This window comes from Apus apus, chromosome 1 (assembly GCF_020740795.1).
Source record: "Apus apus isolate bApuApu2 chromosome 1, bApuApu2.pri.cur, whole genome shotgun sequence".
NCBI classification, from domain to species: domain Eukaryota; kingdom Metazoa; phylum Chordata; class Aves; order Apodiformes; family Apodidae; genus Apus; species Apus apus.
The window spans coordinates 11,279,588-11,350,351 of NC_067282.1; the positions used below are offsets into that span (position 1 = coordinate 11,279,588).

Sequence of the window (70,764 nt, forward strand, 5' to 3'; positions counted from 1 at the left end):
GCATGTGTAGCCAAAGACACTGTTATCTTTGAAGACCAGGTGATTCCAGAAGAGCAAGAGGTCCTCTCTTCACCTCCTCAGCCAAACTGCAAGGGGGAGGATAGGAATCCCTTCCCACACAGCCCAAGCTCATCATCCTCCAAGCTGGATTTGGTGTCTTGCCATCCAAAGGAGATGGTCCCACCACACACCAGGCAAGCCCACCTGAAATATCCACAAAGGGTTAACAGCCCAGTGGAAGCTCCTATGTCACCTGTGTGTCCTTCTCTTCCTCACATCAGCGCTGTGGTTTCATTTGTATTTACAAGGTACCTCAGTATGAGCTGTCTGAACAATTCACCTACACGTGGTTGTGAGTGGAGAACAGGCTATGGTAGATCTCTCAGCTTGGTGCCTGCTCCTGCTGCCACTGATGGCAAAGGGAGCAGCTGCACAGGAATGTCAGGACTTGGTATGATGTATCTCACTTTTGTAAAGTGAGAAATATCTGGGAAATGAAGTAATTTATAAAGTGAAAGTATTTACAAAATGTTTGAAATAAAGCTAAAGTTCATGACTACAGGTAACCAAAAAAAAAGTAATCATTTGTGCAATAACCATCTTACCAAAATTATAATAAATTAAGAAATATGCCTGGTAAAGTAAAGGTTACAAGAGGAATATAAAAAAATCACCCAGACACTCAAAAATGCAAATTGGAAACATTCAAAATAAAGGAATAATGCCTTTTTTTCTTTTTAAATGCACAGCTGAGTGTGCATTTCCCCACACACCATTTCTCTGGGAACAATCTTTCTTCACTACTGTGGCTTCGCTGATTTTTTGAGCTTTCCTGGGGCAGACGGACTGGAAATTACATGACTGAGAAGTGACTTTTCAAAAAACTAGACACTGTGATCTCTGATAAACAATGTTGATTCTCTGAGCATCTTACTCCCCCCTATAACAAATCACATTATCTGTTTATAGTATGGTCTTTCTATACACACCAAGCTGCATTTTTCCTCCTGAAGTGAAGGATGCCATCTTTATCTTTCACATACGCCAATTCAAGAACTGCTGCAGTTTTAAAACCTTGAACAAAGTTGCTGTGAATTTGACAGCTGACTGAAAAGATCATTGCAAAAAAAAAGTAGAAAGAAACTTTGATGTGATTCCTATTAATCCTATCTAACATTGCTAAAAATCTTTGCCTAGGATGTGCCTGATGGCAGAGCTCCTTTCAGACCTTAGCGAAACACTAAATTTGACAATTTAAGTCTTTATAAGAAAATGGGTTTAATTTAGTGTAGCAAGGTTGACCTTGGGGCATTACCAGGTGCCCACCAAGCTGCTCACTCCCCACTTGGCAGGACAGGAGAAAGTCAGATGAAAAACTTGTGGATTGAGATAGAGGCAGCTTGATGGGAAAAAAAAAAAAAAAGGTCATGCATGAAAGCAAGTAATAAAAAGACTTATTCTTTGTGTCCCATCAGCAGTCGAGGTCCAGCCACCTTCATACATGTAGTGGTTACTTTGAAAGACAAATGCTTGAATAACAAATGTAGTCCCACCTCCTTCTTTCTTTCAGCTTTTATTGCTGAGTACTACATTATACAGTGTGGGATATCTCTGTGGTTAGTTGGGGCCAGCTGTCCTGGCTGTGTCCCCTCCCAACCTGTTGCCTACTGGCCTTTGAGGGGTGCTGGAAACACAGCCCTGATGCTGTGGAGCACTGCTCAGCAGGAGCCCAAACACTGGTGTGGTACCAACACCCTTCTAGCTAACAAATGCAGAGCACAGCACTGCAGGGGCTGCTACAGGGCAAGTGAATTCCATCCCACCCAGACCCCATTCATGTGTATCCCAACATAAAGTGTTTTAAAAATGTCAGTCCATCACACAGTGTAGTCCTCCACACAACTGACATCCATGATTTAATTAACAGAAATAGTTTATTTTTAAAAAAGCAAACAAAAACCTAAACCCTCATCTTGAAGGGTATTTACAGCAGCTTTTTAATTGCATAGGTAATATTATAGCTTTGGCAGCCTTTAATGAAAAGAAGAGCCACACTAGCAAAGTATCTTAAGCCATCCCACTGCTTTATAAGTTGCTACTAAGATCTACACTAGAAACTAGCAGGTCTTGGTAACTTTAATGAGTCTTCAGGAAGGTCAAGGTTCCCTGCTACAGCATATATGCAGGCAAAGTGACCCACAGCCATCTTCAGTGAGAGCCAGAGAAAACACAACTGCCCAAATCCAGCTCTTTTAAGGAGAAAGTAAAAATACAAAGACATGGCTGCAGCCACTCCACATATTTAGTGTTCCTGTGACATGCTGGGGCATAGGCTGATGAGCACTTTGGGCCTTTTCCTTGATTAGCTTCCACGGCCAAAGCTTCAGAACAGCACTCTTTGGGGAGTGGGGTGTGCAGAGGTAGAATGAGAGAATGAAGATTAGGTTTAGGCCTTGGTTCCTTCACCACAAGGAGTGGTTCCCCCACTGTGGATCCAATACTGTATTTTAAAAGCCTCATTTGGACAGTATTTGAAAAATACGAATTATATTTTAGGAGGGTTACTGAAGCAGAGGGCTGAAGAAACAGTACCTGAAAAAATGCCAGCTAAGAAAAAGAAGCAATGTCCTGCCCATTACTGGCTCAATTGCTTTTTTCTTCACACAGCAGTCCTTGTAAAGCTGTGAGAGTTCTAGCTCTTACATCTTATTTACTGGGTAAAAAAGCTGACAACACAATTCAGTCTGAAGCCTTTGGCACTTCTTGAATTAAAGAGCTGGCTTCACTTCCATACACTATGACATTTAATAACAGTGCAATACCAGGTTTAGTTCTCCCAGTGTAGTTGAAATTAATAGAACATTTTCCATCTTCAGTACTGAAAACTGTATTTTTGAGTCAAACTACTACTCTTCAGTTTTCAAACGTATCTGTAGAAAATTGCCATTAAAAACAAGTTTCATAACCCTGACTGAGTCTGTGTTCATATCCATGTTTGCATACTACCATAAATTTACTTCTCTGCAAAATTAAGCCCATGAGATGGAGTTTTCTATAAAAGGTATCACTTATTTACATTATCATCCCTTGCAAGAAAACAGGCCTTTAGAAGCTTTAGGAAGAACTTCTGGTTTCAGGCAGTACTTCAGAATATTAGACACTCTAGTCTAGTGCATCAAGCAACAGAACACCTAAATCATATCAAATTTGGTGCCACTGAGCAAAAAAACCCCAAACAAAAAACATTTCATAGAGGTGAAAATTGGAGGCAAGCCCTCATTTACAGAGAAATGTCACATAGAAAATGCCTTGCAAACTGCTTTCCATTTTCTTCACTGACTTTCACAGTCTCTCTTGTACAGTGAGCCTGAAATCACTTAGCTCTTCTTGACGTCGCAGTGCTTTTGAACGGATCAAATTCATCCTGCAATTTGCAAACAGACACCCCGTTACCAGAACCAGTATGCATTCTGGGTCCCCACCAGTGTTCAAGTCACCCTTAGATTAAACTAGAAAGCCCGGTCACATTGTTCCTTGTTTTCTGACTGACCTGTTTTTGTTGGTTTTGATATGAAAGAGATTATGCAGTGATTTAAAAGTCTAGATCACAAATGTACAGAGAACAGAAACTGAATTTACGTCAACACGGTTGGAATGGCTGCTTTGAAATGAGGAACAACCTGTATGTCTGGTGTGAGCTGGTAAAATGTTGCCATTATGAGCAGCACATACCTCAATAAAGTTATGTCCACATATGTGTACATATCACGCATCATTATTTACTGAGATTTGGATAAATAATAATAATAAAAATACTGCTCCTAATTGCACGTTCAAGCAAACATGTAATTTTGTATTTCAGGTCCAGGAAGAAGAGAGAGCACAGTGGAGAGAAGGGACAGGAATGTAACATTTTCTCTGAAGTGGCCAATATTTGGCATTTTTAAGGGGAGGATCCTGACCATACGTGACAGTCTGCTAATCTGTGAGAACCATCTGCACAGTGCCCAACAGTATAATCTGTATTCCATTCAGTGCAAAACTGTGAATAAAGTTCTACTTGTTTAATTACAGAAGAAACCATTTCCTAGCAGTTAAAATATGCACTGCAACAGGTATCTTAAACTTGATTATAGTGTTTTAGGGGTTTTTTTAAGTGTATTTACATAATTTACAACAATAAAACAATGAAGTGCCCTGGAAAATAGCCATTTTTTAATGTAAAAAAGTTTAAATTCTTCTTTTTTACAAGAATAAAACATATTGTCAAAGACATAGCCAAGCACTGGAGGAGATTATGTTGACTTTCTTCCAAAATAACCTATTCTACATATTTCAGGAATGACAATTAACTGATTAAGAACTGAAGAGGAAAAGGACTAGACATTTTCCTGAGGTCACTTCTAGCCTTCTTTTTGATGGTTATTTATATATTCTAATGAAAGCTGGTTGCAATAATCTAGCCCTGTTAGTGAAGAAAAAAAAAAACAGGTTCAATTTTACTCTGAAATGCTTTATTCAAATAACTGTCAATCAGTAAGCTACAGAAACTTATATGGAATAAAAGAAAAAAGACCACTCTATACCATACCTCATCTGACTCAAAATCGACGCCTCTAGATGTTTGGCTTTGTGAACCTCTTTTACTCAGTGAAGATGTAGTTGATAACCTTGAAACACAGAAAGAGAAAAAAAGGTATCAGCATGTTCTCAGTCATCAGACGTTCCATTAACTCTCCAGCTTGGCTTTGGACCATCAATAAAGAGAGGAAGAATGAACAGAAGCAACAGTAAGTAGAATGATTCAATTTACTAATTCTAAAGCTCTGGCCTATCTTATCTCAATCAGTAGTAGATCAATTCATTATTATAGAAAGATCATCCACATTTGGTCTTGTAACACTTCCAGGGATGGGGATTCCACAACTTCCCTGGGCAACCTGTGCCAGTGTCTCACCATCCTCACACTAAAGAATTTCCTCCTAATGTCTAGCCTAAATCTTCCCTCTTCCAGTTTTGATCCATTACCCCTTGTCCTATCCCTACATGCCCTTGTATAAGAAAGCCCCTCTCCAGCTTTCCTGTAGCCCCTTCAGGTACTGAAAAGTGTCCGAAGGTCTCCCTGGAGCCTTCTCTTCTCCAGACTGAACAGCCCTTACTCTCTCAGCCTGTCCTCACAGGAGAGGTGCTCCAGCCCTTGGATGGGGCCCTGAGCAACCTGATCTAGTGGGAGGTGTCCCTGCCCATAAAGGGGTGCTGGAACTAGATGATCTTTAAGGTCCCTTCCAACTCATGATGATCTCATGATTCTATGACTAGTAGGTAAAAATCTATATAAATTCTCTTAAGTACTGTTATAACTTTCTTAAACATCTGTTTTTTCAGCTACTGGATGAGATACTTGGACTCTGCTGATTGCGAATTAGAAGTAAGGCAGCTGTGGTAGCATTCATGAAGCAAACATACTGACCTTTGATTTACTCTGGGAGAAGGAGTAATAGAAATCTCTTCTAGATCAGAGTCATCATCTATAATATCCTGAAAAAGAATATAATTTATAAAGCTTTTGAACAGAATTTATTCTTACAGAGATGTCATGCGTAATACTACAGTACTATAGCACAGAACCTTCACTTTTTTCTTTTTTTGACTATATACCCACTTAGCTATAATACACACTTGACAGGGCTCCAGGCTAGAACAAATATACCTCAAGTTTTGCTCTTCAGATCTTTGATCTTACAGAAACCTCCCAAATACTCATGCATATACTCTGTATCTTAGGCTACAATCAGAAATAAAATGTGGTCTTTGTTTTTCTCATACAGCTCCCATACAAAAAAGGGTACAAAAGTTCTACAAATCAACATGCAGAAACTTACTGCTGAAGCTGGTAGTTTGGGAACATCTGCTGGTTTAGGGTAACGTTTGGACCATATATTTATTTTTCAAATCAGAAGACAGCAAAAGGCAGCACAATTTCACTCATGAAAGATGCTTCTTACCTCAGAGTAAGACTTTGATGAATTCAAGGAAGACTCAGGTTTCAAAGACCTAAAGGCTAGGAAAAAAAATGTAGTATTTTTAAGTGCTCACACAATAAAATGCAAACAACATTTATTTAAGACCTGCTTAGCATGCATTTCCTCTGCAAAATACCTTGTAAAACAAAGAAGCAAACCCCCTCAAGCCCAAACCAAAATGTAAATTAAGCCTTTGCTAGAGTCTGTAAAAAAACAGGGATCTAACCCTGTGTGCAGCCAAAGTTGCTTCCCAGTCTGGCTGAAAAACCTTCAGTAACTTTGGCTAAGAGGCAGAAGAAACTATAATTGATATTCCTGTATGTCTAAAACTTTAGACATCAACACATCTGCTAAAAATGATTTATCGACAGTATTTTAGGTCATTTGCTGACAAATGTGAAATTTAGGTAACTTGCTGATTAATTTAAAACTCACTCTATCTTTAGACATTGAGATTCATGTGTAGAATTGTAAGCAGCATTTTTTTCTTTAATACTCAGGATCACTCACGCTGTTTCCTCAGAGCCTCTGTAGCAATGAAAGGCTACTCTCTAACATGGAGCTTAAATCACAGATAAGTTTCCCTTCCCTAGTAAAAACTTGCTGCAAAGGAAGCCTAAATGGATTTGCATTAACGCTTACTCACTTGCAAACATCTGTCAAATGTAAAGGTTTTATCCACTGAGAAATATTCTGCATAAAATAGATGCTATTAAGTCACACTCCCTCTTATTCCTTAAGGAATTGCATACAGCAAGATGTTCCCTATTTCCAGTTCTAGTCAGAAGTTCCTGACACATTTCATTTTACCCCATGACAACAGGATATCATTATTCTTTTTTTTTTCTTAACCTCAATTTTTCTTTCTCTCATCACTGTTAGTTATTAAAAAAAAACCACAACTGTCACAGCTGAATTGGACTAATAGAAATAAAGGCAATTAAGTCACTTCATCATTAAATAACCAACCTCATTACAATTTGAGAGAGCAAATTAGAGTAATGGACAGACTGAAGGCCTACCATCTATGATGGACTTATTCTTGGCAGGCACAGATACAGGCTTGTAGGCTCTGCTGCCAGTAGCTGACTCTTGGGTAGTGCTTCCTGTAGGGAAAATAAACAGAATGCAAATTTGTTCAGTAGTTTGGGATTTTCTCCCCCTCTACACTACCATCACTGAATGGGAAGTCACTAAAAAAATGACATCCCTCCTTACTCCTTCATTTGTTTCTTTGACTCAAAGCCCTCCTTACATGCAGATGAATGTCTGGGTCAAGCTCCACAGACACAGCCACTGAACACACCCACCCTTGCTCCAGTGGGATCACAACAGTGCTGGAGCACCTGCTCATAGAGCTAGTTTAAAGGCACTAACCAAAGCAGTCCTACAATGACTGCCTTTATTTCAACTCCTCCTGCTCCTAGACCTTGGGGCGTATTACTGAGCCAACTCAAAGGAGTATATTACTGCAAGACCCCAGCTTTTCTTTGTTTACTTTTATACATATTTATATAAAATGGAAGTATCACTGTAGAGTGCACAATCACACATAGCCAAGGAGCTATTTAACTAATTTTGCTTAGGAAACACTCCCCATTTTCTCAGTCACTAGAAACAATGAAGTCTCTCATAAATTGCATGAGGATAGAGACAACCTGTGCCTCCTCTCCATATTGATCAAATGCATTACCTTTAGCAGTAACAAAGGTTTACTTCACTGCACAGACCTTCCCAATAATGCATCTTGTAAGAGTCAACTATGTTTCCACAGCTGGGAAGCCAGATATGTTTCTTTTAATCACCCTGTGAAAAACTCACTGTGATCTACAGATATGGCAAGAATAGTCAGCTGTACATACAAGATATCAAAAATGTGTGACAAATTCTTTTTTCCAGTAGTCCTTAAGCAACAAATTTCTACTTGATGAAAGCATCAGAAAAGAGTCATCTTTTGAAGAAAAAATAAGTCAGTAACTATAGTACAAACAATTTGAAGTTTTTCTTACCTCTTCCCCTTCGAGATGAACCTCTTGCTGTTGAATTTTGTCCTCTTGCACCTCTTGCTCTGCCTCTTGCCCGACCCCTTCCTCGGGTCGCTGTCGAGGGAAGGACATCATCTGAATCACCAAAGCCTTTCATCCCTGTATCCATGAGTTCTTCATCACTGGAGGCTGCAACAAGAATTTCATCCTCTGATCTGTGGGCTCGAGCTCTGGTCATTGCCTGAAACGGAACAATAAGTGTTATAGGAAAAAGAATCTTAAATTATTAAATGCACAATTGTTAAATGCTAATAATAGAATCATCAAGGTTGGAAAAGACCTTCAAGATCATCAAGTCCAACTGTCCACCCTAGAAATCCCAACCACTAAACCATCTCCTGAAACACCATGTCCACTTGTTTTTTTAACACCTCCAGGTACAGTGCCTCCACTACCTCCCTGGGCAGCCTGTTCCAATGCCTCACCACTCTTTTTGTGAGGACATTTTTCCTAATAACCTATCTGAACCTCCCCTGGTGCAACTTGACCCCATTTCCTCTTGTTCTATCACTAGTCACTAGGGAGAAGAGACCAACACCCACCTCACCACAACCTCCTCTCAGGTAGTTGTAGAGAGCAATGAGCTCTCCCCTCAGCTTCCTCTGCTCCAGGCTGAAAAGCCCCAGCTCCCTCTCCAGCATCTCAGTGTCCTTGCTATACTGTGATGCCCAAAACTGCACACAGTGCTCGAGGTGCTGCCTCACCAAGGCCGAGTAGAGGGGCAGGATCACCTCCCTGGTCCTGCTGGTCACACTGTTTCTGATGCAGGCCAGGATGGTGTTGGCCTTCTTGGCCACCTGGGCACACTGCTGGCTCATGTTCAGCTGCTGTCAATCAGCACCCCCAGGTCCCTCTCTGCTGAGCAGCTCTCCAGCCGCTCTTCCCCAAGCCTGTAGCACTGCCAGGGATTGTTGTGGCCAAAGTGCAGGACCCAACATTTGGCCTTATTGAAACTCATACAATTGGCCTTGGCCCATCGATCTTCTGTCCAGATCCCTCTGCAGAGCCTCCCTGCCCTCAAGCAGATTGACACTCCCATGCAACTTAGTGTCACCTGCAAACTTACTGAGGGTGCACTCTATTCCCTCATCCAAGTCATCAGTAAAGACGTTAAACAGGCCCGAGCACTGAGCCCTGGGGGGCACCACTCGTGAGTGGCCGCCAGCTGGATTTAACTCCATTGAACACAGCTCTTTGGACCTGGCCGTCCAACCAGTATTTTTATTGAGCAAAGCATGTGCACATCCAAGCCCTGAGCAGCCAGCTTCTCTAGGAGAATGCTGTGGGAAACCTTGTCAAAAGCCTTGCTAAAGTCAGGGTACACAACATCCACTGGCCTCCCCTTGTCCAATATCATAATGACACATCATTCAAACCACTGAGGCTTAGAAGATCGAAATCCACAGCGTTATGGAAGGCAAGAAAGTCTGCCAAAAAGCAGGGACAGTGTTTAGCTTCCTTATTTTAGATGTGTACATCTCAATGTTAACTAAGTTAACACTTAACTAAGTTAACTAAGCACTGGTAACAAAATTAAACCAATTAATATGACATATTGTCAGTGGAGTTTGGGTGAACAGCTCAGGTTATCCTATGTCAGCTATATACATCTGCTCAAAAGCAGCACACTTAGGGCTCCAGTGACCTGATCTTCACTGATGACAGTGGGTGCTTAAGACAACTAGTTCACATGAAGATATCTCAGATTGAGAGAAGTGAATCTCACCCCAGATGAATTCCATTCCAGTCCCACATAGCTTGCAAAGACAAAGGAGCACCAATGCTATCAATGGCAATGCTCTTTGGAAAGACTTATGCAATCTAGATATGAGTCTCTGGGGGATCTAAGACACTAAGATTGCTGATGGGGACAACAGTACCTAAAAGGTTTTCCAGTAATACCAGTTCGTTTCAGTAGCATCACCCAATACTGCCTACCCACATGTCCACTGGTGGTCAGATCACAAACAGTCTAAGCAGACAGATCTCTGAATGTCACCTGCCTGGTCTAATCTCAGTTCAAAGCAGGAATAACTGAACATTCAGGTTCACAAGTCTGCACAAGAAAAGAGGTCTCAAAAGCCAAATCAACCAGTAGCTTAGGCACATATTATACCAAGGAGGATTTAAAAAAGACTCACTAATTTTCCCTAGGCAGACAGGCACTTTTTGGCAAGGACAATGTTGAAGCATTGCTAAGTGACCTCACTCATATGCAGAACCCACCATTGCATTCTTCAGTCTATGTTCAAAATTCAAAGATGTTACCTCACGGACTTCCTCATCCTCTTCTTCAGCATTCTTTTTTCTACTCTCCCTGAATTTTCGCACCTGAATAAAAAAAGAGTTCTCATCAAAAAAACAGTTCATTTGACACAATAATCAAAACACAGAAAGTGAGAAGTCTTGATCACTGAACTATTAAGTCAAGCTCCTGTGAGAGGTGCAGAAGAGTGCAAGAATAACTGAGCAGTTTGTTTAGAGCCTTTTCATGTTGCCAATTTAAGAATCTCATGTTCTCTTAATAACTGGAGTTACAACACTGGTGAGAAAAAAGCTTGGGAATATGATGAAAAGCAGGAGATACTATGTTCAAGGGAAGGGTTACTTAATTTGACGATAAAGGACAGTGAAATACAAATAACTGGAAGAGGTAAAAATGAAGAAGCAAGATAGAAAACAATATTGAGAAGATCAAAACATTGCAATATAGGTACAACTAAGAAAGCTCAAACTTGTCAAGTATGGAAAAAGATATGATGGGTGAGAGGGAAAAAACAACCCCAATGTGGCTCAGAAACCCTACAAGCACTTGTTGTTTATGGTCTCTTTCAACCTCTCATGAATTAAAGCAATCAGCAAGAAAACAGGTAGGTGCAATCTTCCTTCCCCCACCAATGCACAGTTAAGCTGCAGAACAACTTGTATAATGCTTGAATATTTCAACTGAAAACATGGACTGATGTGGAAGCTCAACATGTTGACAATGAAGTCTATTAAGGTCACTAAATACACACAAATCAGGTTTGTCTCTGGGAGTTCCCAAGCTGAAAGCAGTTAGAAGATAAAAGAGTACCTGAGAGATAGCTTCCTTTATACTTGCCCTGTTCTGGTACTCTTCCCTAACCCAATATAAAAAAGCTAAGAGATTATATCTATCACCTTTCTCACACTACATACATATATATAGTTCTACATATATTATACTGACAGATCTCTTCTATGTATGCATGTGCAAATAAAGTGAGAATCAGTATAAACACAGCTAAACCTCATTTTCCAATACAAGCTTTTCAACTACAATTCTGAAACTTCAACACCATGTTTATTCATTCCAGAAAATGACCAGAGGCAGGTGTTGCACAGGATCAGCACACAAGTGGATCTATTAAACCAGGTTTGAGCACGATTTACTCTACTGTGTCTTGACCTCTCCTACAGAATTAACATATAACAGAATATTACCTCCTCATCTATTTTCTCTTCCTCTGCATCAGTGCGACGCTCCTTAAGAAACCTCTGTGTTTTTTCTAGCTGAAATTTCACCAGCTCTTCTATGGCATCTTTTTCCTCTTTGTCCACAAACTCCTGCACTGCTTCTCCCATTCCTCTTTCAGTTAGAAGTGAAAGCTGCACTTTCTTTATAATTGAGGAAAACATTTTGTTAAGAGAATCTTCCACGAAAGAAAGCGAGTAACATTCCTGCTATTTAAGATAAATATGACATTAAGCTGGTTCCAAAACCAGTAACATGCATTGAAAATGTTGATCAGAGAGAAGTGCAACAATAAGCAAACGTGTTACTCATTGTAATAAAATTATATCCTCTTCCTGCTAGCATGTCACACCTACTTACCATTTTCCAGACTTTAAACAAATAGTTTCATATATAGTAAAGAAACTGTGGTGTTAGTCACACCTAAAATAATTTGTCTGAAATGTATTGCTGAGGAAAGAAGGTAAACTGTAGTCTTTCTCAGTTGCCCCCCTTTGGAAATTAAAGATCAACTTGGAGAGACATAAAAACACTATTAAAAACAGGCCCTCAATCACTACAGATGCTAAATTACTTAGTTTTACTATGAAACTCTAACATTAAAAGTTACAGAGCAAAGCAAATTATCATTATGAAGCCTTATGAGATATTAAGCAGAAGTCTATTCTATAGAAATGCAATTTTGTAAATAACAATAATTCTCACATGTTCATCAAGTGAGATTATATTCATCAAGACATTCTACATTAAGATATTACTACGGACACTAATTAGTAAAAGTAGCAGATGCTACTGGTGGTGTTTTGCAGCCATTCTCTATTCTCCTTCCCAATACAGTAAGAGAGTCTCTGAGAAAGAAACCCCCATATGGACAGACATGTTTAAACTGCAGCCTTTTTTGTCTGTAAACAGTTTCTTAGTAAGTATTATATGGTTTTGATCCTTCCAGATGTCCTTTAGGAACTGTTTTGAGGGTTGCATCAGAAGCAAAAAACCTTCCCTGAAACAGTGCTGTGGAGAGGAGTAAGTTTTACAGCTATCATAAAATAAGGAGTTTACAAAACCATGAGACAAGCATCTCAGGAGTGACTGATTGCAATGATGCAGAACACTCATGTTGACTGTCAGCAGTTAAGCTTTCTTCCAAAGGAAAAAAAGAAAAAAAGCTTGCTAAAGAGACAAACAGTAGGCTTTAAATCCCAGGCCTCAGCTTACCAGCAACACTGGAACTGAACAGTCTGTTACTTGTTAGACATTTTTTGGTTTAACATGTTTTGAACATCCAGCTACAGCCTTGTGCCACCTCAGGCTCCAAGGACATTTCTCTAATCAGACAAGATCAGGTGTCTAGCAAAGCCTGGAGCACAAAGTATCTTAACACAATGTTTAAGATCCCTATCATCATTTTGGGGCACCATATGTTTTCCCCTCCTCTTTATTTCATTACCAGTGTTAACTTAGCACATACTATAGCACAAATTATCCCCCTTATGCAATACTGCCCAGAACACCAAGGGATTCTTTCAGGTCTTCACAGATGCTGAGCTGCTGAAGCAGGCCTCAAATGCAGGGACCAGTAACTGAGATGTTTATACAAGACCAAACAAGTTGGGAGGACAGTCTAACAGGGACAATTTTGCAGAATAAGGGAGGAAAAGAGATTAAAAGCAAAACTTGTTTTTCAATGGAATTTAGGGGTGGCATATATTTGAAGAAGTACCTACTCCTGAACTAGTCACCCTGTGTTCCCTCTCATATGCAGAGGGCAAAGAGTCCTTCCAGGGTGTGGTTTATGCCATTCTAATGCTAACACCTAACCTGTGTATAAGGTTGGGCAAGGTGATTTTTCTCCTGTAAGACCATCATTTAGTAAAGGGCAAACACTGCAAGTCAACACACAAATCATAATGTTCTCAAACCAGCACGTGTTCACATACCCTATACAACCTATATACAACAGTTAGTTGTTAACCTATTATATATACTTTATACAGGAATTCACATACAGTTATGAAGGAAAAAATTGTCTTCTTGGTGAATGTCAGTCTTTTCAGGGCACACTACTTTCATAAGGAAAGAAAAAAGATAAAATAATATATTCCATTAAAAAAATAATAAAAAGTAGAAAGATACCTTCTCTGCTGTCTGGAAATACTGCTTTACAAGGTCTTCCACCCTCAGTGTCATCCCTTCAGAAGCAGGTCTGCTAACGAGCTTTCCAAAATCAAGATCACTGTCTAGAATAGAAAAGCACAGGGGCACTGTCACCCATGTTTGCAGCTTTTAATTATTATCACACTATTGACAGTAATAAGAAAAAAGGTTAATACAGACTTCTTCAGAATTGTGGTCCTTTTTGCATGTAAAGGGTTTTTTGTTCTAACTGTAGAGTCTATTGTCTGGAAACACAAGTAAACATAATGGACACAACAGTTACACAACTCCACTTCTAGCAGATACAAAGTGTTCTTCTAACTACCAGCGTCTGGAATTACAAATTGAACACTCTGACATGAAATTTATGATAATTGAACTCTAGATGATCGCAAATGGAAGAAAATCAAAGGACTCATCAAAGCACAAGTTTTTTTTATAAGTAACTCTGCTACTAGAGCACAAATTTTCCTCCAAAGCACACTGACTGATTTTCAGTGGAAAATGTTCATAGCTCATTACAGCTGCCCCCCATTCATAGGCAGCAAGGTAAGAAGGACAGAAGAATGAAAGGGATAATGAACCAAGGTTACCACATACCACACAAATGAATACAAAGACACAACAAACTGCTTCCAGACATCTGCCACATGAAAGCCCAAAGCACGCCTTTGTTAGCTTTGTTATATAAGCAGCTATGACAAAAGAAACAGTAACAAGTCCTGCACTCACCAATTCTTAACACCTTTACCAAAGCACACCATTATGTGCACAGGTACTGAACATTTTGACTGCTTTACTTGCCACCTCCCTTGCATGAAAGGAGATCTAAATAAAGCAATGCAAAGAACCATGGTATTCTTTTTATATTCCCTTCCTGAAGCTGAGATGCACACAAAGTAGGAAAATTACAATGTATTGATGAAACATGGTGACAGAGGCAGCAGCTATCTTGTATTCTGAAAATGTGAAATGACACCAGTATTAAAAAATCCCCACAAAGCAAAATAAACAAGACCTTACAGCATAATTAAAAAAAACCTCACTAAAAGCAGTTTTTATTAATGAAACATGATGTTTTGGACTTTTATAAAACTGACAGTGTAACTAAAAACTGTCAGTTGAACTGGTGTACTTACAATGGTCTAACATGAAATATTAAGTTCTTTAGCACAGTATGTTCTTCTGCAAGCTGCATTTCATTAGTGACTACTACAAATCCAGTATTTGGGCAACATCTATTAGCCATTATTTTTTTTTAAAATAACTATATTAAAAATTCTAGGCACAGTGAGAAATGCTACAATAGTAACAACATTATTTCTTTTGCACAAATGCTTCAATAGAGACATACCTGGAGCAGACAAGCCAAGAGCACCTCATATACATGATTAATCAGGGCAAACAAAATGCTGTCCTACATTCAGACTTTTTTTTTTTTTTTGAATCTACAAACATCTCTCAAACCCATCCCCTCCATTACTATTTTAGGTATAAACAATTAATTACTGCAGCAATACAATTAAAAAACAAGGGGAAAAAGCCAACACCCATTTCTTTTCCTGCAGAGTGTCCAAAATCAATCATCTCCTTCTGAGAAGTCTCAGGAGTCAGATGTTTAATGCCCTTCATGGAAATTATCAAAGAACAATGGAATAACTCAGTCTGCTATGGGGCTGTATCTATTATTATAAGTAAGGTCTGAGGACAAAGAAGAAGGAATTACTTATTAATAACTGTCAAAAGATGTTGTGCTGAACATCAGAATTTTAGCCAAATCTGGAAACAGAACAGAAACACTTGTGCAATATATACACTTAAATGAGTCTATGCATCATTACTCCTCCTATAGCACATTAGATGGTAGACACCAAGCTTTTCCAAATGCTGGGTAACAAAATAAATGATGAAGAATGAAAATCAAGGAAAGCCAATGATTCCTTATTTTTTAATTACCATTTTTCTCTTTTTGTTCACGATGCCTGAAAAAGTGTATGATGTCTTTGGGATTAGCCACCCTATCCATGTACTTCTGGCTGAAACGATGGACACTGAATGGCTCAAAACCACCAGTATAATCAACCTAAGAGATGGAAGGAAAAATTTAAACATGAAACAAACAGAAATGGAGAAGCCACACAAAACAAGATGAGTTAAAATAAAAAGTAAGTCAACCTAAAATTAATGCTTTACTCTGCATACTATGCAGAATAGTTAACGGACAGTACTAGTTAATAATGTTAGCAAAACAGCTATTAACAGCTCAGATTCATAATTTATTCCTACTTTGTGCCATTTACTAACCTTCAGGAAAGTTTCCATAAGTTAGGCTAGGAACAAACAATGTAACTTAAGAAGAACTTACCTGTAAAAATTCACTCTTGATAACCTTACTCAGACTAGCAGTGAAATAACTTATGACCAATTTTACCCTTTATCAGGGAATAGCAGTTCTACCACAAGTAAACAGGAGCATGATACAAAGGTGATTTATATTTGCCTGCACACAGTAAGAAATTTTACATATTATGTGCTTAAACAAAAAGCATGACTTTGCTTTGAAACTTTGCAGAGTGACCCTTTAAAACAAAGCAATGCAAAATTTATTTCTTACTCTCAATCTTATGAGAGGCTTCTCTGGCTGGCGCGGATTTCCCAAGCGTTCTCTGTCTGCATTGTCCAGCATCAATTCAACCTGTCAAGCAGAATTATAAATTCAGCTCCACTTTGTTCTCTTACAGATGCCTGAACCCTCCAAGTATAACTTGAAATACATCCAGATGCAGAGAGAAGCTATTAAAATAAGTAATTCTAGGATGTGTTCTCATTCTAGGACACATGGATGTACAAGTATCCAAAGGCCGTAAGAATGAATGAGAAAAAAAGTTATAATGAAAGGCTTCTCATTCAGATACAGAGTAGTTCAGCAGTATCTACATCCTTTATCACTCAAACTATGTTCCTTTATATCCGTTGTCCTTTGCTAAATTCCTAGTTGCAGGGAAAGGCAGGAAGAGACTGACACAGCCTTAACAACCAAGAAGAATTAACCATAGAATCATAGAAAGGTTTGAATTGGAAGGGACCTTAAAGATCATCTAGTTCCAACACCCCTGCATGGGCAAGGACACCTCCCATTAGATCAGGTTGCTCAGAGCCCCATCCAACCTGGCCTTGAACACTTCCAGGGATGGGGCTTTAAACCTGCTTAGTTACTTCTGCCACCTCACACCGGCTCTCAGGGTTTAGCTAGATGGATTTATGTTGGATCCAAAGTGCACATTAAGCACTGCCCCACTCTTAGGTAGAATTTTTTGCACAGAGATGATCTGGACCCCCAAACAGTTCCAGTCTACTTGAATACGTTCTGGAAGCCAAGGCTGCAGTGAATATACAGAAATTAGCTCCCTATGGAAACACTGTCTAAGTTTGTCTCAAATAATACAGGGCAAGACACAAGATTTCCACCTTCCAGGCTCAAAACCAGTCACAGGTCCCATTCGCTATCTATACACTGCTCTCTATATATGCTGTTAGCAATACAAGGTACCTTTTCCGTGCAGAATGCTTGTATTGCCTGAGTTACTTTAGGATTGTCGGGATTAAAAAGATCTGGATGATCAGCTAGAACAATATCTTCCATGTGGAAAGTTCTCACTGTCTCTAGAGCAATCTTCTGCATTTTCATTTTCTTCCCTTTAACATGCAGCAAACCGATGTGCCTAGCAGGAGAAAGGTAACTTACTAGAAGATAAACTTAAGAGAACTAAGGTATAAAGATTTGTTTTAAATTCATGGTTACTTTTCAGGAACAAAATTTTAAAAGCTATAGAAAGTTCTTGGATCTGTACTTCAGGATTGGCCCTGCCAAACTTCATTTCTTTTAAATTTAGACCGTTTGTTCCACACACAAGCACATGTGCATAGTTCTCTGTATTCCCATTTATCAGGTTGTAGCTCCTCTTAGATTAGTTCCAGCTGCTTCAAATGTTAGGTTTGGTCTTCAGTAAAGCAAAAGTTACTCTAGGCACTGATTCTATCTATTTCATTTCTGATGCCACACTCTGAAGCTTGTCTTCCCTTTAACACAAGTCTTTTCATACTTAATAGAAATATTTTTCCTTTCTCAACACAATACACAAGAGACATAAAGCAAAGGATAAACAAGAACAAAAAGAAAATATCACACACTTCTTGACAGCTTCTCCAGGGGACAGAGATGTCACCACTGAACTTCCTGGCTGAGAAACATAGAACTGCTGCTGTTCATTTTGGAATGGAGATATTTTGCACTCATGTTCATGACCCCACACAACAAGATCAATAAAGTCATCTAAAAACTGCTCTGGAATGTAATTGGTAGCTCCATGTTTGCTCCTGTTTAAGAAAAAAAAAAAATAATTAAAATGTGCACAGTCATGGGTGGACAAGAGGAGAGTGAAGGAGGAGAAAAACATCAGTGTAATTTAGGGTGACATGGTAACTTCCGGAAAAACACCTGAGGTACACTTCATATCAGGTATTCTTCAGATTTATTCCTTACACAATTGTTTAAAGTGTTCAGTTAAACAAAAAGGCAACTTACACAGCTCATTCTCTTCTGCTCCCCTCCTTTTATTTGAATCTCCCTTTTCATACTTGGCTTGTTAAGACTTCAGGGGTTTTTTCCATATGAATGCTTTTTATAGCAACTAGTGGCCTTATTTTTTGTTGTTCTGTTTTGTATTTAAATGGTGGGGTAAAACCCACCAAATTAAACAGACATGGGACACACCACTCCCCATCCCAACAGGAGATGGAAAAGGACTGAGCTCCTTCAGCCTCCTGGACAGAGATCAGCACATAGGGTTATATGAATTATTGCCCTGATTTCAGCTGGGACAGAGTCAATTTTCTTCCTAGTAGCTGGTACAGTGCTGTGTTTTATATTTAGTATGAGAATAATGTTTAGAATGCACTGATGTTTTAGTTGTTGCTATGTAGTGCTTATCCTAAGTCAAGGATTTTTCAGCTTCCTATGCCCTGCAAGGGAGCAGGTGCACAAGCTGCTGAGAGGGAGCATTGCCAGGACAGCTGACCTCAGCCAGCCAAAAGGATATTCCATACCATAGGACATTATGCTCAGTATATAAACTGGGGGAAGTTGGCCAGGAGGGGCAGATCACTGCCTGGGATCTGACTGTGCATCAGTCTGCAGGTGCTGAGCAATGGTACTGGGCATCACTTGCTTTTGTTCCTTGGGTTTTATTTCTCTCCCTCTTTTTGTAGTCTTCCTTTTAATTACTATTACTACTGTGTTTTATTTCAACGATTAAACTGTTCTTATCTCAACCCATGAGTGGATTTTGTCTCTTGATTCTCCTCCCCATCCCACTGGGGCTGCTGTCTGGTTCTTAGTTGCCAGCTGGGGTGAAACCATGACAGATGTATTTGTTTCCTTCTGCCTCACCATTACCAGTGATGAGGACTGCACTCTTATTCAAGAAAAATTATAAGAAAGGATTTGAAAAATAACTGCCTGTTCCCACTACCACTGCTGGAAGAGGCAGGGAGAACACGTGCTGCCTATCCTCTGTTCATCAGAAGCTGCAAAGTAGAGCAGTACACGTGAAGATAAGGTACTTGTCCAATTATGATTCCAACAAGGGAAGAAAATACAACATGAAGTTTAATGCTATTTCAGCTCTTAACAAGTGGACAAGACTTAATTATATGCATATCACACTATAAACCCTGCACTGTCCCTAACTACAACAGTTTGGGAAGACAGTTTTCAATATTTCTAACTCATTCATTTCAATGCTTTTCTTTCATGATTCCTCTGTAAGAAGAGCTGTAAAACAATGTTTTTGTTTGGGAAAATCTTGAGCAAGCAGCTACTCACAAGAAGCACCAACTAGCATGGATGGGTTTCTTAACTATCCTTTTCAAGGCAGTTTAAAGAAGTAACACAGTAAGTTTAAAAGTCACCATAACTCATTCAATACTGTTACCTATTTTGATGAATCACAAACAAGTTAAACCAACTATCTTCGTCTTCCTTTGGTCTCAGCATGGTTACTTGTTTATTGACAAACATACGATACAATCTCTCATCTGGAATAGCTCCTGGAGTGTATAAAGCAGACCATTACATCATTTTTGTATGGTAAACCAATGATATTTTACAGCATTTTTATTAGCAACTTTATAAAAAAAGAGCATAAGGAACACAACTTTGTGGCAAGATCAGAACTTTATTTTCATGACCTAACAAGTCCGAGGTGTGATTACAAATTTGAACAGATCTAAGTATAAATTGGCTATTTCACTAGATAGACTGCTGAAAATGAGACATTTTAACAGAAAACCCACCCTTAAAAAACTGCTAAAAGCAATTTCATCAACCACATCCGGTTTAAGACCTCTTGCCAGTTTTCTGTGCCAAACAACTGACTATGGGCACAATTAAAAATATTAGAAAAGGTGTTTTCTTTCTTGTTGACAGAGTAAAAGTATATTTTGTTATAAGGTGGAGTCTAAAAACAGATACTCCTGATTAGAGACGGAGTTCTTAAACATACCTTGACATTCTCTACAAAACTAGAAATAAACCATGAACAATGCAAAGTCTGTGCTTTCCCACACAGCACAGAAAAGTCTGCAGTGCTTCTGAACTTTTTGTCACTGATTGTTTCTAACAAGGGAATAAAAAAAACCCAAAACCTTCCATACACAGGGTTCATGATGCATTTAAATAAAATCCCATATGGAGCTTAATGTTTTTTATAAGCACTCTCTAATGAGAGAAAGTCAAGAGGGTATGTAATCCTGGCACACGCCCAAAGAAACATCTCATGAACACTCTAATGTGGCAACACCCGTACTTTAGAAAGTTGTTGCACTTCCCAGAAAACATTTTGGATATTACAAATTCAAATGCTTTTTGAAAACTTTCATATTGTGCTATTAGAACCCTCACTACTAACCCTTAGAACATCTAGCAAGCTTTTGAGGCATCTCATTACAGGCATAAAACCATCGCCAACTTGGACTTACAGCTATAAAAGTTGCTTGGAAAGAAGTGTTTAAGCACTCATGACTGGACATAAAGTAAGAGGGAAAGATAAGATCTTAATATTCAACTTCTCCATGCAGAAAGCAGTCAAATATAACCATCCTAAGTAAGAAGAGAGAGTAGAGGGGATTGTAGAGGAGAAAACTGAAAGGGACAAACTGAAGTTGAAAATCCACCATAGAACACCTTTGAAATATGAAGGTCTTCATAAGTTTCTTTAAAGGTTACCTGTGACAGATGTTACTATGAGCCACTTGGGACAGACATGTCAGACATTAGGTTTCTGCTCAGAAAGTTTATGCTTTGAAATAGAACCAAAGTGGCATGTGAACACACAGTGTCTAAATTGTACCTAAATAGGAAGAAGTAAGCTACACACAGACCAGGTAGAATTCAAGAGTGTGACTGCCCTAACAGAATACCCAGGCAGTATCTATGGCTCACTTGAACAGGGTTCAGGTAAGACCAACAAATTTATAGAAACAAAGTTATTAAGGGATTTATTTTAAAAGAAGAAAAAAGCAAAGGAAAAAACCTGTTGGCTACTAGCACTGCAGCAGGAGGAGAAACGTGACACTGCCACAGAACTGCTACATGATAATTTACCGTTACTAAGACCTTCATGTTTGTTGCAGCACTAGGTGTTTAGACCGACTGAGCTACAGTAACACATGAACAGTCTTGCCAGAGTCTGGCAGACTAGTACTTACCCAAGCCATACAAAGCAATTTTTGTCCTGCCCTTACACAATAAAATAGGACTAATATCTATTTTCTCCACAGAAGATGAACGTCCAAAGTGATTCAACAATCCCGCACAGCTTAAAATATCCAATGCACACAGTGCATCTGCCTGTAGAAAATATTACAAAACAAAGATAAAAACTTCGAAAAGAACAGTTAAAGTCTAAGTGAAACAGTGTAACAAGGGAGTGAGAATATCTTTCATTAGTAACTTGTGCAGCTGAAAAACCTGGTCATATATATTAGCTTGTTTTTTAGTCCTCAGGGGTACAGAAGCAAATCCCTTTTCCTTTCAAGTCTTGCTTCATTTGAACAACATGAAATTAAGCATTTTATCACTAGAAAAAAACCACCCGAACCAAACCAAAAACCCCACAAACAGCTGAAATCTTCATAGTAGGTCCAAAGTTAAACTCCTTTTGCTAAACTACTCCATGATAAACTATTTGATATAAAATGCAAGCTACTAAACCAGTACACACACTCTCCTGCTTTATAAATGTCCTTTTCCTGCTCAGTTTTAGTTGATTTTTAAACTAGCATTTGATCATTACTCAATTATCTTCCTTTAAAAAATAAGACACATATAATTTGCATAAGCACAAATCAAAGTATCAAAATTCCCCTTTTTTAAGAAAAAAAGCTTTCAGTCTCTACAGATAGAACTTGGTTTAGAACCTTTCTGAAAGGCTGACACTTCTTGGCATGAAAAGTGATTATGTTCTCAATGACAGAAATCTATGTCAATTAAGTATTTAAGCACAGTTCACATGGACCCCTTAACTACGCTTCATTCTCTTTTTTAATGTCACACTAAACTTTTTGTCACTAATTAACAGTTCCTAAGACACACAAAATACTTACATGAAGAGTGGAGCAACTGACTAAAACTAGCCTGTTCTCCAAGAACTCTATTTCTATACAAGTCTCTATTTCTGCAATATTCTTTTTGTAATACAATAGTATAGTACAATTATGATGATAATAATTACCCCTGTGGGATCATCATGATTGCCATGAATACTAAAAATCGGAATGGAAATGTTGAGATTTCTGTCCTGATAATTCACCCACGGAAACCTGAACAAGAAGAGGAAAAAAAGCTTAACTACATCTGCAAATTTGTGGACATTTCCGAATATTCTCTTCAAATTAATGTCATCACAAACACATCATGACAGCAGCACAAGTGAGTACTAAGTGAATGAATAAGCTTAAGCTGCACAGCACGATTCTTACTGGTGCAGTGGAATGGCAATTCCCAGTTGGAACAGAATAGCAAAAAGATCCTGTTTTTCTAGAGCAAGCCCATGAAAAGATTTGTACAACATGTTGTGTGGTGGTATGTGCAACAGCAGCAGACTGGGCTGTACAACCTTTGGTTACACAAAAAGAGCTCCATCGATTTTATCACAGCAATTAATGTAAATTGGTTTACTTGCCTTGTACTTGCAGGATAGAAACTGTGTGTTACATAAATGTATCAATGTCACAACACATTGAGAAGTTTCTCAAAAAGTTGTGGGAGTTCCTTTATAGACTTAGATTACAAAAGGTGATAGGTGAAGTCATCCTGTATACTGTTCTACACAAACTGGCCTACAACTTCAATGTTCTGGTCACAGAGGATTTAAATAATAAAAATCACAACATGTTCACCCAATACACAAATCAAATCTTACACCATAACTTACAGCAACATACTTACTTGCTACAATGAAAATTAACTGCCTGATCACTTAAAATTTCAAACTGAACAGGACGATCACCCATGCAGTATTTTCTTAGTGACTCCAAACAAGAGTGTACTGTTTTTCTGGAAGGTTTGTTTTCATGAAAAAGGTCTCCACCTAATAAAACAAAGTCTACCTGTATGTAACAAAAAGCACTATTATTTTAAGACAACATTCTGTATGACCTTGAAATACTTTTAAGCAAATTATTTAAATTACTTCTTCTAAGGAGTTACACATCTGGAGTTCCTCATATCTGGACTTGTAGGTAAAAGAAGTTGGCAGTTGCAGACAGCATTTAATTTCCTCATGAAACAAACATTAACTAAATCATTAATTAATACAAAAACAAATACAAAAAGACACATTTATCAAGTGCTATGGGAGAAAACAAGTGATAGTATTGAAAAATATACCAGTGAAGTGTTTTAATAAGGGTCTCCAGTGGCTGCTGAACTCTTTCTTTGACAGGCATGAAAACATTACCTTTTCATTGCCGTGGTATCTAGTGGGAAGAAACCTAGGTAGCTATCACACTGTTACTTTGAGAAGGTAATAGTTGCACTTTCTGTAGATATTTAGCTTTTGAAAAAGCATTAGGAAAAAACATGACATTAAAATTACAAAAAAAATGGACTAAGAAACATTCAATCTTTAAAAACAGAAAAACAAACAAACAAACAAAAAACACTTCAACCTTTCTAACTCTTTTTTCTATTTTCTGAGTTGTCTGAAGACTTTCACAGAATGACAGAATCATCATGGTTGGAAAGGACCTCTAAGATCACCAAGTCTAACCAACAGTGCAAAAACCCCCCAACCTTGGCCACTAGAGCATGTCCTGAAGTGGCCAGCAAGGCCAGGGAAGGGATTCTGCCCCTCTGCTCTGGTGAGGCCACACCTGGAATACTGTGTATAGCCCTGGAGCCCTCAGCACAGGAAAGACATGGAGCTGTTGGAGAGGGTCCAGAGAAGTGCCATGAAAATGATCAAAGGCCTGGAGCACCTCTGCTATGAAGACAGGCTGAGGGAGTTGAGGCTGTTCAGCCTGGAGAAGAGAAAGCTCCAGGGAGACCTCATAGCAGCCTTCCATAACCTGAAGGGGCTACAGGAAAGCTGGGAAAGGGCTCTTCACCAGAGAGGGCAGTGATAGGACAAGGGGTAATGGTTTTAAACTGAGAGAGGGGAGATTTAGGTTAGGCATCAGGAAGAAATTCTTCACCATGAGACCAGTATGGTGCTGGAACAGTTTGCCTAGGAAGGTTGTTGATGTTCCCTCCTTGGAGGTGTTTAAGATCAAGCTTGATGAGTCTTTGTGCAGCCTGGTCTAGTGTGAGGTGTCCCTGCTCATAGCAAGGAGGCTGGAACCTGATGGATCTTTAAGGTCCCTTCCAACTTTAACCATTCTATGATTCTATGAACCTCCCCAGGCAGATTGTTCCAGTGCCTGACCACTCCTTCAGTATAGAACTTCTTCCTAATATCCAATTTAAACCTCCCCTGCTGCAGGACCACTTCCTCTGGTCCTGTCAGTATTTACTTGGGAGAAGAGGTCAGCACCCACCTCCCTACAACTTCCTTTCTGGTAGAGGTCTCCCCTCAGCCTCCTTTTCCCTAGACTAAACATCCCTAGTTCTCTCAGCTGCTCCTCGTATGACTTGTTCTCCAGACCCTTCACCAGCTTGGTAGCTCTACTCTGGACATGCTCCAGCACCTCAATGTCATTCCTGTAGTGAAGGGCCCAGAACTGCACACAGTGCTCAAGGTGCTGCCTCACCAAGGCCGAGTAGAGGGGCAGGATCACCTCCCTACTCCTGCTGGCCACACTAATCCTGATGCAGGCCAGGATGGTATGGGCCTTCTTGGCCACCTGGGCACACTGCTGGTTCACGTTCAGATGCTGGCAATCAACACCCTCAGGTCCCTCTCTGCTGGGCAGCTCTCCAGCCACTCCTCCCCAAGCCTGTAGAGCTGCCAGGGTTATTGTGACTGAAATGCAGGACCTGTGAGGGACCAGACCTCAGGACCTATTTTGTGAAATGGTGTCGAAATCCCATTGTAGCCCCTGGAACAAAGTGTCATATGCATCCCAAAAGGCCTCCCTGGGAGGATGGAGACTGCAGTAATGGCCTGCATAGGGCCTCAAGACTACATAGATGAGATATAGACAACAATTGAGGTGTGGAGGGGGTGTAGGTCCACTTCGGCTGCTCACACGTATGGCTCGATCACATGTACTGGTTGTGAAATCAAGATTCAAGGCCTCAAGATTCTCTGTCTCTCTCTCTCTTGTCTCTCCTCCCTCCTGCCTTTTATCTTCTCATCCCCTTTTCCTTACTTAATATATATATGCGCGTGGTTTTGTTTAGATTGCTCAGTATTAAATCCTACTAATGTAATAAATGTTTTATTTGTTATAAGCAGACCTTGTGTGTCGCTGCACCTTAATCTGATCAAGGGGCATTGGACGGTCGAGCTTTTACTCAGACCGTCATACATTTACTCTCTCTGGGAAAAGACCAGGTCTGAGAGAAAGATTTTGAGCCCAGTCACACCTGGGTCCTCTCTGAAGGAAGTCTAGAAAGCAAGGGGGTTCAGTCCTGATCTCTCTGGGCTGCCCAGTCTGAGTTGTGACACGTACAGGACTGGATCCAGCTGCACCTGGGCTCCTCTATTGCAGCAGGAGCTTAGAGAGCGAGGGTGTCCAGTTCTAATCTTCCTGGGTTATTAAATCAGGGCCGTGTCAGGACCCAACATCTGGCCTTACTGAACCTCATGCAATTGGCCTTGGCCCATCGACCCAGCCTGTCCAGATCCCTCTGCAGAGCCCTCCTGCCCTCAAGCAGATCAACACTCCCACCTAGCTTAGTGTCATCTGCAAACTTACTGGGGTGCACTCTATCCCCTCATCCAGATCTTTGATAAAGATACTGTAAAGGCATCATTATGCTCACTCTCTCCTATCATTTTCCCTTCTGGCAGTGTCAAATCCTCTCTAAATACCACTAGAAGGGGTGTAGACACTCTGAAAACACCATTAATGCAACCAGGGTCACAGGCTGGAACGTATTTTTTACACAGTCTGACTCCTTCACTTTCCAAAAAGCAGAACTTACTTCGTTTTTTTGAGCATGGTCCAGAATCTCATTAAAAGTTACAAAGGTATCATTTCCACGCACTGGATCCTTCTCCAAATAGCCAAGGTGAATATCAGTAGCAATAAGTATTTTAAAGGTATCATCATCAACCCTAAACAAGACAGGAAAACTTTGTGTTAGCAGTGAACTTCAGAATTTCAACACAGACTTTATTAAGGCAATCTGTTCTGTCCGAAGTTATTAAACGCACAGGAGATTTGCTTTAAAATTTTAATTCCTCTACCAATCTCAAAAAATTTCTCAACTTTTATTGCAAATAGCACTTCACCATGCCAAACAGTTTGAAGGCTTGGTTATCCCAGCCAGCCTGCTCTTGGCTGCAACCACCTCTATCTAATGAAAAACTGAAGAATCCTTTGTGTGTTTTCTGCCTATGGAAAGATTTGGTTAACAAACACTTCATTTCTCCCTTTGCACTAGTAACCTACACTTGCACAAAAGCAGGTGTGATGATCATAAGGACCTGAGACAAAACACAAACGAGCCTCAGAGTTCTTCTGAACCTACTTGCAAACATTCACAAGACGTGCTGCCTGGTAAGACAACAGGAGCTTACTGTGAGTTGATGGTACTCATCTTCGTGCCAAGACTCCTCTCAAAAAGGCTCTGGACACGGCTTAGGAAGTCAGGCCAGGAAGTCAGTTTCTGTCTTTATAGCTGCTGTGCAAAGCCTGAGACAGAAAAGCAGAGACTGGTTAGAATGGAGGGCGCAGTGAGCTGGACGAGCAGTTGCCCGGTCTTTTACTGGGAAGTGTTCCTTGCTGAAAACCCCTGAAGGAAGGAAGATCCGTGCCGGGTTTAACCACGTCCTGCCGCACAGGGCGCACGGCCGCCCCGGGGCCTGCCCCTCCGCCCGCCCGGGGCCGCAGCGCGGCTCCCGAGGCTCCCGGGAGCGCGAGGAACGTGACCGCGCAGCAGGCGGGGCGGGGGGGGCAGGGCGACACCGGACCCCAGGGACCAACACCAGCCGGTTCAGCACCGGCACCGGAAACCGGCCCGCCCCTCAGCAGCGCGGGGCGGCAGCAGCAGCCGCCAGCGAGCGGGGCAGAGCAGCGGGGCGGGCGCCCAACCTCCCCGGGGACGCGGGGCCCGGCCCGGCCCTCACCGCGGCCGCCGCCCCGCGCGCCGTTTCCATGGCGCCGAGAAGGGCGGGCCCCCCACGCGCCGCTCTCGCGAGAGCCGCCCCGCTGGGCGCGCGCGGGCCGGAAGGGCTCCCCGGGCGGCCCCGCCCCCAGCCCTCGGTGCGGGCGGCAGGTGCGGGAGGGGTGCGGGGTGCGGGGGGGGGTGCGGGGCCGGGACGCTGGGGCTGGCAGCGGGCCCGGCAGGCAGGGCCGGGCTCCCGCCGGGCGCGCCTTGAGGCCCCTCGGCCGCGGTGGCCTGTCCCGGCCGAGGCACTGGGGGGCGTGAGGGGAGCGGGCTGCGGGGAGCAGCGGGATCGCCGCGTCCGCAGCCTGCACGGAGAGCCCCTCGGTTGGAAAGCGTGGAGCGCGCTGTGCGGAGCAGCCGGGGGGCGCCGGTGCCGCCGTGCCCGGGGCGGGGCCGCTGCCCAAGCCCGGTGTGGCGGGGGGACCCTGGGCTGGCTCCCGCGCGGTGCTGGTGCTGGTGGTGCCGAGGGCCGCGCCGTCCGTCACAAGTTTTACTGACCATCGGCGCACGGGTAACGCCGAAAGTCAGGATAAACGTGGTTGTGTGCCTGCTACTTGCAGATGCCAACTGAAAAATGAGCAAAAGCAAACAACTCGATGATGATGATGACGACGACTACGACGAGCAGTTTGAAGCCTTTTTGGAGAATTTTAACCAACTTGAACTGCTGGAGACGCACAGGCATTTGATTCCGGTGGGAACTCAGAGCTGCTGGTCAGGACAGTCTGATGATGACGACGATGAAGAACAGGAAAGAAGTGAAGAATGGTATGAAATGCAAGAAAAAAAGATGGAAAAACACCCAGAGAAATTGCTGCTCTGGGCAGCTGAAAACAATCGGGTAAGGCATTGATTCTGTTCATATGTAGCACTGACAACAACAGTGTTATTTTGAGCTGATGTCTACAGTTTCATCTACAAACAAGAGTTTACCTACACTTTCCTTTATCTCTCTGAACCATTTTGATGTGGTTTTGCAAGCTGCTGTATGTAAAATCTCTCCCTTTGTAGCCCCCTCCCCCCAAAAAAAACATCTTTGTATCCATTAGCTTTCAGAACAAAAGCTTTGGTAGCAGTTAACAGTTAAAGTAAGAGCACTCTTAAACTTCTGTAAGAAGCACACCAGGCTCTTTCTTCATGGCAAGTCAGCCTTTTAAAGTGGGGTGGACAGGGTGTATCTGAAATTGTACATTCTCAAAAGCTCCTTATGCAGGTAATGGGTGACTGTTTTTCTGCTGTTTTATGGGGAGGGGAAAAAAAAAGCAGCTTTTTCTTCTTGGAAGTGAGGGATAGATGACCAAGATTCCTGTTACAAAGCTATCGTGTTTGTTAACTAGTTACACCCTGATGTCCATGTATTTGCCTTCCTTACACACACAAGCTTCACCTATAGTCCTGAGGAGGTACTTAGGTCTTCACAGTGAGTGGGGAGGTGTAAGGTAAAGATACTCCTAAGGCATTGGACCTCGAGGGTGTTTTATTTCTTTAAAGAAATACAGCAGGACAAACAACCCACAAAAAGCCCCACCACAGTGACAATAACTGATTTCATTTTAAAATTCCTTGTTGCACTTAAGTCTTCTTGAGACTGATGGGAAATTGCTTTTCTGTGCAATGTGAGAACAGGAGGAGCCATACCTCGCAAAGTTCCGTGTGTTAAATTACCTGTTTCTTTTACATAGCTGAGCACGGTGAAGAGGCTCCTTTCTGAAAAGCTGGCTCCAGTCAATGCTCGTGATGAAGACCAGTACACCCCCCTCCATCGAGCTGCCTACAGTGGGCACTTGGACATTGCCCACGAGCTGGTGGCCCAGGGGGCAGACGTGCATGCACAGACAGTGGATGGCTGGACCCCTCTGCACAGCGCCTGCAAGTGGAACAACACCAGCGTGGCTGCCTTCTTGCTTCAGCAGGGTGCAGACATCAACGCCCAGACAAATGGGTTGCTGACACCACTGCATATTGCTGCAGGAAACAAAAACAGTAGAGAAACCCTGGAACTCTTGCTGATGAATCGTTACGTGAACGCAGACCTGAAAAACAACTTGGATGAAACGGCCCTTGACATTGCCAGGAGGACTGACGTCTATCACTACCTTTTTGAAATAGTAGAGGACTGCATAAATGCTGTCTCCCCTTAAAAGTTCTGGTGGAGCTTGTGAATGTGAGGTTTGCTGCCTCCTGTTGGTGTTCTGCATGCTCATCAGTGGTGCTCTGTCCTTTGCAACAAGGTTTTCATTTAAGATACTTCAGGGTTCTCCTCAGGCAAAATGCCACTTCTTGCACTTTAGCTCAGTAGTTTTGCTCATACCTGAAACGTTGTTGCTACTGGTATTCGAGGTATTCAGAAAGTCTCAGCAATTTCAATGAGTTTCCATTTAATCAGTGAAAATCTGAAGGGGCTTTTGTAAGTGTCAGAGCAGGAGGGAAAACTGGAACATTGACTTGATGTGAAAGAATTCTGGCTGGGTTATTCAGACTTTACTACAGTTCACTTGAAAATCTTTGAGAAATTTTAACTTTTTTAAAACTGCATAAAAGCTCAGAATGAATGTAACTTATTTGGGTGATACACAAAATGTTTTGTGATCCTGGTGTAAGGCTTATTATAAAATAAAATATTTAACCCAAAGTATTTTGTCATATTTTTAATTGAAAGCTCAGTTATCAATGTCATCACCTATTCACAAATAAAAAGCATTATTCATAGGATGATAAAGTAGTTTCAGTTTATATTTTCCTGGTACTTTGCAAGGAAATTACTTTCTTCCACTTTCTACCAAGATCCTGTTAGTTGTCCCCTGCAAATTGAGAAAAGTTATAATGTTATGAATATGGCATTAGTAAAAAAAAGATGAACCTCAACTGTGTGAGGATAAACAGCCAACATACTGTTGAGTCTTAGCTACAGCTAATTTAGTGCAGGATACACTTGACAGTGTCTCTTTTCCACTTTTGAATCCCTGATGGGAATCCATCATTCCAGCTCAAATATTAGGACATCAGCATAATTTAAAAACTTTACTGATATTTTCCCCTCAAAATTCCTTAATTTCCAGACCATTCTTTTCTTATTTGAAGCTTTTTTGAAGTTTGGCTTCAGGACATCTGTGGAAGATGAATGTGTCTTGAAACGCATCAAGAAATAAACACAGAAATGGATGACATCATGCACTTGTGTAACTCCACTTGGTTTGTATCATAAACATTCTGGCTACTGTATGCAAAGTCTGGATTTCAAAGAAGCTAGTGTGGTATAAAGCTCCTGGCCAGGCAAGTGGGACAGCTTCCCTGTGTGCTCATCGCCAGCACTACCTGTTGATTAATTATTGGCTGCACTTCTCTCTCAGAACTGTTAACAGTGGGGGAAACAAAGCGAGAGTGAAGTCTACTTCAGTCCGATAAACAGCATCTCCAAGAGCCCCATTTTATGAAAAGCAGCATTAAAACCAAGCAAGGGCTTCTGAGCATCAGTCGATCTGCGCCATCCATCCCGCTAGACTGGACTCCTCTGTCTTTACTTCCATCAGCCTGTCACTGCCCCAGCGGACACAAGGCACCCCTTGAGAACCAGGGGCAACACCCCACAGCGGGTCACAGCTTTCAGCCTCTGTCTGCCCGCAGCTGCTGCTGCTGTAACGCAGTTACACAAACCGGAGCCGCCGACAGCTGGAACAGAACGGCTGATGGTGCCAAGAGCTGCCGCCCACCCTGTGCCCGCAGGGCGTGCCCGGGGCCTGCGGTCCCTGCGGATGCCCACGGGCCACACCGCGCCCCGGGGGTCTCCCCGTCTCCGCGCCCCTGCCCGGCGGGAGAAGGGCAGGAGGTACCGCCCGGCCCTGCCCGCTGCCCCGCCCGGCCCCGCCGGGCCCCGCTGCCCCGGCAACCGGCCCGCCCGGCTCCTCCTGCCCGGCGCGGCCGCCATGAGGGCGGCGGGCCCGGAGCGGGCGGCGGGCGCGGCGGGCGGCGGCCCTGGCGAGGCGGCGGGACCCGGGCAGGCCTGTGAGCGCCGCGCTGCCCTTCCCCGGCCGGGCCGTTCCCCCGGGCTCGGTGCCCGCCGGCCCCGCCCGGCAGTGGGGCGCGTGGTGCCCGGCCTGGCAGGGACGGCCCTGCCGCCGTGGGCTGCCCCTCCAGCCCCTGGCAGGGCGGCTCGGCCCTGCCCCGGGGTGGCCGCCCCGGGGGCTGAGAGCGGCCGTGGCACCCCCGGTGCTGCGCTGCGGGCACCTGGCCCGCCAGCACCCCTGGATGTACCTGCCCGGGTCCTGCCCTGAGGAACGGCTCCGTCCTGGGGAGCAGGGCCTGCTGAACCCTGCCGCCTGCTTGTCGGGGATTTGTCTTCAAGCGCGCTGCAGACAGCAGCGCGGCGTGCAGAGGGGTTAAAAGTAACTGCTTCTTTTGTAATACGTTTTCCCAGCAGGGAAGAAACCCGTGTACGCTGAGCCCTCCCGGAGACTGAAAGAAATACTTGAAGAAGAGCTTTGTTTTTGGAAAGAAGGGTGCCAGGTTAAGCATCCAGCGGCAGGTAATCCTCCTCAGCACAGGTGCTTGTCAGGGCAAATTAACAACTGTTTTGAGGAACTGTGGCAGAATTTATCCTTTTTCATCCCAGAACACTTATATAATAGCCTGTGGAATATTTGGAGAGAGAAGAATTGAATATAGTCTTTATAACTTTTTTTTTTTCCTTTTCAGTCTGAAATCACAGGACCCTAGAGAATGTGGATAATTCTGTACGACCTATCAGTTTAGTAAAATAGAAACAAATGCCAAGCAGTAGGGAGGTTTTGCTACCTTTTGCTTTGAAATAAGCACTCTAGTTATTAGAATGCTTTGTCCCCTCCTGCTGCTCAAAACTGAAGTGGGTGTTGAAAAGAATAAGCTGGCAGTAAGGATGATAAGGGTAAATAAAGGACAGGGAAAAAAATAGAAAATCAGTCTGTTTAGGTAGCTTCAGGATTATGGAGAGACCTGATTACAGTAGGCAAATGAAGAAAATGAAGCCTAAGAGGGAAAAAGGTGTTAGGTCTAGCTGAACTACCAAAAGACCTGAGAACTGAAGGTAAAAATAGTATGAGATCAGAGTATAAATAATTAGCAATTTTTAACAAAAAGAGAACTCAGTGCTGGAACAGGTTAATAAAGATCATTTAGATTCACCATTTTTAATACATGCTTTAAATATTTTGCACTTAAACTGTTAGCACTAGTCATAGCTCATTTGCTGGTCTTGGTGCAGGAATGAGCCTGAAGCCATTTAACTCATGCAAGGCAAAACTTACATCATGCAGCTGATCTCCTGCTGCCATAAAATCTATTAATCTAATTGCAGAAATTCATTTTCAGAAGTTGGTAATGTTACCAGCCAAGCTGTTACATTTTACAAGGTACCTGTCTGTAGAGTCCACTGAGTAAAGCTGGTTATTTCACAGCTTCCCTCATTCGTTTGTTCTAGTGGTTGGTGCATTAAAAAAACACCAAACAAAAGCCTAATTAATAATTTAGATATGCATTATTTAATCTCCTTGCTTTTCTTGAATGTGTGATATTGCCTTTTTTAGTATGCCTGCTTTTCTTCCAGGGGAAGTATAAACACACGTATTTGGCTTTGTCTCTTTCTGTACTTTCACCATTTGTTTTGCCTCCTCTTTTAAAATATGAATGTGAAGTCTGATCATGATCACTAGTAGTCTGGAGAGAGAGAGTCATCTACTTTTTTTAGATCTACATTAGAGCTAACATCAGCACTAGGACCCTGAATAGTTTGTCAACTGTTACTTCTAAACCCATTATATGTTTGCTCCACAAAACATAGTTTCCATCCTGTAGCCCCACATTCTCTTCCAAACAGTAAAGCTATTGCTTGGTTGTATTAACCTACATTTTGTTGTAAAAAGCCCTATATCTCCTAATCATTACATCCTCCACAAATGTAAGAAGGGCATTTTTGGCCTTTGTCTGGTTTCTCTTACATAGGATTGAAACTCACTCAAAATGAATTTAAGGCAGTTGGATTCACAGACAAAAATATATGTAATTTAGGTGGTGCAATCAGTGTCCTGTAAAGACCGTTTGAAGCTGCAACTCTGTGATTAACCTCCTTAGGTAATTACAGCACACAACTGCAAATGAATGATTTAGGTAGGCTCTGTTTGTAGGAAATGGAGAGAAAATGACACTTTGAAAAGACAATTCTTCTGGCTTGTCCTAGATACCTTCTGTTGCATGTGTTGTGCTCTAAAAGTGCCAGTTTTTAATGACTGCAAAGGGGTTCTGGACAAGTAGCTGAGTTGTAGATGTTAACATTGGTCTGCTTAAGCTGCACATGTGTCTAATATTACTGAGAGCTGAACCCAATTATATTTCTTCTGACAATGGATCAAAACTGTCTAGAATATGTCGGTCTGATTCTATGAATGGGTGCTACTGTACATGGTCTCATCATTCTGGGGAGTCCCCCAATGAAATGTATGTTACAAAGGCTGAAAATACTAAAGATAATATAGAAACACTACCAAAAAATCATAACAGGAATGTATAATATGAATGTATAACAAGCTCAATGTATGAATGCTGTGTATACCATAATATGTTATATGAATAACATAATAATGGTATGTATGAAAGGGTTGAATAGGTGTTGGTCTATGGATTATTCAGCAAGTACCTAGTTCTTGTTCATCTGTATGCATCTGGAGAATTAGAGATGCTCCCTAGGTGGCCTGGGCTCTGATAAACAACAGTTGTCAGGTTGGATGGTTGCTGATTAACACAGTTGAAATGATTAGCTATTTTCTTGTTTTGCATAGATTAGATGGTTAGTAAATTGTAATGTTTCTACAAAATAAAATAGCCCGTTTGTTTTGGTGGTGTTAGTTTTAGTTTGGTTGGTTTATTTTGGAGGGCGGGTTGTTTTGCTATCTTTTTATGAGGTCATGTAGTATCCCAGTATGACCAATAAGTCATGCTGGATGCATTGATGGTATTTCTGCAGTTTCTTACACAGACTGGGTGAGTAGCCTAGCAGTCCTAAGCTGTTCTGCAGACAATAGAGAGTGTTGTGTACCTTGAGCAGCCTGAACTGCTCTCTGAAGATGTCAGTCACTTCATTAACTATGGAGGTTCTGCTTAACTCCTTCTAAATCCTGTGTAGACCAAAGGGACTGTCTTTTAAAAGTTACATTAATTCTAAAACAATTGAAGTGATCCAATATAAAGCTATTATTTCAATAAATTATTAACAGTGGCTCTGGAAGGAGTTTGGACTATGAAAAATAAGTTCTCCGTTGGAAGTCTGAAACCAGTGTCCCAGAACAGAAATTGTTTGCTTCTACAGCCTCAATTCTACTCAAGGCATGCAGGAATGAAAAGCAAGAATCAACAGTAAGAAACTTAAATTATAACACTTCATTTTAAAATTGCAGGGTAATATTATTTGATACTCCATGGATATCTCACAGGACTGTAAATCTGTTATATTCAATGTTATTTTTAATCAGATTAACTATATGGTCTTATAGTAATCACCACTGGGCACCTTTCTGCAGAGCTAACCCACCTCTTGCTTTAAGCAGCCAACAGACTTGAAATCTTTGCATCAGAAACCTGTTTAGGGCTGCTTTGTTGAGTAACCTTATTTCTGAATATATACTGAAACCTTTTGTAGATGTGTGGAATAATTACTTATGTCTTACTGAGGAGTGGTGAGTGTAGGTTTTGTGTACATAATGAACCTTACCTCCCTTTCTTAACATCCAACCTTAACCAACCCAAGTGGTTGGAAAAGCCCTCCTTCCAATACACCTCCTGAAAAAAAACTTGATCTAGGTACCATGTAAGGCATTTTAGCCTATGCCTGCAGTGGGCAGCTGGTGCTCTGAAGCATGTATTTATTTCTTTACAGTCAGTGGAGTGTGGCTTTTGTGGAGCAGATCTGTTCCATGAGAGCTGGTAGATTTTAACATAGTCTTCTCAATGTGCCCATCTTCTCTGTGTTCAGTGGAATGTATTAACTTTTTAGTGGAAGTTAAGAGCTTCCAACCCTAAGGAAGCACTGAGTTCCTTAGCTTTGTAAGAGGGTTATTGTTAGTGCCATGAGCTTGAAGACTATACAAACTCAGCTTATTTTGCCATTAAATGAGGCTAGCGCCTCTTCCTTCCTATCTTGATCTTGTGAGCTCTGGAGATGGTGGCATCATAATGACAGTAGCAAGATGAATTAAGTTATTGCTAGTGTAAGAAGCAGTTAACCAGTACAGCTTTCTGCCACCCTGCCCTTAGTCTGGAGAAAGTACTTGTTATAGCAAGCCTAATCTAGGCTGGGTACTAACTGCAGTCATTTCTGCTATGTACTTACACCAAGAAAATTTTAGCCACACCATAGAAAACGCTACCAAAGAATGTCTCAGAGTTTGGAGATGTTGCCTGGACATGGAGTTTTCAAAGATCCTGGTCTCCTCCATTTCCTATTAAGATTGTGAGGGAAGAACAGCTTTTAAACAAAGCAGTTTGTTCTAATTGATTTAGGTGCTGAAATTTATGGTTTCTGTTGGTTTTCCTTTGGGAATTTAGATGTACCTTCATTCCTAAGGACTGCTGCTGGAGACAAGTGGTGCTTTGCAGCAGAATAGGCAGGTATCAGGAGAGAACGGGTGGCAAAAAAGATACAAGACGAGAAAAACTGGAAGGAATCTGGCTTCAGCTCCTGTACTCACCAAACCATTTTCATTCACACACCCGTTTCTGTGTAAGGATCTGGGGAGAAAATGAGGCAGTAATATACTAATTGGGGGATGGAGTAGGTACAGGCTATGAAAATGGACAAAAAAGAAGAGGGGTTTCTAGAGACACGTGCCTACTGTGTTTAGTGCCAGAAGGAAAGGCACCACTGGAAGAAAAAGCAGGAAGTGCAGACAAGGGGAATAGAAGAATCATAGAACAGAAGGTTGGGAACTCCTTAAGGAAACTGGAGAGAACAGAGTTCAGTAATACAAGGATACAAATTGAAAGAAATAAAGAAAAAAAAGTAGGAGAAATAAGTAGAATAGACAAAAGGAGAAAGATGATATACCCATGTTGTTGAATTTAATGCATTTATTTTTGCTCCTTCCATTTACTGCCTTTCCCTAAAAGTGACTAGTGGTTTGGGGGTCTCACTGTGTGGTGTCTTGTCCATCCTTACAGTGGATCTTGTCTTTTTTACAGATTGCTGAACTTTGGTGCTGTGAAGACCTGAGCCTGATTTGATGTGTCAAATCGAACATCAAAATGACTAGTTTGGAAATGCAGATCAGTATTTCTAAGATTTTGAAAGAAGTTCTGCATGGATAGGGACCTGTTTCATCTTGTTGTTTTATTCATAGCCTCATACTGCTTTTTGGTCAGATGTTGTTGTAGCCAGGGATGAAGATCTGTATTTCAGCCAGGGATGAAGATGTCACAATTCAAAGATTACAGATTGTTCTGGCTGACAAAAATTTGCTACTGTGAAACTTGACATTTTCATAGGCTTATCTGTTCCAAAGTGATCCTAACTTCCAGCAGAAGATTGTAATATAATTGAAGAGGTGCCTTATAATGCCTTAGGCTAAGTCCTTCATTAAACTGAGCAGTTCATAAGCCAAGAGTTTGTGATTTGTTATCTAGCCTGACTTAATAAAAGCTTAACATAAATAAAACTGAAGTGTCTCCATATATGTTAGAGCTATCATCGTGTCAAAGAACCCCAGGGGTTGCATGGAACCTGAAATAACCTGTCACTTAACTCTCACTAAACCAGTGTTACAGTGAAGTAATAATAAATATAATTTGTTTGTTTTATGTTATCACACCATTTAGGAAACAAGTGTGAATACCTGTAGGTACTGTATAAAAGCAGAGCAAAATACAGCTCTGGAAGGTCACGGGTGATTGAAGGAGGTACCAGAGACAGGAGCTATTTGCAGCTATGGAACAGCTCCTGTGCTCTGGTAGCAGATGAGAGGCTGGAAGCTCTCTCCAGCAAAGCATCTGAGCTGGTTGAGCCTGAACCATGCAGGAGGAAGTGAAGAGTGATAGGAATTGTAGACTCCCTGCTGAGAGCAGTGAAAACTCCTTTTTGCTGCCCTCATGTGTTCTCTGGAGAGGTTTATTGAGGGGCTGAGATCTGGGAAGATGTCACGAGCCTGCAGTCTTGTCTGGGCCTTATTAGACTTTTACTCCCTGCTGCTCTTCCACATGCTCACCGACAATACTGCCAGGGGAGACATGGGACATAGCAAGCAAGCATGACTATGCTGCTGTAGGGTGAGTCAGACATAGGTGCAAAGGTGGTTTCTCCTCAGTCCTACTGTTGAGGGGATAGGGCTTGAGGAATGGATGGATCCTGTAGATCAACTATTGTTTGCACAGCAGGTGCTGAAATTGAAGAGTTGGCTTTTGTGACTATGGGATGTCCCTTTGAGGACTAAGTTCTGCTAGGAACAGGTGAGATGCACCTCATCAAGTGGGCCAGGCTGTGTTTGTACCTTATCTAGAAGCATCCACAATTGTCTCCTAAGTGCTGCGATGGCACAATAAATGCATAGTAGTGGTCATCTCAGTGGCCAGCCTGAGGAGAAGAACTGTAAGTAGGGGGTCATGGGGCAGGAGACAGTGACCAAAATCAGGGAGGAGAAGGTGCACCAGGTTGGTAGGGATGATATTTCCTGTCTTCTTGCTTAACAATCTAAATGGTCAGTCTTTGCCATATTTATAGAATAATTGTAGCACATTCTTTTCCAAATCAATAATACTTAGCACTTACCCCACAGTTTTCAATGCCAGAATTCTTCCCAGATATCCCTGCAGCTTATTTGTGGGATAAACAACTGTCTTTTTAAAGGAGCAAATTGTGTTGTAGAGTGAAAAGAATGAACTAGGACTGATGGATAAATTAAAATCAGAGTTTAAGAGTTCCTTACTCTTAGTGCCAGTTCAGACTGATAATTCACATCTTTCCTAAGTTGTGATCCTAAGAGGTAGATATGGGATTTGTTTCTGGGACTCTCAGATTCTGTAACACTGAATATTGTTAAGAAGAAGAGTCTTAGTGACAACTTTATGAAGCTAAACTTTGTCATCCTTTGCTTTCTTTTTTTTTTTCTTTTTACAATTATCTGTGAATGAAATGGTATGTGTGTTTTTTGATTGTCTGAAACTCTTGTCTAACACAAAAGGTCAGGGTTTTTTTATTTTTAGATCAGTGAGAAGGGGAAAAATACAACCTTAATTGATTCCAAGCCAACTCTTTTCAGCATTTCCATTTGCCTTCTAAATGAAAAAGGATTATTGGCACTGAAAACTGCACCTGAGGCACTAGAAGAGTAGCTGCTTTTGAAAACATTATTCTACTTTTTAGATGTAAATTTGAACCACACGATAATGTTTGAAAAACACTGAATTTTTGGATAGAGGTTTTTATTAAGCTTCCTGCATCTCATTTCTGCTCCTTGCTTAATTTTTATTGTACTCTCCTTCCTCTACTTCTTCATTTTTAGTATTTTTTTTTTCCTGATCTTGTTTTATATTTTTCCAAATAAAAAGACTTTCTGGGTCTGTCATGAATTCCTGTCCTAGCTCAGTTTTACTGCAACAAAGGCAGATTTGTGAATCTCATTTGTGCCTTTGCTTCCTCTTCCTTTATGTGCAACCTTCTACAACAGGTCTTTCTACTGAATGTTTTATTTCAGTTGTGAGACTTGGATAATTCTCAGCTAGATGTATTAAAGTTCATGGCCTTTTAATGTGTCTCATCTTTAATTTGGATAAAACTAAGCAATTTGTTTAAATATAAGATGATATTATATAATAATGGTATTAATATTATCATGTTTGTAATACATTTATAATATTTTATTAAATGAGGTGTCAGGATATTTACATTAACTGTGCTCACATTTTAACAGTGGTTTTTGTCTATCTAACTGTTCAGTTTCCCTTTTCTCTGAGTTTTTTAATACTTCTTTTCCAAACTAAACACTGCTATTTTGGAAGACAGATGTTATCATTGCTTCCAGGTATTAATAACGTTCAAACACTGGCATCTTTCAAAGGCTATGTCTACATTATCAAACAATGAGACACAATGGGATGGGATCAATTTATTAAAGTAGTTGGTGTGGAGAGCCCCATAATTAGACTATATGTGGCTTAGGAGATTTACTTGAAACTAGAGCTAGTCTTGTCTCCTGGACTGAAATGTCACCTTGACAGATGAGGCTCAAAGATGTCTGAAGACAAACCCTAGCACAAACCCTTGCCCTCCAGCCTGGGTGATGCTCATGGGGTAAAAAGAGAGCATCAGAGCTGATTGTACATCACTGCCCCTGCCTCCCTTGCTGTGCAAGGTGCATTCCAGTGCTCAAAAAAACAAGGAAGATTGACGTCCATGATAACTGTTAACAATTATCCACAGAGCCAAATTCCAACTTGCTGGTGCACACACACATCAAAGTATCTGAGGATTGCGTGGTTTGGTAGGAAAGTTTTCTGCTCTGATTTGTCCTGTGATCTACAAAGATGTGAGCTGCAATGGAAGGTCAGTGAGCAGTCTGGGACAGGATCCTCCATCCACACTGTGCCCAGCACATTTGTTTGTGCCTTTTCCTTGACCTGGAAATGTTAACCTTATGTGTTAACCCTGCTCTCAGTCACAAGCAGAACTGTAGCCAGGCTGAGTATTTTAACATTACATTTGCTGCATGTACAATAACTTGGGCTTGTTTGTCCAGAGGCTGTTTTCCAATGAGGCAGACATCAACTTTCAGCTGAATCTTTTCTCTCTGGTCATATTTCAGAATTTGAACTTCCAAGCAGAAAGATCATAATCCTGAATATGAAGCACTAGGTAATAAAATTATAGACATTTAAACTTCAGGCTAAAATAGAGCAAGCCGATTGTACACCACAGATCTTTTATCACTCTTTTTCATACTGGATTTAGATTCCTTCTTGGCAATAACTTATATTGAAACCATGGGGACTATTTATGAAGAAGAGATTTCAGAGTAATTCTTAGTGTCATGTTGGTACCAGATAGCATCCTGCTATTCTTTGAAGCTGGTCACGTTTTCTTAGGATAAAAAACTCCACAGGGTTTCCCTGGTTGATGCCACATCTGGCTTGGGAGCTGTGGCTGAAAGCACAACCACGTCTTGCAGTGCCTTTTAAACTGTGTTTGCAAGACAGTTGATAAATTACTTCAAAGACTTTTCTAGGCTTGAATACTTCTCAAGTGTGACAAAACAGTGAGTCACAGTAGAAGAGGAAGCCAGCTGGGAAGCTCTAAGTGAAAAGATTTATTTCTATTAGAAACAGGAAATATTTAACCTCCCAAGAAACAAAATACTTTTTTTATTTTCAACAGCTTCATTACTAAAGGCCAGCATTTTATTTTGAACTCCTGACTGTCAGCAATGGTGGAGCTTATTGTGGTTCCACAGAGCAGTAAAACCACATTTCCCTGATTTGTGTATATACCACCAAGCAGGTTCTGTGGTCCTCAGTCCACTGAGCGATCTCCTGGGCTGATTTACTTCCAAAGCAGACAAAGCCAGGTGTGTTTCCTCTGGAAGGTCAGTAGACAACTGGTAAAACTACTCAACCTTCATCATGTTGAACCTCCCAGTGTTGTCTGGGGAGTTTTTCCTGAGTCTGAGCAAAACTGCTTGACAAAACCCTGCCAGCACAGAGTAGCTGATTGTGATCATGCCATGGACACTCTGTGTCCTATGACAGAAATGGGGCAACTGGAGCTGATGTGGGTTACTGCCCAGCTGGCATTTCTTCTCAGGAAGATAAATGAGACATTAAAAAGGAGAGGCAAATCCCTTGCCTACACAAGGGACACCTGAGGTCTGAGGACACCTGACTTCTAACCCTGCTCCTGACAGTGAGGTCACTCCCTCTGTCCTTCACCCTGCAGCAGCACACTATGTCTTGCTTGTAAGTTTACCACAGCAAAATTTCTGGGAAGTTGCTAAACTCTGAGTTGAAGACACACCTATAGTTACTTTCAGCAGTGGCTATGAAGAGTGTCTTACTAAAATGTCTTTCTTTGCTATCTCCCACATTGGGAGGAGTTTGAGGAACACATAGCAAAACAGTTGGATCTGTATTTTGTAAAAAAATTGTAAAATATGCCTTGAAAATAGGTTTTGTCATGCTGTAGGTGCAATTTCTATAAAAACTTTTGAACTGTTGGACTCCTCTCTATGTGTAAATGTGAACATGTATTTAGTCTCCACAGAAGCAGGTGTAACATGAAAAGGAACTTGCAGTTGCAATATTACTCATAAAAACATTTTAGGCTGCTGTCCTGTCTTCTGAACGGTTCTAATTCTTATTTGCCACAATAAGACAAGTAGGAAATGTTATAATACTGGATTTCTATGCTGTATATACCATCAGAACTTGCTGTGCATTTCAATATGCAGCGTAGAGCTTTAGCTCTGGGTGAGTTGATGAATATCAAAAGCCTCATTTTGGTCTCATTCTAAATAATTCAACAGATTTGTCCCTGCATGACAACAATCTTAAAATGGATGGCACTGCAGTGCAGCCAAGCATCATGCTGAAGTTTCACTGAGGGGCTGCAAACAATCAAAAGTGACCAGCCAGCTCTTGCTATTGATCTGCACAACAAAAGCTTTTGCCCCCGTTCCCCTCACCCCCCAAATTTGTCACTGCTTGACCTATAAAGACTTGGATGTTGTGCTGCCCTGAAACATTTCATAAACCCTGAATTAATGCCAATGTTTTTTGTTGCCATTTTCAGGATCAGGCCTGGCATCATCAGAGTAATTGGCTTAGCTTTGGAACTGGAATGGCTCAGCATCAAATCCTCAGGCAATGCAAATGAAAACTTGACCAGACAAAGACAATTCCTAAGTCATAAATCAATACTGAAATTTAAGTTCCTGAAGGAAAATAAGAACTGCCATTGCAGCTGATAAGATCAAATTTATTGAATTAATCAGTATTCCACAGAAGTCAATTGAGCTCTCCTGCTCAATTGCATCTGCAGAAATGGATATAATTACTAGCAGTAGAGATTTTGGACCACTTTGAATCCTTAATTAAATGAGACTATGAGTTGTGCTTGGTTTAGGTAGTGTCCATTGTATTGAAGAGATTCTGGATGGATTCTAGGTGCAACTCTTAGAATCACAGAAAGGTTTGGTTTGGAAGGGACCTTTAGGTCACCTTTAGATCATCTAGTTCCAACCATCCTGCCATGGACAGGGACACCTCCCACTAGATCAGGTTGCTCAAAGCCCCATCCAACCTGACCTTGAGCACTTCCAGGGAGGGGGAGTCCACAACTTCTTTGGGCAACCTGGGCCAGTGTCTCACCACCCTTATTGTAAAAAAATTTCCTCTGTTATCTAACCTGTATCTCTTTTAGTTTGCAACTGTTCCTGTGCAACATGCCCATATAAAAAATCCCTCCCCAGCTTTCCTGTAGGCCCCATTCAGGTACAGGAAGGCTGCTATAAGGTGTTCCTGGAGCCTTCTCTCATGGCCTCAAAGGATTTGACTCTCCCTTACCACTGTATTTTGTTTGTTATTTTTCTAGTGTAATACAGTTATTTCCCCAGATTCCCATTTTGTGACTAAAATAATGTTATTTGTCAAGGTAGGTCCTATGTTTATTGCATTATTTATTTAAGTTTATTGCAATTCATTTTAATTTTCTTTCTATTATTGGCTGGCACACTCTTTTGCAGATAATAACTAAATTAGAAAGCAGGGTTGACATCCTGGCTTGCACAACTTCAATTCAGAGAGGCCTTGAGAAACGGGGAGTGAGCCAACAGAAACCTTGGGAAGTTCAGCAAGGAGAAAGAGCAAGTCCTGGATGTAGAACAGAAAACGACCGTGCACTGCTACAGGCTGCAAGCTGGCTGGCTGAAAGGACCTGGTGGCTTCATCAACATCAAGTTCAACGTGAGCTCTCCTTGAAAGTAAAGGAACCCACATGTTGGGCAATATCAGAAGTACATCCAGCAGATCAAAGAAAATAATTACTCCCCACTGGTGGCACAGCACCTGGAATCCTGTCTCCTTTTTCAGCCTCCCAGTTGAAGAAGGATGTTGAGAACATGGTCCAGTGGAAGGCTACCAAGTTGATGAGAGACCCTAAAGCACACAAGCTAAAAGGAGAGGTTGAAGGAGGTGGTCTTGTTTAGTCATGTGAAGAGGAGGCAATGGGATGATTTAATGGGAGCCAGCAACTACTTGAAGGTAAGTTATGAAGATGACAGAGCCAGACTATCTTTGGATGTAACAAAAACTATGAACTCCAGGTTGGGAGGTTCAGGGTTGGGCATTAGGAAAAAAAGTATTCTCCAGAAGGGTGACACAGCAGTGGGACAGGCTGCCAGATGTGTTGTGCAGTCTCTCCTTGAATATTTTCAACAACTTGGTGCTAGTCCAGCCAGCACCTAAAGGAGCACCTTGGCTAGTGCTGGCAATGGTGCTCCTCTGAGTGGGAGGGTGGGTTGGTCATCCTCAGAGATCCCTTCCAACCCGCACTGCACAGTGGAGCAGAGGCCCGAAGATACCACAGGCTACATGTGGTTATACGACCATAACCACAGCTGTTGGCATTTATTTTATTTTGTGAGTGCTTATAACATGGACAATGGAAGTCTGCAAGTGCTTTTATGTACAATCCATAAGTCTATGGATGCACACAACCTACTTAACTCACCCAACACCCGCCTCACACACTAGTCTTCTTTGTTTTGGAGGGTACGAAGGCTTGAGTAACTTTTTTGACTAATATACAGAAAAGTGGCAGAGCCTTGACCTGTATGGAATGTGAAAGCCACACTGCAATCCCAGTGGTCAGTGAGAATTGATGCCTGGAGTGACTGCTGCCTTCAGAGGAATTTGGATCTATAGCTGTTGGGAGATGAAAATGTGTAGTGTCAGAGCTGGAAACTGCCCAGTTCTGTACAAACAGTCTCTGAAGTGTGTGAATCAATGACTTCTTAGTTCATTAAAGCAAAATTACTTGGGGAAAAAGGTTTTGAACCTATCTGGCACACCTCTTCACACCAGCTCTATGAAACAGAGCTGAAAAAGGTAATTTTCTGGAAACCATAAAGTTCCATGTATTTACGTAGCTCTGAGATTTAAACATTTTAACGTAAACGTATGTGGTTCTAGGAAAGTTTTAAAATGACAGAAAGTATTTCCTCTTTATTTTCTTTCAGATTTCCAAACTGCTAGTCCTTTCAGAGGTGCTCGCAGGAATTCAAAGCTCCTGTGGAGGCTGTCACTTTTATTTTTTTTTTCTTCTTCTTCTTTTCTTTCTAAATAAGTGATTTGTGCAGACCTTCTCTCGCATCACTCTCTTAAATTACGACTGTTTTAAAAGAAAATCCCTTGCCTCTGCCGAAGTGCTTCCCCGTGGGGTCACCGACAACAGCACGGGAACCTTAGCTCAGCTCTTGCGGGAAAACCTTCTTGCCAGAGTTTGAAACCTCTGCCTGTGCCAGGCGCGGGCTGGGAGACGTGAGCGGGGCGGCCCCGGGAAGCAGGGGAGCAGCGCTGCTCCTCCCGGGCAGCAGGAGCCCGGGCTGTCCTGTGCCCCACGCACCCACTGCTCCCGCAGGCTGCCCCGGGGCGCCGCGCCATCCATCCCCACCGCCCTTCCCCTCGGGAATGTGTGTCTCTGCCGCTCCGGGCCGGGGATGAGCAACGGAGCGGCCCGAGAGGCACGGGCTGCGATCACCCGGACCTGCCCGCGGCCGCCTCGGCCGCTCCCGGGCTTGCATCGCGGCGAACCGGCGGCTGGGCGGAGCGGGGCGGGACGAGGCCCCGCAGCCCGGCCCGCAGCCCCGGGACCCGCTCTCCCGCGCCGCGGGCGGGGCCGGGGGCGGGGCGGGGGCAGGGCGGGGCGGGGCGGGCCGCGGGGGCTGGAGGCGGCGGCTCCGCGGGCCGCCCGGGGAGGACGGGCCGGCATGGCCGGGGGCGGCGGCGGCACCTCCTCCCCGCCGGCGGGGCAGGGGGTGGGCGCTGGGAGCCGGCGGCGGCAGCAGCCCCAGCCGCAAGATGCGCTGGGCGGCCCCGGCCCCTGCCCCGTGGCTGCCTGGCCGAGGCCGCCCCGGGCGGAGCGGCGGCAGCGGGCGGCGGGGATGGAGCCGGCCCCGCGCCGCTGCCCCGCCGGGCGGCCCCGGTGGCGGTGGCGGTGGCGGCGGGCGCGCTGGGCCGGGCTGCTGGGCGCCGCCGCCGCCCTGGCCCTGTACGCCTGGCTGCCGGAGCCGGCGGCCCCGCGGGCAGCGCCGGGCGGCCGCGGGGAGGGCGAGGTGAACGTGCTGCTGTGGTGGGAGCCCTTCGGCCGGCCCCGCCGCGCCGCCGACTGCCGGCGGCGCTACAACATCACGGGCTGCCGGCTCAGCGCCGACCGCAGCCGCTACGGCCAGGCGCAGGCCGTGCTCTTCCACCACCGCGACCTGGCGCTGCACGGCGCCGAGGGGCTGCCCCGCGGGGCCCCGCCGCGGCCCCCGCGCCAGCGCTGGGTCTGGATGAACTTCGAGTCGCCCTGCGGGGGCTGGCCGGCCTCTTCAACTGGACCATGTCCTACCGCCGCGACTCGGACGTCTTCGTGCCCTACGGGTACCTCTACACCCCGCCGGCGCCCCGGCCCTTCGTGCTGCCCCGCAAGACGCGGCTGGTGGCCTGGGTCATCAGCAACTGGAACGAGGAGCACGCCCGGGTCCGCTACTACCGGCAGCTGCGGGAGCATCTCGCCATCGACGTGTACGGGGCGCGGGGGCTGGCGCTGGCCCAGGGCGGCGTGGTGGAAACCATCTCTGCCTACAAGTTCTACCTGGCCTTCGAGAACTCCCAGCACACCGACTACATCACCGAGAAGCTCTGGAGAAACGCCTTCGCCGCCAGCGCCGTGCCTGTCGTCCTGGGCCCCCGCCGGGCCAACTACGAGCGCTTCATCCCGGCCGACTCCTTCATCCACGTCGATGACTTCCCCAGCCCTCGGCTGCTGGCCACCTACCTGAAATTCCTCGATAAAAACAAGCCCAACTACAGGAGGTATTTCGCCTGGAGGAAGAAGTACGAGGTGCACGTCACCTCGTTCTGGGATGAGCATCTGTGCAAGGTTTGCGAAGCCGTGAGGGCGGCCGGGAATCAAGTCAAGACTGTACGAAATCTGGCCAGCTGGTTTGAAAGCTGATGTTCCTGGTGGGTGAGGCTTGCACGGTCAGCCTGTGCCAGCAGCGCCCGGGCTTCGGGAAGGATGCGTCTCGCAGAGGTAGTTGGCTGAGGTGGCACACAGAAGGCCGTGGCACCAGAGAGAAGCACACAGGTACGGGTAAACAAGCTGTGAAAAGCCTACAAAAGGAAGATTTTTACTGAAGGGCACAATGATGAAAGTAAAAAGACTCACCAGGCAAGATGATTCTTCAAGAGCAAAGTTAGATTTCCAGAAGCTGTACGTATCTGAAGTCTTTCTAGCTGTGCATAGCTGAGCATAAATAACCAATGCCAAGTTCTTCAGCCCTACAGCTGAAACCAATTTTGTCTGCTGCGACAGCTTCCTGACTGTGAGACTTCCTTCTGCTTGCAGGGGATGCATGATCAGTGCTGGCTTTCTGCACTCAAAGGACAGAAACAATATTTTATCACAGTGTTTATTATGTGTGTGAAAGCTATTTGTAGAAAAATGCTGAGCCCCGAGTGTTGGACTTCAGAATGTAATGATACAGCAGCACTTTTTAGCAATGTTTGAAGTTGCAGCAGCCAAGTAATGATGCTTTGAGCCAAATAATAATTCCATTTAGGAAAAGTGTATGGAGGGAACTGGATCCAAGTGGAACAAACAGCTCAGGTGGAGTATTTCTTCCACTGCCTACTGGTACCTTAGGCACGTTTATCCTTTATGGGAGTGGAGAACAGTTTTAGGTACAGGAAAAGACAGACTGTAGGAATAAAGTTGGAACATTTCCACCCTTCCTTTATTCAGGAATTAGAAAATGTTTACAGGAGTCTGCATGTTTTTCTCTGCAAAGTTTTTGCTGTATAGGAGAAAGCAGGGAAAAGCTCAGAACGACAGGATTTTTATTACTATATTGAATATGTGTTCAGAAAGGCTGACTTATTTCTCTAGGATCATTAGGCTGTCCTGTTGTGTAGTCATTGTTTTGGTTTATGGCACATGTTTTTTAAAATTCTGCCAGGTGACAGACTACTCCCAATGTTGGGTTTACAGTTTGTAAAACAATAATTAAACATACCAAAAAGGCCCCAACAGTCAAATCCCAAGTCACTGCCTTACAAAAAGGAAATTAGAGTCGAGAATAAGATCTAGACTGTTGGTAAAATAGAGATTGCATGAGGAAGTTATATGAAAAGGGAAATACTTGTTTTTCCTTTGGTTTTGAGTGGTTTTTCCAGCTCATTTTTTTAAATCAATAATTTGTCTCCGAAGATAAAACTTCAGTGCCTGCTGGGAACATTTATGATGGTTACTCTGTTTGGCCAAATCCAGAGAGAAACTTCAATTGCAGTTACTCGTCCTCAGGAAGTCGAGCCCTCCCTGACCTTTGTAACTATAAGATTTGGTGGCAAAAAATGATCACCCACAAGGTCCTGTGCAAATGATTAAGGGATTCATCCAGTTCCTGTTTCAGGAGCTGGATAATCTATGGAAATACGCAAAGAATTCCCTTGGAATAAAACCATGGGCACAGAACAGGTAAGGGAGGAAGGAAGTAATTTGCAGCTAAAAAATGTGGATCAGGACAGGTGAGTTCACTGATATTTTTGAGCTGGATTTGGGTTAGAATAGGATTATAAGGGACATTGGGTGGGTGCTTTTCAGATGTACCATCTGACAGCCTGCTGTAATGTGTTCTAAATTTGATGATCCTCATGATTAAGTAAGCATGGAACAAAGGTGATTGAAAAATATCTGTAATAATAATGAAGCTTATGAATAATCTGCTCAAATTTACTAGGTCAGACCTTGCTGGCTGCTATATTTATTCCATTCTGCTTTGCACAAGAAATGACAGCTAGAAGTATTTAATGAGCTCTGTTTAATTTAAGATTTAATGAGTTTTGTTGCTAACACCAGAGTTGCTGTCAAGGTTTTCTTGTGAAAGGAGTCAATGCTACGCAGAGAGCAGGAGGGATGGTTCCTAGTGCTGCTTTTTCACTTGAACAGGTCTTAAATTATGGTCTAAAGCAAAAGCATGTTCTTCATTGCATGCTCACCTGTTTCTCTGCCAGTGGCTACTGCTCCCATAAAACTGGTGTTGATAATTTTAACAGTCTATTTTAAGTATATTAACAGTAACAGCTAAGTGTCAGTATCATAGAATCTGTTTCCCTTTGATTTGCCCTTTGTTTTTTCTGTTTAGTTTTTATCACTGTTGACATAAATGTATAAATCCCCCTAATTTTACAAGCAGTGAGCAATCTTTAAAAGCTAATATTTAAGATTCCACTGCATTTTTATCAGTCTGCTGGAAATAGTGCATTTTTTTTTCAGTCCTTCTGAATTTTTTAGCATTTTCTGGAAGTTTCCAGGCACACAGTTCTGTGTGATCATTAGTGATGCCACAGGCAGAAGATCAGGCTGTGGGAGCATGGAATTTTCCAAAGATTGCAACCAATATAGTTTTTTTTTTCCTCAGCTTTTCTAAGAAAAACAGTTTAAATCTTTGATTAACTAAAGTTTTGTAAAATTCAGAGAAGAGGTGTGCAATAATTAAAGCATCATGTAAGATGTAAATCACCCATTTGCTGTATTTATAAGTTATGCGTGGAATATTTTCAAGAAGTGTACAATGAAAACTGCAGTCTTGTATTAATTATTGCAGAGGTCTTCCTTTGGGAGAAAAAAAAAGAAGCCTTGTCTGGTTTCATAGTTCTTGTGTGAGAGTTGCACACTTCTCCCTTTGGATTTGGGAGGAAATTCAGCCCTGGTCTGCAGCTGCTGAAGTCGGTAATACAACATCTCTATAAATCTACTTTGATTTTGGCTCATCCACTCCACAGGCTGATTGTGCACAATTAGAAGGTAGAGACTGGCTTTTGTAGTTCACTTTGTAGAGCCCAAGTTCAATGGTAAATAAAATGTTTGAGCCAACTGGATTGTTGATAAGGTACCAGACTCCACAAGATGTTTCAGGTGTTGTATATAATTCACCTGTAAAAATTAAGCAAAGGTATTTTCTATTTTAAGTAGAAAAAACTTTTAAAATTCATTTTGATGAAGTGTTTTATTCCATGCCTTAAAATATTGGGGTGGAGGGACAGAAAGGAAGATCATTATCTTCTGGTTTTGATAAGGAGAATAATTAATATTACTTTTTTATGATGGTGTAAATAGAATAGAGAATTATGTGATCCTTAAAGTTACATATTGTATCTCAGGGAATTTTATACTGTAAAGTATTGTAATCTTCATAGAATGAAGTAACATTGTATTAATTATTTAAATTGAGAATAAAATTAAATAAAGGAACTAGCACAAAATGACCCTATTTTATTTTTTTTTATTTCATCTTCTTTCTGTGTTATGAAAGCTGTAGAAAACCGATTTTTATAGAGAATTAATTTCTTTCATGTTTGTTTAATCAATAGAAGTGGCTGATTGTTCTCAAAGTAGTCAGACCATCCGAGGTCAGGAATGAAACCTGGTTGTGCCAGGAAAAAATATTTTCATAGGAGAGGCTGTACTGAGTTATTTTCACTATGAAAAGGAGCATTTACTGAAGTTGGGTGTCTGCTGGAAAAATGTCATTTCAAACAAAACCAAAAAACAAACTCTCTCTTGACCTACAAAGAATTTGAAAGTACTTGGATTTTGTTTTTCCCTTAAATTCCAAAATGAAATGGAGATCATGTTAATGTTGATATTCAGCAGGTAAGGCTACAGCTACCTTTTAGCTGCAGCTTTTTTTATGTTTGTTCATAAATGTTCTTCAACTGAGCAATAAAAGACAAAGGGCCGAAAATTCTTTTCCTTGAGCTTTTGTTAACATGGATTGATTATCTCTCTCTTTATTCATCTTCTGTATTGCTTAGTGCAGTCATGAGAAATGTCAGTGTTTCTGAAACTTCCTGCCCAGCCAGGATGGGGTAGGTACCACAGTCCTCACTTTCCCCCCCTCAAGAGACTGATGTTGTGTCACCATCACATTTAACTTTTCTAAGTAGATCTTAAACTCACTGCTTGTTTACTCATGCCCAAGAGGGAAAAAGTGTTTTTTTGCTGCTTTTCCAGAGGTCATTGAACTCTGGCTGGGGAAACTGGTGGAAATATTTTTCTGCCAAACATCGGGTACCATTTGTTCAGGCTTGTTTGGTGACTCTTAGGAAGTGAGTTATGCCTGATTAATCTCACTTGTACCACTCTCTCCAACAGTCATATAAAATGGTGTTTGTTTTAGGAGTGTAAACAGTCCTTTGTAGGGACCATAGGGCTGCCTCCATCTAAGATCTATTGACAAGAACACAATGACTTAATGTGAATTTAAGTGGTATTAACTAAAGATATATCAGGATCTAAGTATAAAAGCCTATTTCTAATCAGAAAGAGTTATTATTTGAATAACTCAGGTGTCACTTGTAACCAGCTCAGCTTTACAATTAATAATCTGTTTAATTCTGTATTTTCATTTGAACCATCATTTCAAAAACAATACTTGAGGCCACAGTATCTATGTCTACTCTGAATTCTGCAGGTGTTTTGCTTTATGATCTTGAGCTACTTACCCAAGCCTAAATTTGGCAGAGTGATGACTCTTCCTCAGAGCCTTCCTCCAAAGAGTATCTGAGAGGAGTAAGAGAGTGCTGTGACACCTGCAGGGATTTGGCACTGCTGGCAGTAAGGTGCTCAGTGTGTTCAGGAAGCATCCTAAAGCTACCAGGCTCCTTTCAGTTGAAAAATTTTCTCTTAAGACATAAATACTTCACCAAATTAGTAAAGTTCTTCAATCATTTTTAAGTCCCTGGCAATATGTAATTGCATGGGTTTAAATTGGGCAAACAGGTAAAAGTGGCCATTGTTTCAGTAACGCTCAATTTTTTAATAATATTCTTTGAATAACTATTGAAAGATGGTCCCAGATTTGAAACTTGCATTTCTGTTTATTTGAATGTAACCAGCCCACAGGTTGGTCGTGTACATTATGGAAGACAATTCTGCATTTGCATCCTCAAATTTGCCACAGGAATACAACATGCTCTGTGTATCGTGGTTGATGGGGAGCAAAGAGGAGGAAGAAGCAGGTCACCAGCAGTACCCAAGCGCAACACATGGCAGCTCTGAGGTCCTGGTCACAAGAGTGTGTGTGACTGGAAGTTGGCCACCTTGCTCACGAGCAAAAGGCAGAAAGATGATTGCAAACACCAAGTGTAGATCTTCATGTTGTCAGTGCACTTTGGTGCATTCAGAATGCTGCCAAATCATTTGGTGTGACGTTGAAGGTATTTGTGAATATAGGGTTGGTCTGAAGCACTGGGTTCTGTCTTCTGCAGACTTTGCTTTAGGTTCCCTGGGACTGATCCCCACTTTTGCAGGAGCACATTTGATTTCCAGAGACACTCCAGACATACACAGCTGCAGTCAGCTCTCTGCATCCTAGGCTTTGCTCACTTCTACCTCCACCCCTGCATGACAAAAAGGATATAAAGGCTATTGCTAGCTTCCATCTCTTGCAATCTTCTGTCCCTTTTCCATCCTCATTTTGGATAATGCTCTTAGTGCTGGAGGAGCATGGAGCTGGAAACACCTGTAAGAGCCATTGAGCCTACGTGAGCTCAAGAGAGAGCTTCAGGGTGCAGCAGGTTAATGAAGGAAAATAGAAAGTTCCCTTTCTTAATCATGCTTCCCAACATAAAAGCCTTCTTAAACATTTGGAAGAAAGATGACTGAAGGCAGGGGGAGGCACAGGCTGGTTTCAGTACTTTTTCATGTCTGGAGAATTGCTAGTTTATCTTGGATCGTAGTAGGAGAGGAGAGAAAATGCAAATCCTCTCCTGCCTGCTTTTCCCTTTTGTAAGCTGAGGTCACCTCTGGTGAAACACAGCTTCCCTGTGGAATGTGAGCCTTCCAAATGTCACACAAGACAGTAATCCATCTAAAACTGTGGCTGCTTGTGAGAAGGTAGGGTGCTTATGGCTTCACTTGACTACAATAGGAGTATGGACACTGCTCTCACTGGAACCAGGGTTTCAATCAGCTTGAATCTGCCCTTACAAATGGATAAAATCAATCATTAAAAGTTGTGCTTTATCCACAAGGTAAAAAGTGAGCATCCTGCTGAGTTCTTGTCAAGATATTAAGGTAATTTAATCCCACAAGGTATGACTGTTTTCTATATTCTTGGAATCAGTACTGAATATTTGATTTTCAGTCAAGCACCCATTATATCTTGTGAAACCTGCTAGAAGGAGAGGACTAGGCTGGTCCTGCTCAGCACAGGAAGGCACAGGTTGCACATCAGGAGCAAAAGAATGGAGTCAATTCACATCATTAAAACCAGAAAGGGAGAGGTTAGACAGGGCAGGGATGGCTACTGAAATGTTCACATGCAGAGCACCAATTAATGTGAAAAAAAGCAAAGAGTCTGTTTTGTTTCTTTTGTTTTATTTTCATTTTAGTCCTAGAGGGAAAGACATTTCCTGAAACTTCATTGATTCTAGCAATCCCTTTGTGAGTGACCTCTCCCATAGGAGAGATCTTTCTGCTTTGAAGTTTACAAATAACTAGACATACAAGATCAAGGTCTCAACAGATGGAAACAAGCATGCCCACCTTTAATTCCTGAGGTGCTTAATTTCATTCTTCGAATATTGTGTATGAATTACTTATGCCTTCAGGAAGCCACATTAAAGAAATAACTTTAGGCTTATAGAACATATAATTCCTTTGGTTTTGATATTTATTTTTCCCTTTAGATTCTTTCCCTGAGGCTGTATTGTAGTTTGTCATTACAGTTTAGTAATTTCATTTCCTTCTAATTATAGAGTTACTAAACTGAGGAGTAACCCACAGGAGCTGGCAAAATTCTTAGTCAACTATTTTTTTTTCTGTGCTTACCGATATGGAGGAGAGGAAATCAGGCCTCCTGTGCAGAGCCAAGGAGTGAGGAAGACCCAATTCTTACTATAGCTCTGTCGCATGGTGGGTTGCAGAACACTGAGAAGAAATAATGGGGTACCATTAACAACTGGTTTGTCAGGAGTGGTCTAAAGTTCAATGCACACTCCAAAACTCTATCCTCTTTCCCCATTCAAGTTGCTGACAAACCCTGCCCAGCCCTTGCAGCAACGTTGTACAGGGCTTTGGGAAGGTACCCCATGCCCACTCTTTACTACTGGATGACAGCACCAGGAAGGGTGGGACAGAGTGGTGGGAGGATTCTGATCCATGCTTCTATCCACATGGTACATGGGCATGTGCTGAAGCTCAGGACGTCTTTGTTTGTCATTCTGGAGCATCCCCCAAGGGCACCATCACTGCAGGAAGTATGAATGAGTGGCAGACCTGGGCTTGACTCTGTGTGTGAGATGGTGAGATGGAGAAGATAAGTCAGTGTCACCAAAGATTATTTTTTAATTTTATTTTTTAAGTTGTTGAAGTACTTTGAACCCTGTTTGCTAAAGAATTTGAGGAATGCAAGGAACTTCACAAGAAAACACAAGAGGAGACCTTTTTGGTCCCAGCCCAGACTTCTTCATAGCCTCAGAATGTTCCCATGCCTAAAACCTGAAGAAACAACCTGGAAAAGCCCCATAAACTTTTTCCATGTGCAGCAGCCAGAAGGGAGCAGGAGAAAGCAAGGACATCACCAAGGCTATAAAAGAAAGGTGACTGATAGATGAAAAGCTTGCAGGAGCCTGAGGGACTGACTAGCAGCCCTGATGACCTGACCAGGGCAGGGGCTGGGAGGAGGTCCTGTTTTGATCTCACATCTGGGAGTAATTTCACCCTGAGCATACAAGTAAGATAGATGAACCACTCAGCCTCTACCCTGAGTATCATCAGTAGGACCAGCAGGGCACTGAACAAGTTAAGGTTCATCTCCAGTGTTTCAGAAGAAGGTGGGAAAAGTCCTCTTCCCAACATTGCCTCAAGGACAGAAGTGATTTTAACCAACCTTTTTGTATAGTCAATGGGCTTAAAACTCTACAAGCTGCAAACAACTGTCTAACCTCTCCAGCTGGCTAAGCTATGGACTCAGTGTCTGCTGGCTGCTACACATGCTACTTAGGCATTTGGATAGACTTTTTCAGTTTTAAATGTTTTCTCTGTTCCTATTGCTCCAAGTGATTGATGTGTCTCCCTGCGCACTCAGCTTATGTTTCTGCTGTGGGCCTGCGTCTTGCTCTCCTTTCCCTCTGAAGGGATTGCTCTCCACTCAGATGCTTGGGCAGGTTAGTCTGGGCTGGTGGGTAGTGACACTCAGTGGAAGATGTGATTTTCTATTTTGGTGGCCTTTTGGGCTTGCACATAGCCAGGCTGGGCAATTACCAAGTGGCTGGGAAGAGAAAGTGTGATGAAGACCTGAATGATGTATCTCCTTGCCTTAACCAGAACTAATCACACCCAAATAACAGAAGAAATTCTAGGAGGCAAATGTCCCTAAATGGCAAATTGAAGAAACTCTCCATATTTACACTGTAATGTTCTCCTTAACCGTAGCAGAAATGGGGATGGAAACATCTGTTTCTTTTTTCCAAACATCTGCTTCTCCTCAAGTGTAGGTTCCATCCTTGACTGCCTCAGAGCACTCCCTCATCTTGTGCCTTTTCCTGTAACTTCTTCACCTGCCTGATCCTGATTAACTACGAGGGGATCTGTACTATTATAACCTGTCCTTGAGGCCATCCACTTTCCTCTAGCAGATGTGTAGAGCCTGGAGGAGACAGTGAGCTCTGTGTGGGAGCCCTGACAGTGCCGATCTCATGCTCCTGTCTGCCAGGGGCTGCAGAGGCAGACCTGACCCTATGGTTCAGCTCTGCTCTGTGCCTGCTCCTCCCGGGTGTCCCTTTGCCCCTGCATCTTGTAGCTTGTCTAAATACTTGACCAGTGCTTGTGGGTCCACTGCTGCTGCACAGAAAAGCAGTGAGTACAATGGCAGACCATATCTTCGCCCCACATCCTTTCTCAGGGCCACTAGCCAAACCCACAAATTAGCACAGATATCTCTAGATACACCCATAAAGAGGCCTTGGATACCTCAGAGACTCTATCATTTAGGCCATCTCCCATTTGCCTACTCATGAATGACCTGATTTATTCTACAAAGGAAACTTTGAGGAGGCAGACGGTTATATTGCCCAAAGAGTAAGCAGTTTGCTTCTTTTTCTGATGTTAACTGCTAGAAGATGTGCAGGCTGCCAATAAAAATAAATAGAAATCTGGTTGCTTGGGACAGCACATGCTGCCTGTAGTGTTCTGTCAACATACAGGTACCCCATAGATTTCACAAGTGATTTTGTGATATATAGAGTGTCATCAACTCTTGTGGAAATTCTTGCTTATTATCAGTCCAGACCAAACTCTATGCTAGGAAGCTGGCTATTTTAGCAAGACCTAAAAATAGCTAAACTTCTCTATGTCATTTCACAGAATCACAGAATCACACAGAATCCTAGGGTTTGGAAGGGACCTCAAAAGATCATCCAGTCCAACCCCCCTGCCAGAGCAGGGTCACCTAGAGCACATCACACAGGAAGGCATCCAGGTGGGTTTGAATGTCTCCAGTGAAGGAGACTCCACAACCTCTCTGGGCAGCCTGTTCCAGTGCTCTGTCACTCTCACAATAAAAAAATTTTTCCTGATATTCACATTGAACCTCCTATGCTCCAGTTTGCATCTATTACCCCTTGTCCTATCACTAGACATCACTGAAAAAAGCTTAACTCCATCTTCCTGACAGTCACCCTTTATGTATTTGTAAATGTTGATGAGGTCACCCCTCAGTCTCCTCTTCTCCAAGCTAAAGAGACCCAGCTCCCTCAGCCTTTCCTTATAAGGGAGATGTTCCACTGCCTTCATCATTTCTGTGGCTCTGTGCTGGACTCTTTCAAGCACTTCCCTGTCCTTCTGGAACTGAGTGGCCCAGAACTGGACACAATACTCCAGATGCAGCCTCACCAAGGCAGAATAGAGGGGGAGGAGAACCTCCCTTGACCTACTAACCACACCCTTTCTAATTCACCCCAGGATGCCATTGGCCTTCTTGGCTACAAGGGCACATTGCTGGCTCATGGTCATCCTCCTGTCCACCAGGACCCCCAGGTCTCTTTCCCCGACACTGCTCTCCAGCAGGTCAGCCCCCAACCTGTACTGATACTTGGTTTATATGATGAAAATTCAGCTGGTCCTGTAACCAGCCATTGCATCTTTCATGGCCTTGACTCTTAGTGCTCTGTTCTACGTATTGCATTGTCTCCTCAAAAAGCAGCATGTTCTATTTGTTCTTTGTTGGTAATAACAGGAAGTCATTTTCTTCAAGCCATGGGAGTATCTGGACGTGCTGTCCACACACAGCTGGTGCAGAAGGGGACACCATTTTCTTGAAACAATTTCACTGCTCCTTGGACTTATTCCAGCTGCCAATGGAGTGGAAGGAACTCCATCTGTGTCTCCTGCCCTTCCCAGTGCAGCAAGGTGGATCTGCTTGCTGCCTCCCTGGCTGTGACAAGCTCCTTGGGAGCTCACAGGTTCCAGGTGGGAACCCCTTTCTATGCCAGTTACACCTTTTTTTTTTTCTTTTTTTTTTTTTCTTTTTTTTTTCTTTTTTTTCTTTTTTTTCTTTTTTTTTTCTTCTCTTGACTTATGATAGCAGCTCTAAGTCTGGTCTCTGCCATTTATACAAGGCAGACTTTTTTGTCCATTTATTCTGCTGGAGAAAGTGCTGGGATTAAGGGAACTAGGGGTTCAAGTGTCCTGGTATTCTGGGATACAGACACACCATGATTTATGTGAGAAATGCCCCATCATTAGACAGTAACCTAGAAATCATTCTTATCCCAAGCCAGATTGAGATAGAATGCAAGTCAAGTACTTATTACTTTAAAACATCCTTTAAAGCATTAAAGCAACATATTTGTGCGGGTCACAAAAAGCACAGCAGAAGCAATGTAGAAGACAAAGTAACTGTATAGAGAGTCTTCAATGAGAAATAGCCCAGGAGACACAGGTAGATTTGATCTATTTCTGGAGTCCTATGCATTTGTAACTTTTTGGAAGCCATTCTTGTCTGGCTTGCCTGGAGATAGCAGTGACAATTTCTAGGAAAGATATCTTCCCTGCACTCAACCTCCTCCTTCAGCCAGTCACCCCAGTGTGTGAATTGCAGTGGGGAGTCTCCACTTGGCCTTGCACTGCAGATCCACATGCACACCTACAGCTACCCTTCACACAAAATTGAAAGAGGTAGAAGTAGCTCATGATGACAGAATCATAGAATCACTAAGGCTGGAAAAGACCTCTAAAATTATCAAGTATAACCATCAACCCAACACCACCATGCCAACTAAACCATGTCCTGAAGTGCTAAATCCACACATTTTTTGAACATGTCCAATGATGGTGACTCCACCACTTCCCTGGGCAGCCTGTTCCAATGTTTGACCACTCTTGCAGTAAAGAAATTTTTCCTAATATCCAATCTAAAACTTCCCTCACGCAACTTGAGGCCATTTCCTCTCATCCTATCACTGGTTAAGTGGGAGAAGACATGACCTCCACCTCACTACAGCCTCCCTTCAGGTAGTTGTGGAGAGAAATAAAATCTCTCCTCAACCTTCTCTTTTGTAGACTAAACAACCCCAATTCCCTCAGCTGCTCCTTCTAAGACTTGTTCTCTAGACCCTTCACCAGCTTTGTTGCTCTTCTCTGGACTTGCTCCAGCACCTCAATGTCCCTTTTGTAGTGAGGGATCCAAAAGTGATCACAGTATATGTGGTGCAGCCTCACCAGCACCGAAAGTTTTTATCTGGGATGAGAGATGGTAGTAATTAATGGGGGTGGGGTGCTGGTGGGCTTCGGGAGAGCTGGCTCCTTCTGTCCAGGAACACAACACTGGAGTAAGGCAGAACCTTCCCAGACCCTTCCTTGTTCTTATTTTCCCCTTGTTTTGATTACAGTCAGCTGCAAAGAAGCCCTCTGTTTGTAAATGGACCTATTATTATCATTCTTGTTTTCTAAGGGAATTTGGGGTATTTTCCCCTATTAATTGGGTATTTTGAGATCTACAGAGAAAAAGCTGCTGCAGTAGCAGGAAGAAGCTGATGCTAGAGAATGCAGGACTGCATGGCAGTTAAAAAACAAAAGAAAGGAGCACAGTATGAAAACACCCTGCATCTGGGATAAACGATGGGCATCCCTGATAAACCGAGGCTCTCACAGGAGCCCTTCTCTCCTGGCCATGCAGTGCACATGGTCATCCTTCTCCCCACTCCCATCCCTGCATTCTGCCTTTCAGAGAAATTATATGGCACAACAGAGATGGGAACATCTGCTTCATGCCAGCTCTTCCCCATAAGCTTGACCTGGCTCAGTTCAAGGTGTCTGTTCAGCCGAGTCTCACCAAAGTACAAGAGAAACCACTCCAGAGACTTTCTTGGTGCAGCACCCTGTGTGTCAGTAGGTGCTGCACTTGCCTAGATGGCCACAGAACTGATCGTGGGGGACACAGCAACAGGGCTGCTCCAGCACTAACCAGAGTGACCGCCCTGAAGGGGTGTTTGGTCTGAAAAGCAGCAGAAAGTGAAACAAGGTCAAACTGTTCTTTCCATGCACACTGTTTACATTGTATTCATTTAGTAATATGTTTACCTACTCCCGGTGCTTTGCGTCTCTTTGATCTTTGCAATTGCACAAGTTACAGCACAAAGAGAACAGGGTCTGCAGGAAATAACACTGTGATGTGTGCCTTTGTCTGCAGCAAGCATGACCTCCTGGATGGCACTTCTGATGGTGCACACTACAGGAACCTTGGCTGTATCGAGAAACTGGTATTGCTGAATAAAAACTGCAAAACCACTTGTTCTGCTGTTTTCTGGTGGAATGTCCTGCAAAGGACGTGTGGCAAAGTATTGTAGGTATTGAATTAGAAGAAAAAAAGCAGTCAAAGTACTTGTTGGTTTTTTGGGGGGACATGGTTTAGTGGTGGACTTGGCAGTGTGCTACGTTAATGGTTGGACTTGATGATCTTAAAGGTCTTTTTCAACCATAGGGACTGGTTCTGTGATTCATCACAAATAAAATATTGCAAGAGTCTGGGATAAAAAATAAACTTTGTCCTGCTTTTAAGAGGCAGCTTTTCTTTAGTACCTCAAGCTGATTCTTAAGAAGAGCAATACACATCAACATCAGTGCTTAGCAAACTTTTAGGGAATTTTCCTTCAAACTAATGAAGTAAAGAAGTTCCAAGTGCCAGGGAAACCTGTAGACCCGGAGTAGAAGACAAGTGTCTATTCTTCACCACTTAGATATGCCCTGTGCAAAGAAGAGGCATCAGTTGGTCATGTCTCATCATTTTATGATTTTTCAGCACACACACCAGGATTTTCAATTACTTGATGCTCTACCATTGTCTGCTACATTTTATTTGGCACCGTGGGGACATACTCTGGCAATGGACAATGCGTTTGTGTCTGCACACAGCAAAGCACATGAGATCTCAGGGGCCATGAGGAAGAGGAGGTGCTGGATCAGAACACAGGGGCCATTGCCTCTTGGAGCAAACAGTGCTGCAGCGAGCTGCTGGGTGCTGGTGGCAGCCATCATCACCCATCTTTGGCCAGACTGCTACATATGTTGGGTAAAATGAAGTAGTTTTCTTTGCCTCTGAAGATGGTGTTCTGTATTCTCTTCAAAGTTTAATAGAGAATTAATTTACTCTCCCATGCATGGGTAAAACCATGAGTAAATCATGAGTAAGGCCTCAGAATAATGGGCTACAGTGAGTAGGACAAGCTTGACTTACAAAGTAAAGGACAACTTTCCTTGATCCTCAGCCAGCCTTTGAGATAAAAGTGCTCTGAAGAGTAATATATTTTCTAGCTAATGATACTCACTGCTGGCAGTGTCCTTCTATAATAGGAAGGGTAGGCTTCTAGCTCAAAAGCTACCACCAATTTTAAATACAAAAGTATTGAACAAGAATAATCACAGACTCTTTCATAGCCCATACCAGGTCCCAAACACCATTTTAGGTTAAATCAACACCTTTGATTTTATCCATGTCTGGAAGTAGTCCGTGTCTCCTGGAACAGAGGGGTCAAAGACACAGATGTGGTTTAATTACAGAAGTGAAATTCAGACCCTTGGGGACCTCAGTTAAAGTTTGGGGACCACCCTAATTCTCAATAGACCCATTTTTCATAGAGCTGACCTTATTTGGGAGAAGTTTCCTGGCCTGCCTATGTATTACCTTCTGTTACTGTGATCCAGTCACAGCGTAAGATAAGCACAGATAACAGACAAAGTCTGCATAGAAAAATGCATAGCTGGAAAAATGTCTAGGCAGGCCAAACCCCCCTCTTTCTGCTGGAGCAGGCCAGGCCATGGCAGTTCTTCTGCATTGTTACATACTTATATTACAAGTGGCAGCTGAGTCCCATCAGTCGGGTACACAGACATAATTGTCACTTTTGCTTCTAGTTCCTTTCCAGAACTAAGGGAGGTTATCTCAGTCCTCGCTGTGCCGGGGCATTGCCAGGTGGCTCTCACCCAAGGCCAGGACTCACCTGAACACTGGGTTCTTTGTTCCACTGCCCTTCCTCAGGTCAGACAAGGAGCAAATAATCAGACCACTGTTCACTGTCAAGCTGTTTTCCTTTGACTAAGATCAAAACATTTGACAACTGGGTCTTTTTTTTGTTCAACTCCCCATCTAGCCTCTGATATTTCTGGTGTAGTTAAAGTGCTAAACTCCTAAATGAAGGCAACCATACATGCTGTTAACTGCATGAGTCTTTTATTATAAATAGGATGCATGGCTGTAGATACACAGAAATACTGGATTCCTTTGTTTGGAAAACACTTTATTTTGCTTGTGGATTAGCAGCAGAATTGCTTTTCTTCTCACTGTCACACCAGTGAGGACAGCTGGTATGTGCATACTCTTCAAAACTGAAAGGTTCCTATTAAAACCCAAACAACGGCTCATTTTCTCTGTGTCTATTTTAAAATGCACTTTACTTGCTTATCAGTTCTCTAATGGTGTAGCTGAGATCTTGTATTTTGCAATGCTTTATGTTATCTCTGTGCAATAAGAGGAATAAGGACTCATCCCAGGTTGCTTGTGTCTCACCTCTGTTAACAACATAATGATTTCATGTCAAAAAAAGAAGCCATCCAGACTGCCTGAAACCAAAAATAAGAAAGAAAATGTCATATTTACAGCAGCCTTTCAGTACTGAGCTCAACTTTTTTTGGTTGTTCTTAAAACCCCAACAACAGAGGTGAGCATGGCAGCAGCCTTTGGATGCTACCAGATTCGAGTCATTTTGGTTTCAGGAGGTGAGAAGCTTGCATCCAGCCTCAGATTGTACAACTCACTCAGCTGGCACCTGCCAGAGCTGCTGCAGGAACATGTTCCCTGCCACAGCTGCACCAAGGTGGCCCAGAGATCTGATTTCAGACATTTTGGATTCAGTAACAAACAGCTCAAACTCCTTCTGGCATGCACACGGGGCCGCGGTTTCATGCAGCACAATGATACTACACATGCTTGTGGTGCAGCCTGTGTCTTGTGTGTCTACACGTGCGCATGTAGGACCTTGTGGGGGGAGAGTCATCAGGCTGCAGGTAGCTCAATGAAGCTTGTGATGTCTTGAGTACAAGGAGTGGATGGGATTGGGTGAGAGCAAAGGGTTCAGCAGGCTTTGCAAGTGCAGAAAGCAGAGTATAACAGCTTGGCATCCTGCAAGTAGCAAGTCGTGTCTGTACACAGCTGAGGACAGGCAGGGGAAGTGGTTTTAGCCTCTTTCCTCCCTAATTTATTTCCACTCTTTGAGCTTGCTGGTTTAGCCAAAGCACTGTGTATTGGACATCTGTTTTGTCACCTCTTTCATGTCACTGCTTTTACACTCTCTTGGCTTTGTGAACATTAAAACTTCCAGTGAAGAGCAAAGTAAAGCTGGGCTTTGATGTTCTCCTTGTGCGTGGTTTATTCAGTGTCCTATATCTATAACTAGAATGTGAGAGTCTGGATAGGAGGAGGGAATTGATGCTCATGTGTGTGAGCCAGCAGAGCCAGATCTTCTGCCTGTCTTCTCCATGCTACCATGGAAGCCAGATCCAGATAGATAAAGCAAGAGCAATATGAATTATGACAGTGTTAATGACAGTCCTAATTCACTCTCTTGCATTAGTCACTGACACTATGAAAGGGTCCACTGCACATCCTCTAACTGCAAAATATGAAAACAGCTGTATTAATTTGAGGGCCACTCACTTTTCTTGTGACTCTTGATATTACTATACTGAATATACAATGAATACTGTGTTTTTTCTGTGCTGCACAAAGATGTATATGAAGGGTGGATATTTATAATTCTTTAGCATAATTTAGCTGTGCCTCTCTAGCCAGTTATTTTTAGGATGAGATCAATCATGACCTGCTTCTGCCCAGTGACTATAAAAGGAGCCTAAAACGACCATCTCAGATGCAGGTGTCTTTTGTAGCCATTTCTGTTGAGCTACTTTTCCTTAATGTAGTTTCACAGTTACACTTGGGTAGAAAAAGCTGTTTGTAAACCAGGAGACATCAGGTCTGTTGTGCCAAAACTACACACAAAATGAATTTATTTTATGTGGTGAAATATGATCTGGAGAGTATATAAACATTTCAGGTGATAAAGTGCCTCCCCCCAAAGATCTCCAGAGTTGTGGTTTCCTGAGGTGGGTGCTCTGGCAGTGCTGGTGTGCAGTGGGAGCTGCGGGGGCACTGGGGCTCTCCCTGCCCATCATCCTGTCTGCAGCCAACCTCCCAGCCCCAGCAGAGAAAACAACAGTTCTGAAACTCTCTTCTTCTGACCTGTTTTAGACATCTATGGTGGAGTGAAGCTGAAGATGCTCAGAGGGCTTATTTCAGTCCTGCTGGACTCCCCTTGCAGCTGGGACCACTGTGAGGGTGAGGTGTCTGCAGCACCACCCCTCTGCCATGCCACGGGCCAGGCTGTGTCCTGAGGGAGCTCGCACGGGGGCAAAGGCACCAGGTGGAACACGCTGGGTTGGTGCTGGCAGAAGGACACACGGTGCAGCACCGATGTGGCCAGCTGTCTTTTGTGATTTCACAGATGGATGAACAGCATCTTGCAAGTTCACTGTGGATGTGCTGAACCAGTGGCTGCTCAGGTTTTGCAGCCTGAGAAAGGAGCTTCCACCAGGGCTCACATCAAACCTGACTCTAAACTGTGAGCTTGCAACCTGCTCTGCTTCAACAACTCAGTGATAAGCTACGTTGTAAGCTCATTGTGCAGGGCAGGGACCATCTTTTTTTTCTCTATTTTGTTCTCTGCTTTTTCCTTACATTGTCACAGTGGAGATACTAATGCTTTTATTAAAACATAGCACAAGATTGGTGTAATATATCTTTTTTGGACTAAAGATAATGGAATTGATGTGTGTCAGGCACAGAATGCTGCAAATACATTCATTTCAATGTCTATAAAAATAAACCAATCTCTGTTTTGTAAAATAATGTATCTTTTGCATTTTTGAAACACGAATGAATATATTATAATGCCATATTAGTCATTAAGCTGATTGGGACAATTTTAGTAAGATTAATTTTGCATTCTGATGCTGTGTACTCTGCTGGCCAAATTAGAAGTAATTAATTATAATGAACCTTCAGATTTGCTATTCATTTTGCAAATTCAGGAAAAACAGAAGACTGCAATACTGGCTACATCTAAACTTCATCAATCCCTCTGGACCCATTAAGAATGGTTTCAGACTTTCCTCCATATTCCCATTTTCTCCATGCACTTCTTCCATGCTGCAGGAGAGATCAGATTCACAATGCCAGAGAGGGGGAGGGAAGCTCTCTGTAGGGTTCAGGATTGAGAAATAAATACCAGAAAGACAATATCCAATATCAGAGATCATAAACCAGATAGAATATAATTAATTTTTAAAAATCACATTACTCTGCATTTCTGAGATCTGATTTGGGCAGGGGCTGAGCAACGGAGGGAGGGAACTTGGCTGGGTTTGCTGTAAGTACCTCATAAGTCTGGAACTTTAAATCAGCATTTGGAAACACAAAACCACACTTGTGCAAAGTGCTCATCTCTGGTTTTAGGTGGTCATTACCTCTGAGAGGGTGCACAGACTGTGTGTAGGAGTTTCCCTCTGCCAAAAGAATATTTTGAGATGTCTGGTTTTTGACATCCTGTTTTTCTTTGTGTGCTCCAACTCCTTGGCTCTGCTTCCTGACAAAACAGTTCTGTCAAGATTTTGCAATTTTTTAAAATCAAGGGATCAGTAACAAGGGTGAAATCCTGTTTAAAAAATAGTAGAGAAGCCTTTGTATATTTTTTTTTAGCAACTATTAATTGTAATTTTTAAAGAAATATTTTAAATATAAATGTAAATAAAAGGTATACTCACAGCTGCATATTGTCTTGGCTGTCTCCTATCATTGCTCAGTTAGGAAAGAGCTCTCAGGATTAATCAGACACACAGCACCAAGGTGGTCCCTTGTGCATCACCCACCTCTCCCTGGCAGCCACTACACACTTCCCAAATACTGCAGGCACCCCGATGCTTTTAGCCCAGCAGCAACCTCTTTGCTTCTTAAAAGCAGATGCCTGCTGCCATTTTCCCCTTGCATTTACTCCAGCACAAGGAAGTGAGGGTGAGAACTAGCTGTTTACAGTTGGTCTGAAGGCAGCACTGAAGAAATGAGGTTACTTTCCACTGCTGCTGGCAGGCACAGAGATGTGCTCCTGCTCTCACTGCTGCTCTCCTCCCTTTTCCTTCAGCTTGTCTTCCCCTCAGCACCGTGCACATCCGCTTCTTTGTGTCTCTTGTAATAGGTTTTAAATCCACTCAAATAATTTTGTCATTTTAAAACCCACTACATTTCATCTCAGCATCACACAGGATGAGATTGCAGGGCCTGTCACTACCTCCAGCAGGCAGCTGAAGGATGCTGAGGTTTAGATCTTTGAAGGAAGGTATCTCTAAAAATGACTGTTGGCCGAAATGGGATCTTAAAAGGAAGCACGTCAGCTGTTTGCTGCTGCTGACATTCCCGTGGGAGCTATTTGGATGGGATGGCTCCTCTGTGCCTGCCCTAATCCCTGCTGAGGGGATTATGGCATCACGCTCCGTGAGGGAAGTTGGCTGATGCAATCCCGGGCTACGTGAGCAATGTGCCGTGGGGTGATGTTGAAATGCAAAGTCATCCTTGTGCTCAAAAGATGCTGGTTTGTTGCAGCAGGCTCATTATGTCTGGGGCTATGGACAACCAGTGCAGGGTCAGGATGTGGTGCTTGCTGTGACGCCTGTCGGCTGGAATTTGGGTTTTGTATGGAATGCTTCAGCCCAGCCCCATTTCTCTGCTGTGTTTTAACAACATGACATTTTACAGGCATCTGCCTCCTGTGACAGGGATTTACAGGGCTCTCTGGATTTACTTTCAGTAGTTTTTGATTCTGAGTCTAGGTCCCATAGTCCTTCAGACGACCCCAGAAGGTTAGTTTAGTGCCCATTTCCCATATTTACTTGTAGTTTTGAGGTGGGTTTTTTTATATATTTCTTCCCTTATTTTCTTTATTTTCATAATTTCCATAAGGTGATAGTGGAAACTTAATTTTTTTTTGTTCTCACTTCAGGCTTCTTGTATCTTTTTAAGCTTCACCAGAGAAGATATTGACAACACAAGGCAACATAACCTAAGACATTCATGTCAACAGTGTCTTAAAACCAAAATTTTTCATTTATCACAGAATGTTAGGGGTAGGAAGGGACTTATGAAGATCATCAAGTCCAACCCCCCTGCCAGAGCAGAACCAAAAAACTAGAGCAAATCACTCAGAAAGGCATCCAGACAGATCTTGAAAGTCTCTAGAGAAGGAGACTCCACAAGCTCTCTGGGCAGCCTGTTCCAGTGCTCTGTCACCCTCACAGTAAAGCTCTTCCTCATGTAGAGATGGAACTTCCTGTGCCTGAGTTTGAATCCATTTCCCCTCGTCCTATCACAGGGCACAAGTGAAAAGAGCTTGTCCCTGCCTTCTTGATGCCCAGCCCTCATCTTTTTATAGACAGTAATTAGATCCCCCCTCAGCCTTCTCCTCTCTGGACTGAAAAGCCCCAGGTCTCTCAGCCTTTCCTCATAAGGCAGGTGTTCCAGTCCCTTAATCATCCTGGTAGCCTCCCTTGGACTCTCTCAAGTAGATCCCTGTTCCTCTTGAACTGTGGAGCCCAGAAGTGGACACAACACTCCAAGTGAGGTCTCACCAGGTCCGAGTAGAGGGGCAGGAGAACCTCCCTCGATCTGCTGGAGACACTTCTCTTAATGGACCCCAAGATACCATTGGCCTTCTTGGCCACAAGGGCACATTGTTGTCCCATGGATAACTTGTCTACCAGGACTCCAAGGTCCTTCTTTAAAGCTAACTTCTATAGTGGAGATGCAGGGAGTGTGGACACCAGCCTCTATAGTTCAGGTTTGTTGGGGATGCTGCAGCTCATCAATGCCACATAAAGTTTGACTCAAAATTGTATTCGAGGTGCCTGATACTTGTTTGGATTGAGGAATTTCAGGGGAAACCTGAAATATTGGGTGGTGCTGCACTTTTTCAGTCTCAAAAGCTAGAAACTTTAACCTTGCTGAGGCAGATAAATAGGCATGCAATTTTTGCATTCATGTTTTGTAAGAAAAAATTAAAAATCATGGCATATCTGCTTTACGAGAGCCTTAAAAATTGCACTTTCTGGGCCTGAGTGTGTCAGATGCTGTTGGTCAAAATGTTCCCATGCATCATCTCCTGTATAATGTGGCAGTTTTTGAAGTAGTTGATCTTTACAGGTTTCTTCCAACCCAAACCATTCCATGATTCTCTGATCATAGAATCATAGAATCTTAGGGGTTGGAAGGGACCTCGAAAGATCATCCAGTCCAACCCCCTGCCAGAGCAGGATCACCTACAGCACATCACACAGGAACATGTCCAGGCGGGTCTTGAATATCTCCAGCAAAGGAGACTCCACAACCTCTCTGGGCAGCCTGTTCCAGTGCTCTGTCACTCTCACAGGAAATATTTTTTTTCTGATATTCACATGGAACCTCCTATGGTCCAGTTTGCACCCATTGCCCCTTGTCCTATCACTGGACATCACTGAAAAAAGCCTGGCTCCATCCTCCAGACACTCACCCTTAACATATTTGTAAACATTGATGAGGTCACCCCTCAGTCTCCTCCAAACTAAAGAGACCCAGCTCCCTCAGCCTTTCCTCATCAGGGAGATGTTCCACTCCCTTCATCATCTTTGTGGCTCTGCCCTGGACTCTTTCAAGCACTTCCCTGTCCTTCTGGAACTGAGGGGCCCAGAACTGGACACAATATTCCAGATGCAAAGCTGTTCATCCTGGAGGAGACGAGGCTCCAGCAAGGTCTCATAGTGGCCTTCCGGTACCTGAAGGGGCTACAGGAAAGATGGGGAGGGGCTTTTTACAAGAACTTGTAGTGAGAGGACACGGGTAATAGGTAGATTTAGGTTAGACATTAGGAAGAAATTCTTTTCTGTGAGGGTGGTGAGACACTGGCACAGGTTGCCCAGGGAATCTGTGGATGTCCCTTTGGTGGAAGTGTTCAAGGTCAGGTTGGATGGGGCTTTGAGCAACCTCGTCTAGTGGGTGGTGTCCCTGCCCATGCAGGGGGAGCTGGAACTAGATGATCTTTGGGGTCCCTTCCAACCCAAACCTTTCCTGTGTTTCTATCTTTTTCAGAAACAGTGAGATCCAAAGCACCCACATGTCACATGAACCAAACATTTTCTCTGGCTGCAACAGTACTCAGTGAAGTCTGGGGTGAACAGAAACAAGAGACAGAAGCACTGTGCTCCTCAGTGCTAATCCTGATGTGATCAGAAGGAGCTGAACATTAATTGTCCAAAGACAGTTTTGATTTTACTTTTTCATGTTGTAGCAAACTAGTCTGCAGTCATGGATTTATCAGCTTTTGAAAATTATTTTTGGTTCAATTGTGTTTAACTTGTCTAACCCCTCTTAAAGTATTTGATTTTGTACAGCAGATACTTAGATTTATATATAACCACCACTTATTTATGGCAAAAGGCAGGGAAAATGAAGACTAGAGTAACACAGTACACAGTAAAATCAGATCAAAACTGAAAAAAAAAAAAAGGATGAGAGAGATGTAGTGCAGGTAAAAACAGGGGGATTTAAGAGCTGTGTGACAAATAATTTGTATGTAAAATTCAGGGAAAGGGGGTTTTGGGGCTGGACCAGTACTATTTTTATTAAAAACAGCGCCCTTCTCCCCAGCACGGGGCTGCCAGCTGCACAGGGCTCTCCCGTGAGCTGGGAGGTCACCAAGTCCCCTAGGTGCGGATATAGCTCTGCTGTCTTCTGCTACCTCTTGTTTGTTCTGCACTCTCAGGGGACTGGCTGACAAAACTGATAATATCCTAAGAACATCTTGCCCTTGGAAGGGTCTCATCACGTGGGTAAATGCCATCCAATCTAATAATCTAGTGTTGTGTTGTTTTCCCGTAGTAGTAGAGGGAAATACAACCAGATCATTTGAAAACTTGTGTTTGCTGATTTGGTAGCTGTTTCTTTCTGGATTTTGTTAGTGTGTACTTAAATTGCTGTCTTTTGTATCAAATAAAATGCCTCTGCAGAAACACAGACTGGTTTATTTTGGAAATCTAGCCATGTAGCTTGTGTGCCAATTGTCTTTGAGTGGACAAGCTCTCCCAGCTGAGAAGTCTTAATAGAAGAGCAGAGAGTAAGTCCACAAACCTAATTTTCACTATAAATTTTATATTTCTGTGTGTGTCCATAATCTGGGACTGTCCATCAAGAAAGAGTTCTTTGTGGTATCACACCTGAGCTTTCAAAGCCTGTAACTGGAGAAAAGCCAGCTATGTCTTTTTCTCACTTCTAAAGATAAAAAGATGATCATTGAACTGCCACAGGGGATCGCTGTTCAATATTGCAGTTTGTACCTGCAGTGCATATTCCTATGAATACATGTTCCTTGGTTGCAGGAGGTGACTTTTCCATGCAGGTGTTTAGCTATCAGCATCATGCCTAGGGAGTGCAGGGCTTTTTAATGTGAAATGATTGTTCCATATTGGAAAATGTCATGGTAAGTCATTGTTGTGAAAGAGTTGGTTGTGTATCTTAAGAAGAAGAAAGGCTATTCCTTGTAATAGGTGCCACAGCCATACTCTCTCAAACACCATGGTGAGCGGGCACAGGCTGTCAAGTTTGGGTCTGAGGAAATCTTGTGGTCCCAAGCTGTAGGTGGAGGAGCTACATGAGGTGGGAAGCTGCTGTGCTGGTGCCATCAGGGCACCCCCTGAGCTGTCAAAGCCTTCTCTGTTCAATCTTCCCAACCCTGCTCAAGGTTGCGCTCACAAATTGCTATGGAAAATGGCTCTTTTTCTTGCTTTTTCCAGATATCACTCACAAATTGTAGCTTCCCTTTGGAGCTTACTTTTTGTCATTTAATATTAATTACTTACACAGCTACATGAAAATTGATCCCGAGCTCTTAGTAAACAAGACATCTCTGTCAAACCTGTGTACCCATCAGTACCTTGCTGCTCATTCCAGACACGGTTATCATAGAATGATGATTTGGACTGGGAGGAACATTTAAAGGTCCTCTAGTCCAACACCCCTGCAGTGAGCAGGGACATCTTCAGCTAGATAAGGTTGCTCAGAATCCAGTGAAACCTGATCTTGAATGTTTCCAGGGATGGACCATCTTGCCACCTCACTGGGCCACCTGGGCCAGTGTTTTACCACCCTCACTGTAAAATGTTTATTCCTTGTATCTAATCTGAATATACCCTCTTCTACTTTAAAATCTTTACCTCTTGTCCTGTTGCCACAGGTCCAGCTAAAAAGTTTGTCCCCATCTTCCTAGTAAGTCCCCTTTAAGTACAGAAAGACTGCAATAAGATCTCCCCAGAGCAGC

At 42.7% G+C, this 70,764-nt stretch overlaps 4 protein-coding genes across 8 annotated transcripts; 3 read left to right on the forward strand and 1 right to left on the reverse strand.

The window, feature by feature from the left end:
- Positions 1–1,915: 1,915 nt before the first annotated feature.
- Positions 1,916–27,552, reverse strand: MRE11 (MRE11 homolog, double strand break repair nuclease). Of its 4 annotated transcripts, XM_051625732.1 has the most exons (20): positions 27,515–27,552; positions 26,966–27,080; positions 26,368–26,500; positions 23,227–23,387; positions 22,511–22,598; positions 21,486–21,627; positions 19,712–19,826; positions 17,910–18,095; positions 17,269–17,440; positions 16,333–16,413; positions 15,675–15,801; positions 13,698–13,801; positions 11,534–11,707; positions 10,337–10,399; positions 8,033–8,249; positions 7,046–7,129; positions 6,006–6,061; positions 5,471–5,538; positions 4,592–4,670; positions 1,916–3,424 (listed from the first exon to the last, which is right to left on the reverse strand). In XM_051625732.1, the coding sequence occupies exons 2-20, from the start codon at positions 26,983–26,985 to the stop codon at positions 3,374–3,376; spliced, it is 2,121 nt and encodes a 706-aa protein (XP_051481692.1). In that variant the 5' UTR covers positions 26,986–27,080; positions 27,515–27,552; the 3' UTR covers positions 1,916–3,373. The 4 variants fall into 4 exon arrangements, with proteins under 4 accessions (XP_051481692.1, XP_051481683.1, XP_051481701.1 ...); XM_051625723.1 differs by lacking the exon at positions 27,515–27,552 and having other exon boundaries at positions 26,966–27,504; XM_051625741.1 differs by lacking the exons at positions 26,966–27,080; positions 27,515–27,552 and having other exon boundaries at positions 23,227–23,368; positions 26,368–26,428.
- Positions 27,553–27,608: 56 nt separating this feature from the next.
- ANKRD49 (ankyrin repeat domain 49) lies at positions 27,609–30,190 on the forward strand. Of its 2 annotated transcripts, XM_051625771.1 has the most exons (3): positions 27,609–27,663; positions 28,116–28,396; positions 29,238–30,190. In XM_051625771.1, exons 2-3 carry the CDS (start codon positions 28,130–28,132, stop codon positions 29,694–29,696), a joined length of 726 nt encoding a protein of 241 aa, XP_051481731.1. In that variant the 5' UTR covers positions 27,609–27,663; positions 28,116–28,129; the 3' UTR covers positions 29,697–30,190. The 2 variants fall into 2 exon arrangements, with proteins under 2 accessions (XP_051481731.1, XP_051481721.1); XM_051625761.1 differs by lacking the exon at positions 27,609–27,663 and having other exon boundaries at positions 27,820–28,396.
- A 1,288-nt stretch (positions 30,191–31,478) lies between these two features.
- On the forward strand, positions 31,479–37,207 carry C1H11orf97 (chromosome 1 C11orf97 homolog). The gene is made up of 4 exons (XM_051644180.1): positions 31,479–31,557; positions 31,961–32,077; positions 34,797–34,935; positions 36,757–37,207. Exons 1-4 carry the CDS (start codon positions 31,479–31,481, stop codon positions 36,785–36,787), a joined length of 366 nt encoding a protein of 121 aa, XP_051500140.1. The 3' UTR covers positions 36,788–37,207.
- An 8,335-nt stretch (positions 37,208–45,542) lies between these two features.
- Positions 45,543–50,082, forward strand: FUT4 (fucosyltransferase 4). Its single transcript, XM_051644186.1, is given in 2 exon segments — positions 45,543–46,122; positions 46,125–50,082. Coding segments are annotated over 2 exon segments (1,230 nt in total). The 3' UTR covers positions 46,775–50,082.
- The last annotated feature ends 20,682 nt before the right edge of the window (positions 50,083–70,764 follow it).

What these genes read in the sequence shown, in the direction of transcription:
- MRE11 (XM_051625732.1), bottom strand. Translation starts at nt 26,985, where the DNA reads ATGAGTACCATCAACTCACA. An exon ending in GTTAATTTTCATTGTAGCAA is followed by an intron (nt 22,599 to 23,226) that starts GTAAGTATGTTG and finishes CTTCTTGTTCAG; the next exon opens with GTTTCCGTGGGTGAATTATC. An exon ending in AGGATGAGGAAGTCCGTGAG is followed by an intron (nt 8,250 to 10,336) that starts GTAACATCTTTG and finishes GTTCCGTTTCAG; the next exon opens with GCAATGACCAGAGCTCGAGC.
- ANKRD49 (XM_051625771.1), top strand. Translation starts at nt 28,130, where the DNA reads ATGAGCAAAAGCAAACAACTCGATGATGATGATGACGACGACTACGAC. An exon ending in GGGCAGCTGAAAACAATCGG is followed by an intron (nt 28,397 to 29,237) that starts GTAAGGCATTGA and finishes TCTTTTACATAG; the next exon opens with CTGAGCACGGTGAAGAGGCT.
- C1H11orf97 (XM_051644180.1), top strand. Translation starts at nt 31,479, where the DNA reads ATGAGGGCGGCGGGCCCGGAGCGGGCGGCGGGCGCGGCGGGCGGCGGC. An exon ending in GGTTAAGCATCCAGCGGCAG is followed by an intron (nt 32,078 to 34,796) that starts GTAATCCTCCTC and finishes AATTATTAACAG; the next exon opens with TGGCTCTGGAAGGAGTTTGG. An exon ending in ATGAAAAGCAAGAATCAACA is followed by an intron (nt 34,936 to 36,756) that starts GTAAGAAACTTA and finishes TCTTTTTTACAG; the next exon opens with ATTGCTGAACTTTGGTGCTG.